At 41.6% G+C, this 72,089-nt stretch overlaps 1 protein-coding gene and 1 long non-coding RNA gene across 2 annotated transcripts; one reads left to right on the top strand and one right to left on the bottom strand.

Moving 5' to 3' along the window:
• Positions 1-26,392: 26,392 nt before the first annotated feature.
• On the bottom strand, positions 26,393-35,799 carry LOC132391414 (uncharacterized). Its single transcript, XR_009511199.1, has 3 exons — positions 35,672-35,799; positions 30,596-33,542; positions 26,393-29,599 (listed from the first exon to the last, which is right to left on the bottom strand). It is a non-coding gene; the product is annotated as an uncharacterized LOC132391414 (long non-coding RNA).
• On the top strand, positions 35,705-69,347 carry ctsc (cathepsin C). The gene is made up of 7 exons (XM_059964594.1): positions 35,705-35,943; positions 44,739-44,884; positions 47,417-47,574; positions 52,471-52,626; positions 63,839-63,957; positions 67,128-67,259; positions 68,033-69,347. Exons 1-7 carry the CDS (start codon positions 35,781-35,783, stop codon positions 68,533-68,535), a joined length of 1,377 nt encoding a protein of 458 aa, XP_059820577.1. The 5' UTR covers positions 35,705-35,780; the 3' UTR covers positions 68,536-69,347.
• Positions 69,348-72,089: the final 2,742 nt, after the last annotated feature.

Below are 72,089 nucleotides of genomic sequence, written 5' to 3'. Positions count from 1 at the left end.
TTCTTAAGTTCTTTTATATCTCTTTTCCCAGGGCTTTTAATCCACTATTTTTATTCATCAGTTATCTCCATGTACTAAATTCAACTAATTACCATATTTCCTTTTCTGCTGTTCAGTTGGATCCTTTCCCTACCCTTTTACTTCATTGGTTAGGAAATGAACCAATTGGTTCGGAAACAAAGTTACACACACAATATAAACATTGATGTACTTGTATTGGGACAATGTTCCAGTACATTGAGATTCAAAGCTAGACATAAAAGTCCTGCTAATATTTTTCACAATCAAAGCTGATGCAGCATTTTTGTTTAATTGTTTTTCGTTTTCAACTTTTATACCTCTGCAAACTAGGCTAAAGATCAACACCGTTGTACTGCAGTCCAATTATTTACTTTGATGATGAAGCAAGAGTTTTAAAAGTACTCATGTTACTTTTTGTGTCACGCTTCATCTGAGAAACCATGTATTCAGGTCTCATTTCCAATTATTGCACGGTCAGGAAAAAAGATAAAGAATATGTTTTTATCATTGCTCTTACTAGAAGGCAGGGTGTATTAAGTGTTAGGAAGGAGTGGCGCCTCTGATGGGGTGTGAATGTGTGGTAAACTATGTATACCTGTCTGGACACGCCCCTCTGCTGACTGCTCCTGCGGCTCCTCCCACAGACCCCTGTATAAAGGCGATTGGAAGCACTGCTGCCTCCTCCGTCTCCGAGATGCTGTGCTCCGTTTTGCGGCTAATAAAAGCCTATCGTTCGCCTCCCGTCTCTGAGAGTTATTGATGGTGCATCAGAATGTTGTGCTCTCTTGGGAGTATCCCGTCCACCATTGGTCCCCACTTGTACTTAGCTCTTGCCTGTAGCTCCAAGCAGCTGTATGCTAGCGAAAGCGGCCACAGCCTTGTAAACCGCTTCAAAGAACAGGCTAAACCAGGTGAGGGTAACCAATACTTCCATCATCCTCCTCTATAAACAAAAGTGAAACTGACAGTCCTGTGACAGCTATCAGGGAATGTCCTTGTTGTCTATCACAGGCAAGATCTTCACCAGGCTTCTTCTCAACCACCTCACATCACACCCTCACTGGGGACTCCTACTGAAGAGCCAAAGTGGATTCTGGGAAGAGCATGAGCATGGGACTACCGACATGGTGTTTGCTGAGAGACAGCTGCGAGAGAAATGTCAGGAACAAAGTGCTGACCCATTCGCCTGCTATGTTGTTCTGACCAAGGCCTTCGACACTGTTAGCAGAGAGGCTCTGTGGAAGATCATGGTGAAGTGCTGATTTCCAAGGAAATTCATCACCATGGTGCGGCAATTCCACAACGGCATGTAAGCTAGAGTTCAGGAAAATGGCGAGACATCCGAGTTCATTCCTGTCTCAAATGGGATCAAGCAGGGCTGCATCTTACCCCCAATGCTGTTCAGTCTGGTGTTATCTGCCACGTTGACTGATGCCTGCAGAGACGGTGATGTAGGTATCTGCATCAGTTTCCACACTGATGGGAAACTGTTCAACCTCAGAAGGCTCCAAACAAAAGAAAACATTGTGACAGACATCATCAGAAACATCCTTTTTGCTGATGACCGTGCCTTAATGCTGGTTCAAAAGATGATATGCAGAGCTGTGTGACACATGTTCTGATGTATGTACTAACTGCAGGCTTACTGTCAATACCAAGAAAACTGAAGTCATGCATCAGCCAGTTCCAGGGAAATCATACTGTCACAAGGGGACGTGGAGACTGGACCCAAAAGCAGGATGCGGGCACTGAAGTACCAGGGGCAGGACAGAAACAACTAAGGGATAGAACAAGATGGGGAGACCATGGCTTGCAACAGTGATCCTGGGGTTCAGAGAGTTCATGGCAAAGACAGGACCCTGGAGTTCATGGCAAAGGATGGGTCTATGGAACAAGGAATGCTGGGAGGATAGCCCCCTGGGCAGGCCACATACTCCTGGGCAGAGCCACCTCCCAGGCAGGATGATGGGGGCCTGGGTAAGACACAGAGCACCTGGGCAGGTTGTGGGGCACAACCCATCAGAAGAGAGGGGTAGGAAAGGGTCAGAGTCCCCCCCCCCCACCAGGCAACAGCAGTCCAGCCTGCTTACCCGACAGAGGCAAGGGATCAGAAGGGTGACTACAAGAACAGACTTACAGAACTAGATGATTAACAGTGGGTACTCCAAGCCAGGGTCAAAACAGGATAGCCAGGCAAACAGCACAAACAAGGCAAACCAGACAGAACAGCAGGTAGACAAGGAACAGGACAACCTCCCAACCAGACTCAGTCCCAGAGCCCCTTATATCCACCTGCAAACCGATAGGTCTCAGGTGCAGGTCCTTAAGCCAAGGTGATCCTATTTGGGCTTAAGGGTGAAAAGAGGGACGGCTACAAGACCCGGAGTCTGGAGTCCGCAGACCAGATCAAGACCTGGAAAGCGGGATCCAGACCAGACCATAACACATACACTGAGCCAAAGGTCACAATCAATGGTCTAAGACTCAAATCAGTGAACAGGCTCACATATCTTAGCAGCACGCTGTCCCAGAACATTGACGATGAAGTAAATACCTGGATTGCCAAAGTAGATGTAGTCTTTGACAGACATCCAGAGCAGAAGAGGCACACATATACAAGCAAGGATGAATGTGTATAGGGCCACAGTATTTCCCACTCTGTTGTACACCTGTGAAACATGGACAGTGTACCAGTGCCAGACAAAGAAACTGAAACATTTCACACAGTCTCTCTCAGAAAACTCAACATTAAGTGGCAAGACAGAATCCCTGGGACTGAGGTACTTACCAAGAAGGCCTGCACAGTAACTACACCACCCTGATGCAGGCCCAGTTACACTGGGCAGGTCATGCAGCTCATCTGCCAAATCATCGGTTGCCCAAGACACTGCTTTACAGTGAACTATGGAAAGGGAAGTGTTCCTGTGGAGGCCAAAGGAAATGCTATCTGGACACTCTGAAAGCTTCACTAAAGACAGATCATATTGCCCAGAATCAGGTTGAATTGCGCTCCCCCTCCTTAAGGATGCATTGACACATGAAGCAGAAAGGACAGTTGCAACAGAGAGACATAGGCTGGTCAGGAAATGATCTCCAAACCAACACAGCTGCTATCTTTTGCAGCCCAACCCAACACTGTAACTATCCTTTGTCCATGCTACCAAAACAATTTTTTTGAGTGTAAATTGGCTTCTCCAGTCATCTGCATACCCACAGACCATTGCAGTCCCTACATAGACGAGCAGAGTGATTCTCTTTCTGCACAATGGATGAAAAAACACTAGAAGGTAATATTTTGAAAGGAAATCATATTGGCCTTCATTTAATGCCCTTGCAACTATTGAAACTGACAAATAACTGACTCACTGCCTGACCAACATAAACCAGTATACAGTGTTGGGAGATTGAAAGCTTCTTTAAACAAATTATTAGTATAAACAATGCCATCTGAAACATGGTGCAAGGATGTGGCTTAAAATAAATTCTAAGTCCCGAGTAATGCAGCTGAAACAAATTTAGATAAAATGTATAGCCTAGAAATAGACTGTGTTATGGGTTATTTAAATACTACCTGATTGGAAATATGGTTTGAAAACAATGAAATGTAACATCATTGGTTTCCATGGTAATGAGATTCCCATCAGCTATATTTCTACACTGATTCTTGATTCGCCAAGACATGGGCTCCAGTTTGCCAATTTTCCCAAAAAGGCCATCCCACTGCCTTCCTCAAGCCTTACTCATAGAGCACTACAGCACAGAAACAGACCCTTTGGCCCATCTTGTCTGCGCTGAACTGTTATTATGCCTAATCTTATTGACCCACACTAGAACATAGCTTCCCATACACCCCCCCCCCCCCCCATCCATCTACTTACTCAAACTTTTCTTAAATGTTGCAATCAAACACACATCCACCACTTCTGCTGGCAGCTTGCTTCACATTCTCATCACCCTCTGAGTGAAAAAGTTCTCCCTCAGGTTCCCCTTAAATATTTCACCTTTCACCCTTTACCTATGACCTTTAGTTCTAGTCTTCCCCAACCTCAGTGCACAAACCTGCTTGCATTTACCCTATTTATATCCCTCATAATTTTGTGTACCACTATCAAATCTCCCCTCGTAAAACACCAGTGAAACAGACTTCGCAGCATTCCACACTAGCAATGTCTAATGGGGCCTTGTAATCACAAAGAAGAGTGACTAAGATGAACACTCAGTGTTAGGTCGCATGCCACCTTCGCACACCTAATTTGACTGCTCTCTGATACAGGCAGCAGCACAATCAGCATTAAGTCCAGCTCCTTCAGTTTCTCCACCAATGAGCAACTCACTGATGGGGTAGACCTGCAGTACTTTAAATTCTTAATGCCCAGCAGGGTCATGCAATTGTTAAAAAATACATTTAAAAAGACAATAGCATCTTTGGTTTGCCCCGTAGAAGCCACTGTATTTGAGCATGCTACCATCTTACTGGAAGAAGATACCTTATTGATATCTTTCCTGTAGGTAGGTGACCTGGACTGCACACAATACCTCAAATTTGGCTTCATCAATCTCTTGGATAACTTCAACATAACATACTACCTCTTGTATTCAGATTTATGAAGGCCAATGTGCCAAAATCCCTCTTTTTGATCTTATGTGCCAGTGACACAATTTTCAAGGAAATATGGATCTGCTCTAAAATTTACCATGGAAGTCTACTTTGGTTTGTCCTCCCAAAGTGCAACACTTCAGACTTTTCTGCATTAAATTCCATCTGCCATTTATCAGCCCATTTTCCAGCTGATCCAGACGCCATTGCAAGCTTTGATAGACTTCCTCACTGTCCATTATGCCATCAATCCTGGTGTCAACTGCATTTACCCTGTCTTTTTGGCACAAACTTCTAATACCCTAAAACAATGATGTCTCAATTTCTTGATGGATCAGGTCACCAATGTTTGTGATACCTTGATCGCCCGAACAAAAAGCCAAAGTGATCCTCTTTCTAATTCCTTTGTGACTACCTGGTGTAAACTACTGATATCTAGATTCACCTGCCAACTTGTATGAAACACTCACAGGATCTTTCTCTTCTTCGAGCATTATTTGAGCACTGTACACTTGAGATCTTTTTGTTTTAAAAGTCATCCAAAATGGTCATCCTGCAGTTCCCTGCTGGCTATATTTACAATACTTCCATTTAATATCAGACAGATGTATACAATATAAATCCTGAAATTATATTTCTTCACAGTCATCCATGAAAACAGAATCATTTTGCACCCTTTTAGGTGCAATTCTTTTAATGTGATTAACGATCTAGCTGCATGGGAGCTAGAAGATCATTTGCTATGGCCAAACTATCAAAATTAGCACTATTACCCTACTTTTCTGGTCTGCCATCCAATTTCACCCTTAAAAAAAAACACTTGCTTCATATTTCCACATACCTATTCACCTAAACAGCTTTCTGTTTTTATTTGCAATGTAAAGGAAATTTCCCCTTAAATGACAGTTGCAAGTATTGTATATTTGTAAAAGGAAATCAGCAAAAAGACTTTGTAACTAACAATTTTATATCAGTTTTCACAGTAGATTGTAACAATAAATTACAAGTTATAAAAGAAATGACAAGTTCATTATGTTTCTGCTTACAACTTTTTTGTTCCTGTGTCCAAGTGAATCTTTCTGCTGAATTGACAGTACAGTATTTATCTTCCCATATATCAATGACCTAAATGGAGCTTTTCATAACTCTTTTGTACAATGAAACATTTTGATATGAATTAGTGCTAGTAAAAAACTAGAAGTAAACAACATATCAGTGGAAAGAAAAATAAATTTGGGTGAGTTCATTTTATCAAACTAGAAATTAGACTAAGAAAAGTGGCTTAGAATTTTAACTCTTCATACAAACTAAAAACTCAACCATGATAATACCCACAAGTGTCCACAGCAGGACACAACTTTTCTTAGTGAATATTTTTAAACCACTTCTGTAATTTTTTTCTGCTGACATGTATGTTTTGAGAAATGTTTTGTGCTTGCTCAACAGTTTATTTTTCTATTATGTAATGAAACCATTAATGGTGTTAGCCCAGAAATTAGATTCTATAATGCAGTTTATTTCAAATTACATAAACGAATGCTTGCCTACTGCTGAGTAAAACAGGATAATGATGAATTGGCATCAGTCTGGAAGCTGAATTGGATGCATCCCAGCATGAGTTGAGCACAATATTACATTATTCGATGTACAATATTTGTTTGTGTGCACTAAGAGTACAATTACAACACACTGTCCTGGAATTAACCATTACTGTGCACTACAAGGATAACCCAGAACGGTTTCAGATTGGCAACACAGAAGGTAGATTCTACACTTAACTTTTATCCTCAGGCCTCAACCACCCTGATATCAGCTGTTGTGTGAAATCAGGCATGGGTTCATAAGTGACACTAACTACCAGTAAGTAAGTTACCCATTTATTTCCAGGACAAGACAAACACTAAACATTCGGGAAACCATTCAAGTTGCACACAGTTACAAATATATAAAATGTGAACCCAGGCCCTCTCTTACTGCAGCAGAGTTCCACTGTTTCTGTGGCATCATCTGCGACCAGGTTCACAGTGACCCAGACGAATAAAAGAGACCAGGTGCTTTTAGTGTGCTAAATTTATCCATTTCCTGCGCTATGACATTATTAGCAGGTGCAGGAGCCAAACTGCAGACAGTGGGAGAGCTGAACATTCCTTAAATTGGCCAATCCTTAGCTAGAATGTGTGCGAGTTTGTATTAGTGTGCATTTCACAGCATCCACGTATATGGGAGGCGCAGTTTGGCGGGCGGACGAACCTTCCCCTAGACGTACACCGGCCGATCGTGAAAGCATTACACTTGTGGAATGCTCATCTCGGATTGAATTTTCAATTACACCCCTAACTGGCAGAGGTGGCGATAAAATGTTCCAGAAATTTGATTACATCCTCTTCTTGGATACGTTTTACTTCACAATTTCAATCAGTCTTTAAACTACAAACACGAGGAAACAGCTGTGTTATTCATGTGCTTGTTGCCTCCTTCCTTAAGGGCCCATTACACTTTGATCACATCCTTATCTTCACCTCTTCAATCTTTGATAACTAATACTGTCAGGAATGGTTGTCTGTAGATACTGTACAGGCAGGGTCACAGCGGGGTAACTTTGTTTCAGGTTCACAGGCAACAGTTCACATTCCGTGCCACGACAGAAAATTATCAGAATGATCTGACATCAGTCCCTCAGTCTCTTTGATCGACCAGCAGGAGGATTTGGTGTGGCCTCTATTAGACCTCACCCCGCTGGTACACCCTCCCAGACTGTTCTTTTGATCGCAGGCCCAGCTCAATTGTGCTCACTGTCCATATAGACTGGGGCGGCTGCTTTCGGACGCTGAGTGCTATTTCTCCTTTCTCAGTCTGCCTTGCTATTGAGGTTGTGAAACGAACAAGAGGTGCAAACTGATGTCTGCCTTAAGTCAGATCCCTTCGATCTATTTTCTATTCTCTTTCTATTCTAATCTATATAACTAATCATCTTCCTCCCAGAATGAGCCTTCATTACAAAGTACCATTACCATTATATTTTAATGTGTGGACTGATACCTTGCCCTACTGTCCTGTTTATTATTTATTGTAATGCCTGCGCTGTTTTTTGTGCACTTCATGCAGTCCAATGTAGGTCTGTAGTCTAGTGTAGCTTTCTCTGTGTTGTGTTTTTTCTAATCTGTAGTTCGGTCTAGTTATTTTTATACTGCATCATGTAACACCATGGTCCTGAAAAACGTTGTCTTGTTTTTGCTATGCACTGTACCAGCAGTTATGGTCAAAATGACAATAAAAGTTGACTTAACTTGACTTGACGTTATTCGCAGCTTGCTGTCACATGCTCTCTCTGTGTCTTCTGCATCCATGTTCCCATTCCTGTTCATTTGCAGGTCTGTTTCAATCAGGAGGTTGATGGTCATTATTTAAGTTTCCTGTAATGAGATTGTTAATGGGCTGATTCACTTGATCTGCCCTCTCCCTCTGGTTCTCTGTGGTCTGAAATGGTGAATTCTCAATGGCATATTACCCAACACATGCTGCACTTCAAGCACCTTCTCCATTTGCATTTAGAATTATCTGATTCCTGGCTACTCACTTGCATTTTCTGAGATGCACACTGTGTCTGTACCTTAACTTTGTAGTGTTTTTTCCTAAAGAACTAAAATTCAATCAATGCATTGACAATACCCAATATATGTTAAATCTTATGGGACATTCTTACAATGAAAAACAATGTTTCAATGCTTCTCCAAATGTTCCATTCTCTCCCCCCCCCCCCAAAAAAAAACTCACATTCCCAATTCAAGTATACGCCAGTCACCAATTTCCCAACATGCCAATTTTTCTTCTAGAATGTGGGAATCTCATATCCAGAATAGAGATACACACATTTCCATCACCCTACACTGGATTCCACAAGACCAGTATGTAACCCTGGTCTCTCTCTCTCTTGTAGATTCCAAAGCAAAGAATCAAAGACACAACTTAATATACAGATGAGGCAGAACAGAAAGTCATACTCACACCTTCCTTCCTTCTGAAACTTCACGGATAAACTGGGAAAAAAACTTGGAAAATAACATTTAATACACAGTAGAAACATATACCAAAGAACAAAGGAAAAGATACACACACACACACACACACACACATCCAGCAAAATTAAGTAACACACTCTTCCTCTTAGATTAATTCATACACATGACTTTGCACTCACTTATACACACGCACTCACATGTTCTCTCACTCAAGAGAACTCACATGTTGCCACACCTCACAAAACATTTGGAAGACACAAAGCATTCCCACTTTACTTTAGGATGAGGATGCGGGGCGAATGTTCCCCTCCCTATGGCAACAGCCACCACCCAACCCCTGCTGCCCCTGAAGGTCTGCCAAAGTCTCCAGTGAGGAATATCGGTAACACTGAGTGGAATGCAAGGAATTCTGCAGGAAACAGGAGCCCCCGTCAGGGGAGGGCTTGAAAAACGGCCTCTCTCCATTATTGGCCTCCTTGCCCCTCTTCCTCTGCGGTCTTCCCCACCCCCCCACAATGCGTAGAGGATGGGGGTGGGAACTTCCGTGGGACCCCGGCTCTGGGCAATGCCAAAATTAATTCCCTATGGGTCACGTAGGGCTCTCCGCCCAGCCCACCCCAGGCTGCTTGAATAACCTGTGTACCCAACTTCCCCCACTTACACTAATCCTTCCAATAATCGGACGGCAGCGTCTGTCATTGGCCACAGTAAGAGCTTTGAATGGGGAGCTGCTGCTTTAACAAAATACCTGACCATGGTTGAGGTTAACCTATGACCCTGCAATGGGTTGTCACTGTCATGACAGATCCCTGTGATCAGAGCCCACTGGCAAAGGACCCTGGTCCCTTCCTCCACTCCTCCCAGGATGCAAACCTCCCTTGAAGAATGAGGGGTACCTGACCTTAACTGTGTGATGGGATGATAGCACCTCCCTCAGGGGACCCGTCTCCCTGCCAGACAATCTCAACCCAGCACTCCCCTCATCCCAGATCCTCAGCAACCATGTGGGCAGAGGCTCCCGTCTTCCAACTCTCCGTTCCTTTGGAGGAGAACTCCCTGATGGCAATCTTCTTAGTGAGACATACTGTGTTATCCTACCTAGGTCCCTCTTCCTCACTCTGTTCCTCACCCAACCTGCTGCTCTTCCCCGCCCTGTTCCATAGAGGTTGGAGGGGTATGGACTAGTGGCCTCCACTGCAGGGTCTGGGACTGTGTGGCCATCAGTCTGCCCTTTACTGGTGGCTTCTGGGGGGTGGGGAGAGAGAGAAATCCCTAAGGTTCTAATTTCCCCATCCTCCATCCACATGTTGGGGTCACCTCCCCACAATAACAGGACTCAGAACTTAACGGGGTTCACTTACAAATACAAATATTTTATTGTCACCAAAAAATTGATACTAGAGCGTACAATCATCACAGTGATATTTGTTTCTGCGCTTCGCGCTCCCTGAAGTACAAATCAAAGCAAATATAATTAAAATTTAAATTATAAATCATAATTAGAAAATAGAAAAGGGAAAGTAAGGTAGTGCAAGTCAGGTCCGGATATTTGGAAGGTACGGCCCAGATCCGGGTTAGGATCTGTTCAGCAGTCTTATCACAGTTGGAAAGAAGCTGTTCCCAAATCTGGCCGTACGTATCTTCATGCTCCTGAGCCTTCTCCCGGAGGAAAGTGGGACAAAAAGTGTGTTGGCTGAACAACACACACAAAATGCTGGTGGAACACAGCAGGCCAGGCAGCATCTATAGGAGAAGTACTGTCGGCGTTTCGGCTGGGTGGGTCTTGACCTTGATTATCCTGGCAGCACTGCTCCGATAGTGTGTGGTGTAAAGTGAGTCCAAGGATGGAAGATTGCTTTGTGTGATGTGCTGGGCTATGTTCACGATCTTCTGCAGCTTCTTCCGGTCTTTGACAGGACAACTTCCATACCAGGTTGTGATGCATCCTAGAAGAATACTTTCTACTGTGCACCTATAAAAATTAGTGAGGGTTTTAGGAGACAGGCCAAATTTCTTCAGCTTTCTCGGGAAGTAAAGGCGCTGGTGGGCCTTCTTGGCAGTGGACTCTGCTTGGTTAGACCAAGTCAGGTCATTTGTGATATTCACCCCGAGGAACTTAAAGCTTTTGACATGTTCCACCTGCGCACCACCGATGTAGATGGGGTCATGCGGTCCACTACTCCTTCTGAAGTCAACAACCAATTCCTTCGTCTTGCTGACGTTGAGGGATAGGTTATTGTCTTTGGAGTTCACAGAACTGTCAAATCCAAAGTGCTTTCAATATGTGTGAATTTTGTTGCAGTTTTGTTTGTTAAGTTTCCCTGATCTTGATCTCCTAATTCCTTCTTTTGGTCCTAATGTCCAATTTCTGCCATATGGTCCTACTGGAAAGGAACAGTTTAAAAATGAAAAGCTTAGACATTCTAATGAATAATAGTAGACTTTGCTAGAAAGACATGGCAGCAAAACACCAATGCTGATTTCATCGTAGATCAGCTTTTTAAAAGTCAGTAGCACCAAAGGTTAAGATCATGCAATTTAAGGGGCATTTTATTTGCCAAGTGAAGCTCAATGGGAGGGAAGGTCTTGAGGCAAATGGAACTTATGTGAATTCCGGAAAGCCATTAAGGGTACCAAGGAGCAATATCGAGCCAAGTTGGAAGCCCAGGCTAACTAGAGGAACACCAGTAGACTATGGCAGGGTCTAAATGAGATTACTGGGTGCAAAGAAAAGGCAGGGAATATCAATAACTGTAGCGCTTCTCTTCCTGATGAACTTAATGTATTCTATGCAAGATTCAAACAGAAGAGGAGCATCCCGCCCCCTCTGGATGAACCGGACCCGGTGGCATCAAGATTAATCGTCACCAAGGAAGACGTTAGAAGAGCCTTCCTGAAGATAAATCCAAGGAAGGCGACGGGCCCAGATGGCATCTCGGGACACTTGATATTCTAACTAGAGACAAAAGAAACTGCAAATGCTGAAAGGAGCTGGATGAACTCAGCAGGTCATGCAGCATCTATGGAGGGATATGGACAGTTGACATCTCAGGTCGAGAATCTTCATTGTGACTGGAAAGAAAGTGGTGAGATAACCAGTATAAAAAGCTGGAAGGAAGGATTGGGTCAAGAGTTGGTGGGTGATTGGTGAATCCATGTGAGGGGGTAATAGCAGAAGAGTGGGAATGATGTAAAAAGCTAGGAGGTGATAGCTGGAAGTAACCATGGGCTAAAGAAGATTGAATCTGATAGGACAGTGACCATGGAATAAATAGAAAGAAGTGAGGAGGGACACTGGCGGGAGGAATGTGTAAATGAGGGGCAGATTGGGAAGACAAAAGAGAGGAAAGGGGTGGAGCGATAGGAGCCAAAGAGATAAGAGGAGAAAAGGGACTGAGGGGAGTGGTTACTGGAACTTAAAGGAATTGGTGCTCATGTCAAATTAGTAGATATTCTGACTGGATTTGAATGTCATACGAGCAGAATTGGCTTTCAGATCCAACACCTTTTACCATGTTTTGAGTAATGCTGCTCTACAGGATAACTAAAAGTAAAACAAAAACAAAAAAACCTGCAGACACTGGAACCTGAAACAAAAACAGAAACACTAGAAGTCTGCAGTCAAACAGCATTAGGTGAAAAAATACCAGTTAATATTTCAGAAGCAACTATGCAGGGGAACAAACAGAACTTTCCAGGCCAAGAGTTTTTGTCTGCACTTGAAAGGAAGGGGACAGAAGCAAATTAAGAAGGTGAGGGAACGGAAGGAGTACAAGCTGATAGGTGATAGTTAAGACCAGGTGAGATCTCCTCACCTGGTCACTGCTCCCAGCTTCTTACTTCAATCCCCCTTCCCCATTCATCCAACTCTTACTCACCTGATCTGACCTACTAGCTTGTACTGCTTTACCTGTGTCCCCCACCTTTTTATTCTTCCTCCTGCCCCCTTCTTTTCCAGTCCTGAAAAAGGGTCTTGGCCAAAATGTCAACTGTTTATTTCCCCTACGTAGATGTTACTTGACTTGCTGAGTCCCTTCAGCTGTTTGAATGTGTGTGTTGATCTCAAAACTGGGGGTAGAACAAGAAAAAGGGGATAAGAAAGCAATATTAACATGAAAAATGGGAAACAATGAGAGAGCCGTTTACCTGATGGCAAAAAATTCAAAGTTCAATCCAGAAAGTAGGAAAATGCCAATACAGAAGATGAAAGGTCCTATTCTGGAAGTTTATGTTGGAACTCAGTGTGGTAATGGAGGATACTGCAGACAGACAAGTCGGAATAGGATTGTGTATTAGAGGCAGAGGGGAGGGGGAAAGCCACCCCTCCAACAGGTCAGAACAAAGATAGCTCCTCCCCACTCTTACACTCATCCTTCGCAGTTTCCATCAGATCCAACATGATGCCGCCACCAATCACATTGTCCATTCTCTCCTGATTTCACAGGGACCATTCAGTTTGTGACTTCCTGGTCCATCCTTCTGTCCTCACCCTCCACTCCCTGACCCGCGGCACCTTCCCATGCAACTGTGGAAAACGTAACACATGTCCTCTCACTTCTCCCCTTCCCACATCCATGGACCCAAACATTTATTCCAGGGGAAGCATCTTGCACTTACATCTCTTCCAGTCTAGTCTAATGTATGGAATATTCAGTCTGGTATCTTCTTCACTGCAGAATCAAACTTCAAAGTAAACTTATAATCAACTGCATATATGCCACCACATACAACTCTGAGATTCATTTTCCTGTGGGCATTATCAGCAAACCTATATAATAGAAACTATCAACACACACAAAATGCTGGTGGAACACAGCAGGCCAGGCAGCATCTATAAGGAGAAGCACTGTTGTTGTTTTGGGCCGAGACCCTTCGTCAGGACTCTATAACTATAACAGGATCAATCAAAGGTCAACCAGGTTGTTGAAGACAACCGTGCAAATATAAACAGCAATAAATAATGAGAATGAGATAATCTTTACATAGGTTGGGCACTCACTTTGCAGACCACCTGTGTTCAGTCCACAGTTATGACTCTGAGCTTCCTGTCACAGGCCTCTTTAATGCTGAATCCATGCTTATTTTGAATTGTCCACCTGTGGCCTGCTGCATGTCATCATGAGGCCCAATATAAGCTAGAAGAACACCTTCCATCCAGCCAGCTTGCAAGCTTGCAGAATGAAAACACGAGACTACAGATGCTGTAATCTGAACTGAAAGACAAGCTACTGGAGGAGCAGCAATTTGGGTCAAGGCCCTGCATCAGTTGTGACTTTATATCTAGACCCAAAATGACACCACAGATAGAAATTGGCCACTGAGCTCCTCCAGCAGTTTTTTTTTTGGAATGAACATTGGATTCTCCAACTTCAGGTACACTGTTCTTATCATTTCCCATTATTATGCTTGTGCTCCTTTCTCAGCCTGTTACTTTAAATTACTGTACCATTCTAATGGACAACACTCGTGCTCCTTATCACCTGATTAGCCTTTATTTTCTTCAGATAATATTCTATCCTACAGTGTGTTTCCAGATAAATGGCACTCTCATTGTTTCCTGTTTACATGTGTATATTGCTTTCTTACCTCTGTCCTTTACGTGCCTTAGCTCTCGGCCTGAAATGTAGGCTGTTAATTCATCTCCATTGCAGTTTCGGCATTTTGTGTTTGTCAGTGCCCCTTCCTGCTTTGAAAGCTGTAAACCTTCGATTTCTTCCCCAGGTCTGAGGAAGGGTCATTGACCAAAAACATTAACCAGTTGTTCATTCCACCACAGATGCTGCCTGACAGGCATTTTCAGCTTTTCTGTTTTGCTTGTAAATAATAGGTACTAATGCCTGATTGAGCAAACTGCAGAACAAGCGGAAACCAGGTTTTTAAGTGACAGTGCTCTGCCTTGGCAACATAGGGGATGTCCCTGTCTGTTACTGCACTGGATTCATTACCTGCTCCCAAGTCGCACCTGCAATTTGTCATCAATGACTTTCAAATTAAGCAAGACAACCAGAAATTATCCAAGTGCTTTGTTTACATAATACAATTCTCCAGAAATAGGATCAGATTAACACTTTAGCACCACCAGGTGTAAGAATTAATTGTTTATGAATTTATAATAGAGGCAAAATTTAAATATTATTGTTCTCCCAAATGTACCAAATTGTGCAAATCTTTGAGTTTTCAAAAGTTATTACAATTCAATAATTCATTCATCGAAGACCTGTCAGTGGACTTAAAATTTCATTATGATAAAAACTGCTTTATAAAAACTCCTTCCAGCCTTCAGCCTTCAGCCTTGAATCCAAGACATTTTAAGGACACATAAAAAACATTTGTTCTCATTCTTAAATTCTTTTGGAATAAATGAATATTTGATACGAAGCATGTCAATCAAAATAGAAAAGGTGAAGTAAATATAAAATATTTAATAGGAGAAGCAATTTTGTGCTATCGTAATCAGAAAATCAGATTCATATTACTCTTGATAAATTTATTGTCTTTTCCAGTTTGAAGCATTCAGAACAATATTATGAAACCAGAAATTCAATAAAAGCAATATCATAAAGTTGGTTGTTGATACTTTTATTTCTTGCTGTGCTTGTAAAAAGTGGTATACTGAAGCAGACCAAATTACTAAGTACTTAAATAAATATCTATGGGATTAATTGTCAGATGACTAGTAAAAACCCCTCAACTATGATACAGCTCAGCAGAACCTCATCCTCTAGCTGTACTGCAAGGCTCAAAATCACATACGTGCAGGCAAAATGATCAGAAAAAAAAAGGCTGAACAGTACCTGTGCTTTATTTGCACAGTTCATCTTCTTTTACACATTGGCTGTTTGTCAGTCTTTCTGACAATAGATTTTCATAAATTCTATTTTATTTCTTTTTTCCTGTAAATGCCTTTAAGAAAATTGATCTCAAGGTGGTATGTGGCAATATGTACTTACTTCAATAAATTTACTTTGAATTTTTGAACTTTGAATTACACAAGAGATTTTAGTATATAACATCTATTGTTCAGCCACAATGGGTCCAAATTTTGTTCCAGTTCCAATGTCATACATGATGCATGCATACACATCTGTGTCATCACATTGAGAATGGCATTAAGTTTGTGCTGTGGAAGTACAGATGATCATATTATGATATCAGTCACCTGCATCACTGATTTGATACCAGAACTATAAATTTGGTCCTCGCAGGCTTTTCAGAGGATGATCAATTAGCTAAACATCTGTTCTTAACTGATTTACAAAACATTGATTGGGGTGCATTTCATTAATCTTTACCATACTTAGTGGTGGCTTTTGAAGTCTGCAAGGAATAATTTTACAGAAGGAAGGATCAGATAATTTCATGGTTACTTCAGAAGATGAGGGCATAAAGAACATGGAAAGTGGCTATTTGAGAGAGTTAGAACAAGAAAAGAAAAACTCCCAGTCAGTATTTATTCAGTGCTCAACACAAGTTCTGCTGCACCCATTTATCAATTTTGAAGTTCAAGTTCAATAGTTCAAAGTTCAAGGAACAATGTCTCTAGTCATGTAATAATATCTTAAATAGTTGACAATACCTACCTCAATGGGGCTGGGAGGTCAAGTTAGCACTGTGCATTATTCCACAGCATCATGCTTTGAGATAAACAAAGCTCCTGAAGGCACAAGAGATCATGCAGATCCAACAGACAAAATGTTGGATGAACTGGGGTCAGGCAGCATCTATGGATACATGAACATCGATTTTTCCTTCTGGAAAAAAAATTCACACCCCTTCCATCTTCTTCTATTCCCCATTCTGGCCTCAAATCTGCCTATCACCTCCCCTTGCTGCCCCTACTTCTTCCCTTTCTCCCAACAGATTCCTTCTTCTCCAGCCATTTACTTTTCACCTGGCTTCACTTATCATATTTTAGCTAGTCTTCCTTCCCCTCACTCCACTTTTTTTATTCAAGCATCTCTCCTGCGTGGGGGTGCCCTATTCTGATTATTGATTGGTTAGTTTAGAACTGCAGTTGCTTTTCCCATTAGATACTGCCTGGTGTCCAGTTTCAAATAACACATGGAAGGAGCTTGCTCTCGTCTTCCTTTGTTTCGGGCAATACTATTAGGAAGGTACGCTCTGCACACACTTTGAATTCAGGCTACGTCCACACTACACCAGATAAATCAGTAACCGAAGCTTTTCCACTTCATTTTTACCCTCTGTCCACACTAAAACCGCATTTTCATACCCCAAAACCGGAGCTTTTCAGAAACACTCTCCAGGGTGTGTAATTTTGAAAACGCCGCTTGGGCAGATCAGCATGGAGAGGGTTACAGTTGAAATCTGAAAATGCTATCAGACGGCAGCTCGCTATTTCATTGTTTTCTTGAACGCAACCTAATAATTTCAGAACAGACGGCAACGAGACTTAAGGCAGAAGAGTTAGAAAAGTACTCACCAAATACTTTGACCCATAACTTACTGAATAAATAAGTATACTCACTTTGCCATGTTTTCTGTCCTTGCTCGTATGAAGGTGGTTTACCTATTTATGCAAGTACTTCTCTGACAATAGATGTGTAACATCCTAATGTAACGTTGTAAAGAAATACAAGATAACACTGATGCAGACATGTTTTACATATTTAACAAGGTGCTTTATTAATGCAACAGAGTTAGTCAGTTTTCCAATGTTCGTCGTCAGCCAGGTCATGCTGTCCGTGAACTCCCTGTCGGTTGCATCCATTTGCTCCAGTATTTGTTTTTTTTTTAGTTTTAAGTCCTCCTGCGCGAGAGTCAACAGATGCCCGTCGTTCAAGTTTTTCTAATCTGTAACTGAACAAATGCACACCGTCTTTCACGGCGAGATTCGACACCAAACATGTCAATTGTTTTTGGTAGATGTGTCCTGCGCATGCGCAGTAGAAAGAGATTCACCAAAATGTCCACTTCAATGTGGAAAGAGATATTTTTAAAAACACCTAGTGTGGATGCCTATTGTTTTTACGCGAAACCAGCATTTTCAAAATTATCTGGTCTAGTGTGGATGTAGCCTCAGTATGTTAGTTGAATGTACAAATGTTAGTTGAGTATTTGGCTTTGTTGTGTCTGTAACTTGGGGAACATGAACGTTTGGTCGAATTTTTACTGTCTGTAAATAAATGATTAATATACCTATTCAAAACCAGTACATTCCCTGTCTCACTTGCCGGACCCACAACCCTGATTTAGCATTACATTTGGTGCTGCAAGCAGGGTCTGGCTTTTTGAGCAGAAATGCATTTATTTAAGGGGTTATTTAAAAGAGAGGATCCTCATTTTGAGAGATACAGAGTCACAGAGTGCAAAGATATTAGCACAGGCTTTGGAAATCTCGCTAATTTACTGATGGGTTATGGAATGTCGCCGGTAGGTTGACCAAACTGGTTAGATTTCGCCAGGGTTGAAATGGGACAGCACATTGTTTCTATACTTAAGTCACTGCATTTTCCCAAGAGGAAAGAGCTGGATGCTTTCTGGCTGTTTGCAACAATCGTAAGAGATCAGTATAAAGTGCTAGCGAGTCTGAAGAATGAACTGGAAGATTTTGGCGCTGTATTATTCTGAGCGAATCACTATTTACAGCTCAGAGTAGGACAGCCAAGTTAGAAGATATGAATATACTGAAAGTCTGTCAGCTAATAAAAGCACAGAATTTAGAGATGACTCAAAGGGCCAATTGGGAACCTAATCCCTTTAAGGCTCGAGCCATGTTGAGACTGGGATGATCTGGGAGGTGGCGATATCTGGCAAATGATGAAAATGAGGGAGAGAGGGTAGCATAGACCCCTTGGTTTAATCGTCGAGATGACCGCCCTCTCCCTTGTGTGTCCGAAACAGTACGGACCAGACCAGTAATTACATGTTCCCATACACATCATGGGGGACATCAGCCTGTAGCTTCTTCCACTCAGGAAGGGGAAGTGGCTCAGGAATGGGCAGGAAATGGCATATTGGACACCTTCGACACAACAGAGCTCAGAGAATTCTGCACTAGCGAGTTTAGGGGATAGGTAGAGACAAAAGGCTGGAGAGTCTTTGGCAGCATGGTTATTGAGGTTATGGGATGAGGGGATACCAGTGAAAACCTATCTAATAGAGAGATGAGTGCCTTAGGGAGCCTAGCATCCCAACACGCAATCAATATCACTCTGAGAACAGTGCTTGCTTCCCCTGAGCACAATGCATCACTGTGAGTTCGGGTAATGGCAGCAGTTAAACTTGTGTATCCCACTCTTACTGAATGGAATTTAAAACCCCAAGTGGAGTGGGGCACAGTAGAGGAGGGTATTAAAGTTCTACACCAGTGGGCTCTTATCACAGAAATATACCGCAATAGTGGTATTCCACCAGAGAATGTCAAGTTGTCTTCTGGAATAGTGGGACACTATTATTCCAACTCAGCAACTGTTTCATTAAAAGGTGGAGTGTTGTCTTTAATAGCGCTGGCTATTGGTCATCCTGTATGTACAGTGACTCAATTATGGCAAGGATTAGAGTGTGTAGCAGAAGGTGCACGTAGCCAAGTACGAAAGTTAGAGAAGCAGATAGGGAGTGGGGGATCCCGCATGTCCCATAAAGAAATGTTTTCAGCATTGCTGATGTTCCGGAGGAACAGGTAAATGGAATTCCAAGCCCCATCCTCAGTGCAATGTGGAAATTGTCAAGAGGAGCAAGAAAGGGAGACAGTTGAGGGTGAAGGGTCATTCTTCAAGTTCCCTGTATACAAAGTCCTCTGCCAGGTTCCTCACATTCCATTCAGGGTTCCCTGCAAAGGCCAGTAGTGAGAATCAGGAAATGGTTAGTACATTTGCACCTTATTGTTGTTGGGTGGGATCATTTGACCTGCATCCCTCTTCTCTGTAAATAGAGTGTGAATGATTTCAATGCAGTGAAATGTGAGGCTTGGCCACATGCGTTGGTTTGCATGTGTGTGGACTTTGCCTTTAAGAGACTATTAAAATGAGTTGGGTCCCACCCAGTTGCTTTTTCCTTAGCAGTTGTTCCCTGATACATGCATACACATTTCTCTGTGAGAATTTTTTTGTTTTAGTTTTTGCAGTTCTGTAGTAAGTTTTAAAGAGTACAACCTGGGCTTTGTGATTTATGTTTAACGTGTGTGCATGTTTGTTTCTTGTTTAGTCAGTTGCTATGTTGCTTGTTTTCTAAATATGTTACGTGTTTATTCTGTCTTAATGTTATTTTCTTACTTCTTTCCCCATATATTTGGTTTAGGGATGACTCATTTTATTCTGGCCATGTGAAATTTGAGTTGAAATTTGGATAGCTTTATTCTGGATATGAGATGCCCACATTGCAAAGGGAATTGGGCATTTGGGAAGCAATTTTTTAAGTTCTATTGTTTTTGTGTTTTCTAAATATGCAGTGACTAGTCAGTAGCAAGTGCATTTGTATCTCCCTCCATTACAGAATGACAAAGTGGTGGGTGCTAGTTTATGGTGGGAAATCCTGTTATGCATTCCTATGGACAGCAATTGAGTTTGCAGACTGGACCGATGGGTCAGATTACTGAATTTGCTGAAGAATCTTTACTCCATCACAGGAATGTCAATGACACTGATTCCATTGATGACAAAGAAAAGACTGTTGTGGGAAATTATCTGGCTTCTTGGGTTTTGCTTTTTGTTTGGGGGCGGGGGTAGTCTATTTCAGCCAGCCTCAACCCAGAGTGTGGAAACAGCCCTAAATAGCCCTGGTGGAGTGAGTGCATTAAGGGCTGGAATTTCTCTATGTAGCATTTATATAATTGGAATTCCTGAGTCTTAAAGTGATTTCCCCACCTGACAGGGGTAGTTGGTATGTTCAGTACAGGTGCAAGGTGGGTGGCAAATGTGAATAGGGACAGTATCCTGGGACAGCTGTGTCTATGCCAAGTGGTGTTGTGAAGGTGATGGACACTTGTAAGCTGAATGGTAGCGTACTCTTGTTTTATGCACAAAGTTGGGAGTTTGTGAGAGTCATACTAGTCTGAGGGTTGGATCGGACTTGTTGGCAACTTTCAAAGGGTGACATGTCCTGTGGAGGCAAGCTGTAATCGGATTGTTTGAAGTTGCTTCTGTTGTGAATGTTTAGTTTAGAAGCAGCAACTGCTTTTCCCACTGGATAAATATCCTGAGTATGTAAAATAGCACATGCAGGGGCTTGCTTCCTTCTTTCTTTGTCTAAGGCAAAACTATTGGGAAGGTATGCTCTGTGCGCACTTTTAACTGAGAATGTATGTTGAGTATACAGCTTTGTAGTGTCTGTAACTTGGGGATCATGAATTTACAGTTTGTAAATAAATGATTAATAAACCTATTTGAAGTCAGTGCATTTCCTGTCTCACTTGCCAGACTCACAAACTTGATTCATTATTACAGCATCTTCCTCTTTCCAGTCCTGCAGAAAGGTCTCAGCCCAAAACACCAACTCTTTATTCATTTTGTGTGTGTTGCTCTGGATTTCACGCATCATTAAAATCTCAATCTGCAGATGGCAGCTTTGCAGCTTTATGTTTGGGGACATTGTCTTGTTGGAAATCAAATCTTCTCCCAAGTAACAGTTCTCTTGCAGACTACATCAGGGTTTTCTCCAAGATTTCCCTGTATTTTGCTGCATTAACCCTCTACCTTCACAAGCCTCCCAGGGCCTGCTGCAGTGAGGCGTCCCCGCAGCGTGATGCAGCCACCACCATGCTTCATGGTAGGGATGGTGTGCTTTTAATGTGTGGTGTTGGGCTTGCACCAAACATAGCGTTTAGTCTGATGACCAAAAAGCTCAATTTTCGTTTCATACCATAGAACCTTCTTCCAGCTGTCTTCAGTCTCTCACATGCTTTCTGGCAAACTCTAGCCAAGATTTTAAGTGAGGTTTTTTTTCTACAGTGCTTTTCTGTTTGCCACTCTCCCAGACTGGTGAAGTACTGGGCAACAGTTGTATGTGCAGTCTCTCCCATCTCAGCAGCTGAAGCTTGTAACTCCTCCAGAGTTGTCATAGGTCTCTTGGTGACCTCCCTCACCAGTCCCCTTTATGTATGGTCACTCAGATTAGGCAGATTTACAGCTGTGCCATATTCTTTCCATTTCTTGATGATAACTTAACTGCACTCCAAGGGATATTCAGTGATTTGGAAATATTCTTGTATTCATCTCCAGACTTGTGCTTTTCAATAACCTTTTCAGAGTTGCTTGGAGTGTTCTTTGTCTTCATGGTGTAGTTTATGCCAGGATACTGACCCACCAGCAGCTGAACCTTCCAGATACAGGTGTAGTTTTACTACGATCAATTGGAACACCTTGAGTGTACATGGGGTCTCCAAACACAGATCTTCATTTAACTAATTATGTGACTTATAAAACCAATTGGCTGCTCCAGTGTCGATTTGGTCTGCATATTAATGGGGGGGGGGTGAATACTTAACCAATCAATTATTTTTTGCTTTACATTTGTAACTAATTTAGATCATTTTGCAGATATCTGTTTTCACTTAGACACAAAAGTATTTTCTGTTGATCAGTGTCAAAAAAGCCAAATTAAATTTACTCTAATTCAATGTTTTTAAAAAAACAATAAAACATGAAAATTTCCAAGGGGGGGTGATGCACCATCAATAACTCTCGGAGACGGAAAGTGAACGATAGGCTTTTATAACAGCAAAAAGGGAGCACGACATGTTGGAGACTGAGGGAGGAGCAGTGCCTCCAATCGCCTTTATACAGGGGTCTGTGGGAGGAGCCACAGGAGCAGTCAGCAGAGGGACGTGTCCAAACAGGTATACATAGTTTACCACATTCACCCCACCCCCTTTATTTTAAAAGAGAGTCCCCACGGGGCGAAGTTTCTTACAAGTATATTTACAGGTCAAGTCTATCAGGCGGTCGAGTCTGTCACTGCGATCTACGTAGCACCGGTGACGGTGGTTGTGCTGGCTCCGGCCTGACTTGAGGTGCCAGCCCGTTAGGCATCAGTAATCCCTCAAGCGTGTGCGTGGTGCCCGGTATGGGAGTGTCGTGAGGAGTCTGTGTAGGGCTTGGCGTACACAGTGTCTCATGGGTATATGCATCAGTGGGTACAGGGTTCAGAGTCACCATGGAGTGTTCAGGATAGGGGTCTGGCGCTCCTGCGGGTGCCAGGTCACAGATGGAGACCGTGTCCTCCCACCCATCAGGTAAGATGGGGTTCACATGAAGTAGGTGAACCCTCTCGACCATCGAGGAGTATTTATTGCACCTCGCATGTTTTTGGAGCAGCACTGGCCCTGGGGACGTCAACCAAGCCGGTAGGGTGGTCCCAGTGGCAGACTTCCTCGGAAAAGAAAAGAGTCGCTTATGAGGGGTGGCATTGGTGGACGTGCATAACAGGGAGCGGATGGAGTGGAGTGCCTCGGGGAGGACCTCCTGCCAGCGAGACACCGGCAGTCCCTTTGACCTAAGGGCTAAGAGTGTGGCCTTCCACACCATGGCATTCTCCCTCTCCACCTGTCCATTCCCCCGGGGATTACAGCTCGTGGTCCTACTAGTAGCAATGCCCCTAGCCAGCAGGTACTGGTGCAGCTCGTCATTCATAAATGAGGACCCACTGTCACTGTGGACATAGCAGAGATATCCGAACAGAGTGAAGAGCTGGCGCAGGGCTTTTATGACAGATGTGGCAGTGGTATCAGGGCAGGGGATGGCAAAGGGGAACTGCGAGTACTTGTCAATTAAGTTGAGAAAGTCCACATTGCAGTCAGTGGAGGGAAGGGGCCCTTAAAGTCGACACTCATTCGCTCAAAGGGGCGGGTGGCCTTGATAAGTTGTGCCTTTTCAGGATGGTAGAAGTGCGGTTTGCACTCAGCACAGACTTGACAGTCCCTGGTCATCGTCCTGATGTCCTCAAGGGAGTAAGGCAGGTTCTGGGCTTTCACGAAATGGAAAAGCCGGGTGACCCCCCCCAGGTGGCAAAGATGTGCATGGAGGGCGTATAGCCGGTCGAGCTGCGCATTGGCACACGCTCCCCAGGATAGGGCATCAGGGGGCTCATTGAGCCTTCCAGGCCGGTACAGGATGTCATAGTTGTAGGTGGAGATTTCTATTCTCCACCTCAAAATTTTATCATTTTTGATTTTGCCCCGCTGTTGGTTGCTGAACATGAACACAACTGAGTGCTGGTCGGTCAGCAAGGTGAACCTTTTGCCGGCGAGATAGTGCCTCCAGTGCCTAATAGCTTCCACTATGGCCTGGGCTTCTTTCTCCACTGCGGAGTGCCAAATTTCAGGGCCTTGAAGGGTACGAGAGAAGAATGCTACTGGCCTTCCTGCCTGATTGAGGGTAGCAGCCAGCGCAAAGTCGGAGGCGTCACTCTCTACTTGGAAGGGAATGGTCTCATCCACCGCATGCATCATTGCTTTGGCAATGTCCCCTTTAACATGGCTGAAGGCCGCGCGGGCCTCGGCAGAGAGGGGAAATGCGGTGGACTTGACCAGGGGGTGGGCCTTGTCTGCGTAGTGAGGGACCCATTGGGCGTAATAGGAAAAGAAGTTCAGGCACCGTTTGAGGGCTCTGAAGGTGGTGGGAAGAGGGAGTTCCAACAGGGGCGCATACGCTCGGGATCAGGGCCAATGACCCCGTTCTCCACGACATACCCAAGGATAGCAAGTCGGGTGGTTCTGAACACACACTTGTCCCTGTTATAGGTAAGGTTAAGAATTTTGGCTGCTTGGAAAAATCGTTGGAGGTTGGTGTTGTGATCCTGCCAGTCGTGACCGCAGATTGTGATATTATCCAGATATGGGAACGTGGCCTTCAGTTGGCACTGGTCCACCATCTGGTCCATTTCCCTCTGGAAGACAGAGACACCATTTGTGACACTGAAGGGGACGGGCAGGAAGCGATAGAACCTGCCGCCCGCCTCGAAGGCAGTATAGGGGTGGTCTTTCGGGTGGATGGGGAGCTGGTGATAAGCGGATTTCAGGTCTATGGTCGAGTACACCTTGTACTGAGCTATCTGATTGACCATATCCACGATGCGGGGTAGAGGGTACGCGTCAGGCTGCATGAACCTATTGATGGTCTGGCTATAGTCCACGACCATCCTATTTTTCTGCCTGGTCCGAACAACAACTACCTGGGCCCTCCAAGGACTTGTGCTTGGCTCAATGATCCCCTCCCTGAGCAGCCGCTGCACCTCTGACTGAATGAAGGCCCTGTCCCCCGCGCTGTACCTCCTGCTTTTAGTTGCCACAGGTTTACAGTCGGGGGTCAGGTTGGTGAACAGCAGTGGGGGAGGGATCTTGAGGGTGGAGAGGCTGCAAGTGGTGTCAGTAGCGCAGCTGTCGGCATGGTGCTGGGTGGGATGTGTGGGTTGGGGTGTGTGTGGGGGCAGTAGCGGGGTAAGTGATGAATTCCCACAGAACTGAGGATTTCTGCCAGTGACTGGCGGGAGGGGCCCGTCATACTCCATTGTCACACTTTTCAGGTGGCTCTGGAAATTGAGCCCCAATAGCACAGGGGCATACAGTTGAGGTATGACCAGTAACGCAAAGTCCCAATATTCAGTGATCTGCACCACTAGTGTCACTACACAACCCCCCCCCCCCCCCCCCAGATGTCTGTTGTATGCAATCCAGAAGTCATGGTGACCCTCTGGCTTACTGGCCACGTCACGAGTCTGCAGCGTTGCACCGTGTCCGGGTGAATAAAACTCTCAGTGCAGCTAGTCCTGTGCCCCTCCACCAGGATGTCCATCATTGACCTTGCGAGCTGGTGTGCAGCACTTTGGTCGAGGGTCACAGAGGCCAGGGTTGAATCGCCGTATTGGTGCCCGGCAAGCACCAGTAGGTCGGAGGTGGGGCGAGGACGCACCGACAAAGATGGCCGCCCCCATGCCTCGCAAGCGGCGGGCAGGCAAGATGGCGACCCCCATGCCTCATACACGGTGCTGCTCGACCCTGCTCGTGGTTTGGATTTACAGGCCTTGGCGAAGTGGCCCTTCTTGCTGCAGCTGAAGCAGGTAGCTTCTCCGGCCGGGCAGTGTTTTCGGGGGTGCTTTTCGAGTCCGCAGAAGTAACACTGCATGGACTTGTGACTGGCAGCAGCCGTGGTCGATTCGCCGGTGGGTTGCGGGGTCTGCAGTGTCCATGAGGCCAGCGGGAGATTGCGTGCCTGGACAGCATCAGCGTTGTGCAGAGCGGCCTCCAGTGTATTGGCCAGCTCGATCGCTGAATGTAAGGTAAGATCGGCGTGTTCCAGTAGCCGCTGGCGCATGTACACTGACCTGATCCCCGTAGCGAAAGCGTCTCTTACTAGCAGCTCCGCATGCTGTTCCGCTGTCCGCCCCCTGCAGTCGCAGGCCTGCACGAGTGTCTGTAGGGCCCGGACAAACACCCCGCTCGACTCTCCGGCTCGCTGCTGCCGTGTCACTAAGCGATGTCTTGCGTAGACGGTGTTCACCAGCCAACGGTGTTGTCTTTTGAGGGCATCCATCACACCCCAGTAGTCCGTTTGGTCTCTGATCATGGTGTAGACCCTTGGACTGATCCTGGAGAGGAGAACCCTGCGCGTTGTGGCAGGGTCGGTGACATGAATCTCCTCCAGGTACGATTCAAAGCGTGCTAGACAGAGTTCGAAAGCGTCGCCGGCTTCCTGGGATTGAGGGTCGAGATCCAATCTGTCAGGTCGTAAAATGCTCTCCATGTTTTAAAATTGCTGCTAATAAAATTGATGCACCATCAATAACTCTCAGAGATGTGAAGTGAATGATAGGCTTTTATTAGCAGCAAAAGGGAGCACAACATCTCGGACACTGAGGGAGGAGCAGTGCCCCAATCACCTTTATACAGGGGTCTGTGGGAGTTGCCACAGGAGCAGTCAGCAGAGGGGCATGTCCAGACAGGTATACATAGCTTACCACAGGGGGGTAGATACTTTTTATAGCCATTGTAACTTAAAATTATGTTGTTACATAATTGTAATAAAAACTGAGGCAGTAACTGCTAACAAACACAAAATGCTGACGAGCTCAGCAGGTCAGGCATTTATGGAAATTAATAAACAGTCGACATTTCAGACCAAGGACCTTTCTCAGGACTGGAAGGAAATGGAAAGACGTCAGAATAAAGAAGTGGGGGGGGGGGGGGTAGGAGAACGAGCTACAAGGGTATAGGTGAAGCCAGCCAGGTGGGAAAGGTAAAGAACTGGAGAAGAAGGAATCTGATAGGAAAACAGAGTGGGCCATGGGAGAAAGGGAACGAGGAGTGGCACCAGAGAGAGGCAGGTGAGGAGGAGATGGGGATTAGAAGAGGGAAGGGAGAAGGAAAATAATATTTCCAGAAGTGGAGATCAATGTCCATACCATCAGGTTGGAAGCAGAATATCTGTTGATTGCAGGGATATGTGCCAGGAGGGAGATTAATGGGTGGAGTTAGAGACAAGGGAATTACAGAAGGAGCAGTCGGTGCAGAAAGCAGAGAATGTGTGGGGGGTGGGGGAGGAATGAGTTTGGTGAAAGATGGGGTGAGCGTGGATGTCTGGAGGAGATGCACGTGGAGGAAGGGAAATCCCAGTCTTTGAAGGAGGAGGACATTTCTTAAGTCCTGGAATGGAAAATTGTGTCCTGGGAACAAATGAAGCAAAGATAAAGAAACTGAGGTAAGGCAATAGCATTTGTACAGGAGACAGGGTAGAAAAGGGTACAGTCAAGACCACCATTGGAATCAGTAGATTTATAAAAGATACCAGTTGATAATTTCTTTCCACAGATGGAGGTGAAGAGATCAAGAAAGGAGAGAGAGGAGTCAGAAATGGACCAAGTGAATTTAAGGGCAGAGTGGAAGCTGAAAGCAAAGTTGATGAAATTGATGAAACATGAAACAGCACCAATGCAATCATCAATATAGTGCCGGAAGTTAGGCGGCATTACCGGGGAAGGCTTGGAACATGGCCTGCTCTGTGTAGCCAATGAAAATGCAAGCATAGCTGGGGCCCACGTTGGTGCCCATGGCTTCCCCTTAGAAAATGGAAGGAGCTGACAGAGAAATTGTTGAGGCGCTGGATGACTTCAGCCAGATGGAGGAGGGGAACTGGTTGTGTCTTCTTTTGAAAGAGAAACAAGAGAGCTTTAAGGTCTTCTTAACGGGGTGGGGGGGGGAGAGAATAAAAATGTATAGGGACTAGATATCCATGGTGAAAATAGGGTGATCAGGCCAGGGAACTGAAAATTGTTGAGGAGACTGGGAGCATGTAGTGTTGCAGATGTAGGTGGGAAGGGACTGAACCAAGGGGGATAGAATGGAGTCAAGGTATGAGGACATGAGCTCAGTGGGGCAGGAGCAGGCAGAGATGGGGTACAGTCAAGTTTGTGGATGTTGGGCAGAAGGTAGAAGCGAGCAGTGAGGGGTAAGGAAACTATGAGTTTGGTGGCAGCGGATGGAAGTTCTCCAGAGTTGCTGAGGTCAGTGTTGGTGTCAGAGACAATTTTCTGATAATCCAGAGTGAGGTCCTTAAGAGGTGTTTGAGAGTTGCCACCTTGCCTCAACAAGGTAGAAGCAGTCCACCACACTACAATAGCAACCGTTTTGTCTACAGGTTTGATGGCAGGGTTGGGAGTCGTGCGGAGAGAGTAAAGAGGGGGTAAGGTTCGAGGAGAAGAGAGGAGTACTGAAGTCCAGTAACTGCTATCAAGACAGGGCATTAGGCCATTCTCCAAGTGCTCAGCAGGTGAACCAAAGGTAGCAGAGGGAAGTGAACTGGTGATTCATGGAAAGTTGGCTTGCATTGGACTATTAACAGACTTGTCTACTGAAATCTGAGTATAATGCAACATTTAACTTGTAACAAGTAGTGGTAAAAACGATCTTGTATTGTCTTACTGGCCGTTACACCTCTGGTGTTCAGGGCAGCACTGAAGGTCCTCCATCACTGGCAGTGTTGGAAGCTTCCTTCATCACGTCAATAGCTTCTTCTCCGTTTTCATTACTGTCATGCTAGTACCATCGCACTCAATGTAGAAAGGTTCTTCATTATTGTTTCAGTACAATTTTCTTTTACCAGTGTGTCGTTAGCCTTGAGCTGAACCCCATGGAATGTGGTATATAAGCTGACTGTGGCCTTTCATTCCAGATGAGAAGGAAGAGAACAACTGATCACTATTGCATGTATCTAACAACTTTCTGCAAAGCGTAAATTTTCTAATCTCGAGTTAGAACTAAAAATATTCTTCATCACAGGATACATTTCAAAGCAACTTTAAAAGAATACATGGAACAGGATGTCACACTGGCTTATCTGCTTGAGAGCATAGATTATTGTCACTTTCTTGGGGTAAATACTTCATTTAGGGAAGACCAGAAGATACAGCAATAGGTAAACACGTAGACAGGATTCTAGTTGAAGAGATCATTAACATCAAAAGATAAACTCAGAACACTGCTTTTATTGTGGTGACATCTACTCACACACAGCAGAATATCCTGCTGAGGTGAAACAGTGAAAAACTCAACCATTTTCAGAAAGCTTGTCAATCAGCAAGCCCAATACATAGGAACCTGTCAAAGTGCACAGTCAATGCTGAAGCTGATGCAGAAATTTTTAACGTTTCCGATGCATATATGCGGTGTTTTACCACATTCACTGGGGCCCCATGCAACTAGTAGGAAGCAAATGTCACAGAACCATGTGGTAACTACATGAGTAGGAACACAGTGGAAAAAACAATGACACTGAACAGCATCAAAGCCACAAAACTTTTTTTTTTGCTTTATCATCTTTTATGACAGCATTTCAGTATTAAGAGTAGAAATGCTTTGCAGAAACCACATCTTGTGATTGTAGATTGCAACACTTGCACAATGTTCATGAATTGGTGATCATACCAGTATTAAATCATGTGCTGGTGGAACGCAGCAACTATAGGAAGAAGCACAGTCCACTTTTCCAGCCGACACCACCATCGTCAGGACTAACTGAAAGAAAAGATAGTAAGAGATTTACTATCACCATCAACTCTGCTCTCAAACACATCACTCCCATTTCACGCACATCTGCTCTCACCCCACTCTGGATAGGGTTCCCCTTGTCATCACCTACCACCCCACCAACCTCTGAGTCCAACATATAATTCTCTGTGACTTCTGCCATCTCCAACGGAATCCCACTACCAAGCACATCTTTCCCTCCCCCACTTTCTGCAGGGATCGCTCCCTACGCGACTCCCTTGTCCATTCATTTCCCCCCCCATCCCTGCCCACCGATCTCCCTCCTGGCACTTATCCATGTAAGCGGAACAAGTGCTACACCTGCCCTTACACTTCCTCCCTCACCACCATTCAGGGCCCCAGACAGTCCTTCCAGGTGAGGCGACACTTCACCTGTGAGTCGGCTGGTGTGGTATACTGTGTCCGGTGCTCCCAGTGTGGCCTTTTATATATTGGTGAGACCCAACGCAGACTGGGAGACCGTTTCGCTGAACACCTACGCTCTGTTCACCAGAGAAAGCAGGATCTCCCAGTGGCCACACATTTTAATTCTGCATCCCATTCCCATTCTGATATGTCTATCCATGGCCTCCTCTACTGTCAAGATGAGGCCACACTCAGATTGGAGGAACAACACCTTATATACCAGCCGGGTAGCCTCCAACCTGATGGCATGAACATTGATTCCTCTAACTTCCGTTAATGCCCCTCCTCCCATTCTTATCCTAATTCCTAATTTATTTCCCCTCTTCTTTTTTCCTCTCTTTGCCCCTCTCACAATCACTCTTTGCCTGTTTTCCATCTCCCTCTGGTCCTCCCTTCCCTTTCTTTCTTTCTCCCTAGGCCTCCCATCCCATGATCCTTTACCTTCTCCAGCTATCGCTTTTGCCAATCACCTTACCAGCTCTTAGCTCTTCCACACCCTCCCCCTCCTGTCTTCTCCTATTGTTTCAGATTTCCCCCTCCCACTTTCAAATCTCTTACTATCTTTTCTTTCAGTTAGTCCTGACGAAGGGTCTCGGCCCGAAACGTCAACTGTGCATCTTCCCATTGATGCTGCCTGGCCTGCTGCGTTTCACCAGCATTTTGTGTGTGTTGCTTGAATTTCCAGCATCTGCAGATTTCCTCATGTTTGCGTTTTTAAATCATGTGCTGTTAGTTATTTAGAAGGGCATCTACAGTAATTTATGCAATATGTTATTCCCAGTACTCAAAAAAGGAACTGTGTAAACTTAAAAATCAATTTTAAAGTTTGGTTCCTAAGACCAGATTGCTTAGTTGAATACACAATAAATACCGTAAATGATTCACATGTCTGTAACTACAATGTAAAAGTTACCAAAATCAAATATCAGTACCCACTGCCCAATTTCCTAGTGGGGGGGGGGTGGTTATGGGATAAGCTCCCACTACCTATAAAGTGCTCCAAATGGCATGGGACTCTAACAGCCTCTGACAACCAAGTCCAACTCTTGGTCTTCACGTGTGGCTTAGCTACTAGGCCCGGCGGGACTGTTCCTAGTAACAAGGGGCAAAGGCAGACCAATGGCACCTCAAAACCAGTTGCTTCGGGCAGGTGGGGCTTGTCAACTTTGGACGCAGTCCGCCTAGAAGGAAAACCAATTTTAAACCTCTGCTGCCTTGTGGCCATACCTACCAATGGGAAAGGCTTTGGGAGTAAACCTTGAGAAGAAACCTGGAGCCAGGGTCACTAAGGCAGTTTGATGTTGTTTACAACTTCATTCTGGCAGCCTCTGTGACAGCTTTGGTGCCAAACTGTATCAACGCTTGCTATTCCCTTGGACTACAACAGTGACGTGGAGAGGGGGAACCCATTGCATGGGCAACAGCCAGTTCTTCAAATCTTCCCACCCAGACTTGCACCCTGCAGAGGACGGTCCACCAGAGGCACAAACCCATGACCCCCTGAGATCGATGGCTGCCTACTTGTACTACCAGCCACAGTTCAATGTCAGAGTGGCTTATAATGATCAACAAACTAGTGGTCATTTCTTTGTAATTATAGACAACTATAATATAACCACAATTACAGCACTGTCAGTTTCAGGTCCATCAAAATTACTACCCAAAGCTTGATTGCATCTTCACTCTGTCTCGTGCTCCACATAATTTGCGAGCAGGCACTGGGAATTGGTCAACAGGTATAGATTACAAACTTTCAGAAGTCACAAGATTCACGCATTGCATAATTTGAAGCTTAGGCTAAAGACAGAATCTAGGTGTGGTGAGCCATCAAGCAAAAATAGTCTACAATCTTGGTGGAGAAAAGGTCCATATAAAGTGAGATAGAACAATGACTACTCTAACAGGGCAGTCGACAACAGGAAGATAAAGTGTGTACACAATCAAATGTACTATGTTAGCTAATCTTGATTGTTTTAAACTGAATAATTGGGAGCAAAGTTCACTGAAGAAGAAATTTAGAAAATTGAAGTCAGTTATGAGTGTAATGATATTGTACTGTTAATCAGGATATGCAAGGGAGTAACATAACATACAAGATTGCAGCACCAAGGACAAATTAGGGGAAATGGTGATAAGCTTTATTTTTCCTGAACCTACACAGCTTTTGCAATAAGGTAGTTGAATTGATGGTATCTAGGAAAGGAAATGGGTATGACCCAAGAGATGTAATAGCAAATGATGCAGGCATTTCAGTGGAATAGACTGTAAAAAATATACACAGAGATCAAACAGAAGTAACAAGTGATGGCAGCTCAGAAGATCAAAACATAGAATCAGTTTGGGTGAAGATGAGAAACAGCAAGCTAAAACTTTCCTGGTAGGAGCAATATACAGTACAGCTAACTGTAGCTATAATTGTATAAATTTAAGAAAGATACTGCAATACAGGTGACACACACAAAATGCTGGTGGAACGCAGCAGGCCAGGCAGCATCTATAGGAAGAAGTACAGTCGATGTTTCGGGCCTACGAGGTCGAGTTGCTAGCTCAACACTCAAGCCAGGCACGGATGGACAGCGTGCAAGGGAGCCGGCCAGGTTCAAACTTGGGACCTCTGGCCCCAAAGTCCAGCACTGATGCCGCTATGCCACCAGCCGTTGATTAAAGATTATAAGGAAATGCAAAATTCTCCTTGTCAACCTCGGATGCATTCATAAAAAAAATGCATGGGACGTTTTCAAAAGAATTACAAAAAAAAATTAGTTTAGCTTTCTGTAGTTCAGTATTTACAGTAAGCACAAATACATAGAGTGAGCATGAAATCAGACAACAACGAGTATTTGAAAGGGAGTGTTTTGAACTCAAAGGATTTGAGCAGGTCCATTCATCTGCAGCCCAAAGTGCAATGTGCAACGCTTCAGGACTGGGAGTGGTTTGAAACCATGAGACATTCCAAACAGGAGGCAAGTACCTCATGAGTACGTTACAAAGTGACTTGGACTTGGCTTGTGTTCCAAGGATAAAAGGAAGTGATCACAGTTCATGGTTAAGGGGATTTCCATAAAGTGGGAGAGAAGTTTAATTCAGCTTCTAATCCTATTTAACAGACATGAAGTGGTTGCTTGCTTTGATAAATTAAGTTATATTAGGAAGGTATATAAAAAGGTTATTCAAAAACAATCAAAGTCAAATTTATTATCAGAGTGCATACATGTCACCATATACAACCCAGGGATCCTTTTTCGATGGGCATACTTGGCAAATCTATAGAACAGTAAATGTAAACAGGATCAATTGCCAAACTGTGCACAAATGCAGTTATAAATAAATAGCAATAAATAACAAGCATAAAATAGCAAGAAAAAAAGAGTCCTTAAATGAGTGTAGTTGATCCCTTTTGTTCAAGAGTCTGATGGTTGAGAGGTAGTAACTGTTCTTGAACCTGGTGGTCATATGGGTCAAAGAATGTCGAATCTTTCTAGGTGGAGTTAAGAACCTGCAGGGGCTAAAAAAAAACATTATGGGAATACAGTAATATGTAGGCAAGGGAGGAGGCATTTGATAAGGTGCCTCACGTGAGGCTGCTTAACAAGATAAAATCCTATGGTGTAACAGGAAATATACTAGCATGCATAGTGGAATGGCTGACAGGCAGGAGGCAGCGAGTGGGAATAAAGGGGACCTTTCCTGGTTGGCTACCAGTGACTGGTGGTATTCCTCAGGGGTCAGTATTGGCACTGCTACTTTTCACATTGTTTGTCAATAATTTAGCCATCAATTCCACTACCTTTGTGGCAAAGTTTGCAGATGATATGAAGATAGGTGGAGGGGTAGGTAGTGATGAGGAAGCAATGCGATTGCAGCAGGACTTGGACAAGTTGGAAGAATGGGGGAGGGGGAAGTGGCAGATGGAATATAGTAACACACACAAAATGCTGGTGGGAAACAGCAGGCCAGGCAGCATCTCTAGGAAGAAGCACTGTCAACGTTTCGGGCTGAGACCCTTCGTCAGGACTTACTGAAAGTAAAAGTGGTAGGAGGGGGAGGGGGAAATGTGAAATGATAGGAGAAGACCGGAAGGGGTGGGATGAAGCTGAGAGCTGGAAGGGTGATTGGCAAAAGGGATACAGAGCTGGAGAAGGGAAAGGATCATGGGACAGGAGGCCTGAAGAGAAGGGGCAGGGAGGCACCAGAGGGAGATGGAGAACAGGCAAAGAGTGATGGGCAGAGACAGAGAAAAAAAGAAAAAGGGGGGGAACTAAATATGTCAGGGATGGGGTAAGAAGGGGAGGAGGGGCATTAACAGAAGTTAGAGAAGTCAATGTTCATGCCATCAGGTTGGAGGCTACCCAGCCGGTATATAAGGTGTTGTTCCTCCAACCTGAGTGTGGATACATTTTGACAGTAGAGGAGGCCATGGATAGACATATCAGAATGGGAATGGGACGTGGAATTAAAATGTGTGGCCACTGGGAAATCCTGCTTTCTCTGGCGGACAGAGCGTAGCTGTTCAGCGAAACGGTCTCCCAGTCTGTGTCATATAGTGTTGGGAAATGTATGATCATGCATTTTGGTAAAAGGAACAACAGTGCAAGCTATTATCTAGATGGGGAAAATTTGCAAACATCAGAGGTGCAAAGGGACTCGTATAAGACTCATAGAACAATACAGCACAGTACAGGCCATTCAGCCCTCTATGATGTGCAGACCCTTAAACCCTGCCTTATAACCCTCCACCTTAAATCCCTCCATATACCTCCCAGAAGGTTAATTCACATGTTGAGTCTGTGGTAAAGAAGGTAAATGCAAAGTTGGCATTTATTTCAAGGGGAATAGAATATAAAACAAGGAGATACTGCAGACATTAGTCAGCCCACACTTATGAGTATTGTCAACAGTTTTGGACCCCTTATCTCAGAAGGATAAAACTGAATCCAGAGATTTATTTTGTACTGGCTCTGTACATTAACAAAAGGTAAAAAAAAGATTTTACAAAACTACTTGCAACATTAAAAGGGAAATGTGTAGAACTGTATATTGAGTAAAAAATAAAACAGCGGGAACAATCCAGGTTGGTTTCGGCTTTGGATTCCAGCGTTTGCCGTTTCTCATACCACCGTGTAAACTTCATACAGAGCTGTTTATATGAAAGAACACCTGCAATTATTTCCCTTTTCACTCTTAACGTTTCTGTAACGAGTTTTCGGCACTTTTGGACAGGGTGCCAAGCGCCCTTACTTTCCGGCCCACACACACAAAACGCTGCAGGAACTCATTAGATCAGTGGAAAGTAATTACGGTCGACATTTCGGACCGAGACCGTCACGGGATGGAAAAGGGGGTAAGAAGGTGGGGTGAAGGGAACCGAGCCACTGTTTCTTCTCAGTCTTAAATGACCTTGCCACTGATTCCGAGATCATGAACTCGAATTGAAAAAACACCCTAGCCAGAGGATCAGCCTTTCAGTATCTATCCTTAAAATTTTACAACTGAGTTTCTGGCCACCTACCGAAGTTTATGGAGAAAATAACAAAAACCCCAGTCAGTACGGGGGTGTGGGAGGGGAAGTGATACCTTCCCTAATGCACAAAAACAGAAATTCGGGTAACACTGCAAGAAGCGAGCCTGACTCACCGACCCGCCGGGTTCCTCAAATCACGTGGTCAGTCACCGGACCATGTCGGTCACATGACCCATTCCGGTAAAAGCGCTGTGCTCATTCTATGTGCCTGAAGATTGAACCATGGTGCGGTATTTGTGCGTTCTGTTCTTCCTCGTAGTGCTCGCCACGGGCTCCACTTTCGCAGATACTCCGGCCAACTGCTCCTACGAAGACTTGCTGGGTACCTGGGTGTTTCATGTTGGGCAGGAAGGGCAGGACAGAAATGTTGATTGCTCCAATATGGGTGAGTTTAACACAAACTCTCTGTAAAACTTAATGAATCGGCTGCTTTCTTAAGTCTACTTGTAGGACGATTTATTTTAATGGTTAACTTTACAAACATGTAGCCAGTCGCTGATCGGTATTTGCATGAAAGGCTTAAACTTCCTGGAGAACTGCGAACATGTTGAAAAGTCTCAATCTCCCAAACAATATCACTGGATAAGATTTCTGCGATAATTGTCTATGTGCTGATTAGAGATATGACCATATAACTTCTAATTACTGTACTTTTTTAATGAGGAAAAGAACTCCCTTTTGTAGATCACGGACAATTTGGCTCAGATAATGAAACAGATTTCCTTAGTTGTTTAGACTCGACGGTTTTTTTTTACCTCTAGTTAGGGCTGTTAGGCGGAACTGTGAAAGCGTTTCTATGGGACAAGAAGCTAACATGAAAAAAGTGACCGCAGATGCTGGAATGTGGAAGGATAGATTTGATACAGTGTCGACCCGAAACTTAGTTATTTATTATAAAGTCATGTTTAAATTGTAATGTTTAAACCACCCTGTGCTCCCTGAAGCCATTGTAATTCTGAGAAATGTCCTGATTTTTTTTTTAAAAAAAGCACTTGCACAAAAAAGAGGAATTTATCGTTTTCCAAATTGAAGAATCATTCCTTGTAAAACAAAAAGGAAGTGAGAAGTTTAGGCATACAGCACAAGAACGGGCCCTTTGGCCTATGATATTTTGCCAAACTAATTTCCAACTGAGACCTAATCCCTTCTGCCTCCTCCCCCCCGCCATGCTTTTCATATCCACGTGGTAATCTGCAAGCCCTTTTAAACTTCTCAGTGGTATCTGCCACCACCACTTCTGGTAGTGCATTCTAGACCCCTAAAACTTGTCTTGCACATCTCCTTTGAATTTACACTCTTTGCACCTTAAATGCATGCCCTCTACTAATTAGACATTTTGAAAATGGGGGGAGAAAAAATACTCAAAGAAATGTCTAAACCTCGTAATCTTGTAAACTTTTCTATCACAAACAACAAGAGGGAATCTTCAGATGCTGGAAATCTGAGCAGTACTCACAAAATGCTGGGGGAACTCAGGTCTGGCAGCATCTATGGAAAACAAATACTGTAGACGTTTCGGGCCAAAACCCTTTGGCAGGACTGGAGGGAAAAGATGAGTAGATTTAAAAGGTGGGGTGGGGGAGAGAAACACAAGGTGACTGGTGAAACTGGGGGGAGGGGCTATGAAGTAAAGAGCAGGGATGTTGATTGCTGAGATACAGGGCTGGAGAAGGGGTGAGTCTGATAGATGGGCATAGAAGGCCATGGGAGAAAGAAAAGTTGGGGGAAGGGGGAGAGAAAGAAGCACCAAAGGAAAGTAATGGACAGGCAAGGAGATAATGTGAGAGAGGGAAAAGGGGATGGGGAATGGTGAAGGAGAGAGGTGGTGGGGGGCATTACCGGAAGTTTGAGAAATCGATGTTCATGCCATCAGGTCGGTGGCTACCCAGACGGAATAGACTGAAAACACAACATGCTGGCAGAACTCATCAGGCCAGACAGCATCTATGGGAGGAGGTAGTGACGACGTTTCGGGCCAAAACCCTTCATCAGGAGTGAAGTAACATGGGTTGGTCGAGGGGGATAAGAAGTGGGGGGAGGGATGTAGAGAGCTGGGAAGTGATAGGCTAAAGGGAAATGGGCGAGGGGAAGGTGGAGAATTATGGGAAATAAAAGAGAAAGAAAGGTAGGGCTGGGGGGAGATTATGAGGCCACATGCACGTCGATGGAGCAATACCTTATCTCCTGCCTAGGTAGCCTCCTACCTGTCGGCATGAACATTCAACTCACAGACCTCCGTTGATACCCCCTGCCCCCACCCTTACCCCCATCCCTATCTATAATTTTAGTCTGGTTCTCTTTCTCTCTTTTCCCCCCTCACTATAATCTCCCCCCAGCCCTACCTTTCTTTCTCTTTTATTTCCCATAATTCTCCACCTTCCCCCTAGCCCATTTCCCTCCAACCTATCACTTCCCAGCTCTCTACTTCATCCCTCCCCCCACTTCCTATCCCCCCCTCGACCAACCCATGTTACTTGACTCCTGATGAAGGGTTTCAGCCCAAAACGTCGTCACTACCTCCTCCCATAGATGCTGTCTGGCCTGCCGAGTTCTGCCAGCATTTTGTGTTTTTATTTATTTTCGGCATCTGCAGATTCACTCGTGTTGCATATGGAATATAAGGTGTTTTTCCTCTAACCTGAGTGTGGCCTCATCGAGATAGTAGAGGAGGCCATGGATTGACATATGGGAATAGGAACTTGAATTAAAAATGGTGGCTACTGGGAGATCCAGCTTTTGACGGATGGAGCGTAGGTGCTCGGCAAAACGGTTTCCCAATCTACGTCGGGTCTCACCAATATACGGGAGGCCACACCGGGTGCACCAGTACCAGTAGATGACACCAACAGACTCACAGGTGAAGTGTCGCCTCACCTGGAAGGACTGTTCGGGGTCCATGAATGGTAGTGAGGGAGGTGGTGTAGGGGCAGGTGTAGCACTTGTTCTACTAGCAGTGTTACGACCCCGTAACTGGGTTACTTACCAGCAAAGATAGAGGTGTCCGTTGGAGTCTGGTGATACCATTTTTAACAGTATTTATTAGAAAAAATACACAAATAATATCAATGCAAATATACAGATAATATACGTCGTCAATACTAAACCTAAAAGTGTGGGTATAATAATAATCAATAAGAAACAAGCTCTATCATTGTCTAGGGGATAATGAATTGTCCAATGGAAATCTAAAGTTCATTTCAGTTCATACAGGCTGCAGCTGTTATTTGTTTGTCGCTGTGTTGCAATTGTTGGAGAGTGAAATAGAAGAATAACTTGCCGACTTTCCTTGGTACGGTCTTGATCCGTATCCGTCCTTCAGCTAAACCATTCCATGGAGGACTCGCCACCCAGGCAAGGATGGACACACACACAAGCCCCCCCACCGGTCTCGTACATTTCTTCTGGTGTGTCTAAGGGGTGTTCCCCAGACCCGTCTTTTATCCCTACTCACAGGGTCTCAGATGTCAATCAGGTTGGGATGATGCAATCTCTCAACCAGACCACTCTGGTTGTCCCCTGAGGGGTTTCAATGAATAGTACAGTACTCAATACACAATTCCTTCTCCAAGAGACAATAGCAGTAATCAGTGGTTCTGTTCCGCTTGTGTCAGGAGACATTCCACCTTGTGTATTCTGCGTTGTCAACAACAACTGCCTTTGCTGTGATCCTGCGTGTCTCTCTCATTATTGACATGATGTGTATCTCTCTCATTTCCTGGGTCTCAGACCCAAAATAATAGCGATCTTGCGATTCTCAAAAAGGAGGGGGCGATTTTGCACCCTTCGGCCCATCAGAGTTGCTCCACATTCGTAACAGCAGGAATAAGTGCCAGGAAGGAGATCAATGGACAAGGGAGTCGAGTAGGAAGCAATCCCTGCGGAAAGTAGAAAGTGGGGTGGGAGAGTAGGGAAAGATGTGCTTGGTAGTGGGTCCAGTTGAAGATGGCAGAAGTTCAAGAGAATTGTGTGCTGGGTGCGGAGGCTGGTGTGGTGGTAGGTGAGGACGAGAAATCCTATCCCTGGTAGGGTGGCAGGAGGATGGGGTAAGAGCAGATGTACGTGAAATGGAAGAGATGCGGTTGAGGACAGCATTGATCGTGGAGGAGGGCAAGCCCCTGTCTTTGTAAAAGGAGAACATCTCCTTCATTCTGGAATGAAATGATGCCTCATCCTGAGAACAGATGCGGCAGAGATGGAGGAATTCAGAGAAAGAGATAGTGTTTTTACAAGTAACAGGGTGGGAAGAGTCTCCAGGTAGCTGTGTGAGTCCATGGGTTTATAATAGAAATCAGTAGATGAGCAGTCTCCAGAGATAGAGACGGTGAGATCAAGAAAGTGGAGGGAGATGTTGGAAAGGGACCAGGTAAATTTGAGGGCAAGGTGGAAGTTGGAGGCAAAGTTGATGAAATAGACCAGGATTGGAACATAGACCGTTCCGTGTAGCCAACAAACAGGCCGGCTTAGCTGGAACCCATGCGAGTGCCCATGGCTACACCTTTTGTTTGAAGGAAGTGGGAGGAGCCAAAGGAGAAGTTTATTAAGAGTGAGGACAAGTTCCACTAGGCAGATGGGAGTGGTGGTGGAGGGGAACTGGTTCAGTCTGGTGATAAGTTCTGGAGTAGAGTAGTGATTTTTCATTTCTATCAGGACTCTTAACCTCTGCTATGGCAGAGAAAACAACCTTAGTTTGTCCAATCTCACGTAATAGCACATGCCTCCTAATCCACAAAGTTCACAAGAATGACTCCAGGAATGAAAGGGCGACTGTATGATGAGTGATGGATGGCTCTGGGCCTACATTCCCTGGATTTCAGAGGAATGAGAGGTGACCTAATTGAAACCTATCGAATATTGAAAGGCCTAGATCAAGTGGATGTGGAGAGGGTGTTTCTTATGATGGGAGGCTCTAGGGCCAGAGGGCACAGATTCAGAATAGACTGACATCCATTTAGAATGCAGATGAGGATTTTCTTTAGCCAGAGCTTGGCAAATCTGTGTAATTTGTTTTCACAGGCGGCTGTGAGGTCAGGTCATTGGGTTTATTTAAGGTGGAAATTGATAGGTTCTTAATTAGTCAGGGTGCGATTGGTTGCAGGGAGAAGACGGGAGAATAGGGTTGAGAGGGAAATGGATCAGCCATGATGAAATGGCAGAGCAGACTTGCTGACAGAATGGCCTCCTATGTCTTGTGGTCTAATCCAGGTAAACCTCTATTGTTCCCTCTCCAGAGCCTGACATTCTCCTACAATGAGGTGACTAGAACTGAATACAATACTCCAGATGTGGCCTAACTAGCTGCAAATAACTTCCTGGCACTTGATTCAATGCCTTGACTAGTAAAAGTAAACATAACATCCCGTCGGATTGTGTGGGTGCTTTCAAGCAGTCATGGACTCCCTTGGTACATCAATGTTTTTAAGGGTACTGCCATTAACTGCATTCTTTTACATTTGATATTCTGCAATACAGTACTTGTCTGGATCAAAATCCACCTGTCATTCTCCCACTTGTATCTGAGCTGGTTTACAATCCCACTATCTCTCTTGACCACTTTCTACACTATCCACGACACTACCAATCTTTGTCATCTGGAAACTTAATTCATTTTTTTATGAAGATGATTTATATACTTTCACAAACAGTAGAGGTGCACACCTGCAAATCATCCCTGGACGTGAGCCTCCAGACAGAATAAGATCCATCGGCCATTGTCCTCTGTCTTCTATGGGCAGGCTGATTCCGAATCCACAATCAAAATCAGGTTTATTGTCACGAACACGCCGTGTAAATTGTTGATTTGCAGCAGCAACACAATGAAAGACTTATAATCCACAAAGGTAAATAATGCAAATAATCAATAACAAGGTAGTGTTCATAACAAGTTTTGTGAACCATTCAGGAATATGATGTCAGAGGGGAAGAAGTTGTTATGAGAATATTGAGTATGGGTCTGTTCTGATGGTAATAATGTGAGGAGGGCACGTTCCAGATGTTAAGGGTCTTTAATGGTGGATGCGACCTTAAGGCACTATCTGTTAAAGGTGTCATTATGGATCTCCTGCATCTTCATGTTCTGGATGAGCCTAGTATTAAGGACTTTGTTAACTGCCTTATTAAGACCATGTAATACAACATCTACTCCTCTACCGTGTTGATAACCTTCTCAAAAAAAAACCAAAACGAGTTAGACAGGACTTGCACTGCAAGAGCCGTATTGAATGTCCCTAATTAAGCCATGCTTTGCAAATGCTCATAAATCCCAAGCTTAAGAACCTTCTCCAATAGCTTCCCTATGACTGACAGGAGACTCACTGGTTTGTTTCCAGGATTATTCCTAAATGGGGGTGGCTTTAAGAAATATTCCTGTCAGAGTGGCTATACCTTTCTTATTTTTGGATTCTACCTCTATTATGCCTGTTCTGAGGGCAGCTGTGAAATTCTCTCTGATTAGCCTTCCTTTCTCTCCTCTAATCTCTTCTAAAACATTGAAGCCCTAGAACATTAAGCAGCTAGTCCTGTCCTCTCTATCAAGTCTTTGCAAATGCCAGAACAGCATAGTTCCATGCATTGATTAATGCTCTGTGTTTCATCTCTCTTGCCTGTAATACTCCTGGCATGAAAAGAAACACACTTCAACACCTCTGCACCATTGTTTCCATTATCTTTCTCCTGGCTGTACTTTATTACAGACCGACTGGTCATGATAGCTACCTTTCCTGCATTCCTTCCACTCCCTGACTTTATGCTTCGACTGAATTTCATTTCTCTGTCAACGTTCAGCCTCCAAACTGCTTCACTGCTACTTCGGCTATTCTACACCCCGCCCCCCCCCCCCCCCCCCATCTACCTGCTCCTTTGTAGCATGAACAAATCACCTGCTAGGATATTGAAGCCCATCCAGTTTGGGTGCAGCCTATCCCTCTTGGTCACTTATGTCCCAGAAGAAATCCCAGTGGTTCAAAAATGTGTGTCCCTGCCTTTTGAGCCAACTCTTCTGCCGTACCCTGTTATTGCCCTCATAGCACATGGCTCTTGGAATAATCTAGTAGAGATTACTGCTCTCAAGGAACTGTTTTTTTTACCTTTAGTAATTCCCAATATTCACTCCACAGAACAGCATTCCTTTTTCTATCTATGTCATTTGTGCCAGCGTGCACAGTGACTTCTGGCTGCTCCTCAAATGTTCTGTAATGGCTCAGATACCTGTGACCCTGGCAACAAGGAGGCAAGCCACCATCCTGGAGTCTTGAAGCCACAGATTCTCCTGACTAACCATAATAAGCCTCCTGTCACTAAAGTCCTGCTTGTCTTCACCTTTCTCTGCTACCATCTAAAATGGTACTATCACGTTGGAGGAACAACACCTCGTCTGCTGTCTGGGTATCCTCAACCTGATGGCATGAACATCAATTTCTCTAACTTCGAGTAATTTCTCCCTCTCTCCCTTCTCTCTTTTTCCATTCCCTGTTCTGGCTCCCCTTTTACCTCTTCTCTTCAGCTGCACCCAGTGCCCCTCCCTCCCTTTCTCCCTAATCTAACCTAACCTAGCAGATTCCTTTTTCTTCAGCCCTTTATCTTTTCCACCCATCACCTCCCAGCTTCTCAGTTCATCCCCCTCCCCCAGCCACCTACCTTCCCTCACTGCCTTCACCCCACAACTTCCTGGTTTGTCCTTTCCCCCCTCCTCATTCTGGCTTCTTTCCCCTTTTCAAGACAAGTGAGATCAATTTCAAGTTTCAATACACGCAAAATGCTGGTGGAACACAGCAGGCCAGGCAACATCTATGGGGAGAAGCGCTGTCGACGTTTCGGGCCGAGACCCTTCGGCAGGACTAACAGAAAGGAAAGATAGTAAGAGATTTGAAAGTAGAGGGGGGAGGGGGAAATGCAAAATGATAGGAGAAAACCGGCGGGGGTAGAATGAAGCTAAGAGCTGGAAAGGTGATTGGCGAAAGTGATACAGAGCTGGAGAAGGGAAAGGATCATGGGACGGGAGGCCTCAGGAGAAAGAAAGGGGCAGGGGGAACACCAGAGGGAGATGGAGAACAGGCAAACAACTAAATGAGGAGGGGCATTAACGGAAGTTAGAGAAGTCAATGTTCATGCCATCAGGTTGGAGGCTACTTACTCCTCTTACCCCATCCCTGACATATTTAGTTGTTTGCCTGTTCTCCATCTCCCTCTGATGCTCCCCCCCCCCTCTGCTGTGTTCTACCAGCAATTTGTGTGTGTTGTTTGAATTTCCAGCATCTGCAAATTTCCTCGTGTTTGCTCAATTTCAAGTTCGTCATTCAACCATACCATTTATATAGCGAAGTGAAACATCATTCTCTGGGGCCAAGGTACAAAATATAGTTCATGCAGTTACAATCCAGCACATACAATCACAAAATAATATTAATATGTCTGAGTGGAATGGCCTGAAAATTAACAGATTGACATAAAGTGCAACGTGCACTCTTGTGTTAGACGGTACAATGTTACTGGCACTGTAGTAAAACGAGCCATTGTAAAAATATTTGAAATAGCAGCAATTGAATGTGTAAAGTGACCGGTGTAGGATGAGAGAGTCCCCAGTAATGTTTGCAGCAGTCCTTGCTATCCTTTGCAGGATCTTGTGATCTGATGATTGCAATTCCAATACCAGATGGTGATGCAACTAGCCCTTTCCAGTCCTAATGAAGGGTCTCGGCCTGAAATGTTGACTCTTTATTCATTTCCGTAGATGCTGCCTGACTTGCTGAGTTCCTCCAGCATTTTATTTGTGTTGCTTTGGATTCCCTAAGAACCTTGCACTATTTGTCTACTTTTTTGATACTTTTCCAACAGCCTGCAGCTTTCACCACTTCACTGACCTCTCACCCGTGATGCTCTCAGCATCTTGGATGATCACAAGTACCTCTGGTTCCAGTTCTACTTTCTTCATCAAGTCAGTCTGGAGCTGCACCTGGCCACATTTCTCAACAGTCGTCATGAAAGCTACCAGCATTCGTGATCTCTGACATCCTGAAGGAGGAGCAGCCATTCCAGCTACGCTAACTAGAAGAGTAATTTTAAGGGAAAAAAAACTTAGTTGTTCGGCTCAGCGAAAGCTCATCAAAGCCAAACTCAGTGCTTTTGCTCAAACACTGCACTTACAGCATATTAATTAAAAGTTGTTTTATGGTTTTTCTTGCATAGGTCCTCCAATAAAAACCGTGACTGTACATCTCCAGAAGCTTGATATTGCTGAAAGTGAAGTTGGAACATTTGGGTTCTTCACCTTAATTTACAACCAAGGTTTTGAAGTGGTTCTCGATAATTACAAATGGTTTGGTTTTTTTAAGGTTGGTCTCAGTTTTTAAGTACATAAAGAAATCTGTACACATAAATGCATGTTGTTCATGTAGAATAGAATTGTACACTTTAGATGAGGTTTAACAGTGACTTGATGTCTCCTTTAGGTAGATTCAAATGACCTAAGAAATGCAGTTAAAGAGCGGGGCAGTGCTCCTGGTCCCCTAGTCAATAGTCAGCTGTCCATTAAAATTTCTGCAATTATCTGATCACATACAGTATCTGTTGTGGTTTGATGGTGTGTGACAAAATGCAGTATTGTTGTTGGATGAGATTTTCACCACATTGGGTGAGTGGGCAGATGCATTTTAATGTGGATAAATGTGAGGTTATCCACTTTGGTGGCAAGAACAGGAAGGCAGATTATTATCTGAATGGTGTTGTTAGGAAAAGGGGAAGTACGATGAGATCTAAGTGTCCTTGTTCATCAGTCACTGAAAGTAAGCATGCAGGTACAGCAGGCAGTGAAGAAAGCTAATGGCATGTTTGCCCTCATAACAAGGGGAGTTGAATATAGGAGCAAAGAGGTCCTTCTGCAGTTGTACAGGGCCCTGTGGAGACCACACCTGGAGTATTGTGTTCAGTTTTGGTCTCCAAATTTGAGGAAGGACATTCTCGTTATTGAGGCAGTGCAGTGTAGGTTCACGAGGTTAATTCCCGGAGTGGCGGGACTGTCATATGTTGAAAGATTGGAGTGACTGGGCTTGAATACACTGGAATTTAGAAGGATGAGAGGGGATCTGATTGAAACATATAAGATTATTAAGGGATTGGACACGCTAGAGGCAGGAAATATGTTCCCGATGTTGGGGGAGTCCAGAACCAGAGGCCACAGTTTAAGAATAAAGGGTAGGCCATTTAGAACGGAGTTGAGGAAAAACTTTTTCACCCAGAGAGTTGTGGATCTATGAAATGCTCTGCCTCAGAAGGCAGTGGAGGCCAATTCTCTGGATGCTTTCAAGAAAGAGTTAAATAGAGCTCTTAAAGATAGCGGAGTCAAGGGATATGGGGAGAAGGCAGGAACGGGGTACTGATTGTGGATGATCAGCCATGATCATATTGAATGGCGGTGCTTTCTCGAAGGGCCGAATTGCCTACTCCTGCACCTGTTGCCACATGACAATACCTTTTTATTTTGGGAGGGTGGGAAATGTTGGAACGTAGGCCCATAAAGTTAGTGGTTTAATTTCTGAATGAGCAAGGAATTTTCTGGAATTCTGTCCAAAACTCCTGTGTATTTTACTAAACATATGTAATCTTTTTGTTCTGATGATGGTTTGCAAAGAACCTTCATTTAAAATAATACAGGACATCATTACAGGATAAGTTTCCATAGCTGTTACACTGCTAGTCATGATTGCTTCCAAAAGTAAAGGATGGTAGAAATAATACAAGTGTCTTAAGTTTCCTTTGGTGCATCTCTAGTAGGAGATAGTTTGTCAGAGCATATGCAATGAGGAATGTTGTGTTGTGGAGAATAGATTTTGGAGTAAAACTGAGGCAATGATGTTTGACAATGGGAAATATGAACATTTGCCCATGACTCAACAAAGTGGCAAATAAAAGCTGGCATTCCAATACTGCACAAAACCTAAGCAATGATTCAGGAAACTGAGTTGTAATATGGAGAGTATGTATTCAAGATCCATCAACAAAGAAGCACATACAGCCCATCTCAGTTTTACCTGTTATTAGCATCAGCTGATCAGCTTGTACTCTCACACTTGTATTGGTCCCTGGTTCTCACGACTGAAGCAGACTAAGACCAGGGTTTATAGTTCTTTGTGTTTCTGTACAGTGTTTTGTCCATCATCATCAACCTTTTTGTAAATTTGTCACACCTCCCTCTTAATTAACATCCTCTTGCATTTAATTTGTCTTTTGTCTATCCCAGTCCTAGTTTTCTACTGATACTTGCAGCTGGATTCTATCGTCTTTTAGTTTTCAGATAATTTCCATTGTACATGTTATTTGCAACTACCTATTCAGGCTACCATTTGTCTCCTTTGCTTGTTTGTACCCCTTTGTCAAGTTTATTGTCATTTGTATGCATGTATATAATATATAGAAATGAGACAATGTTTCTCCAAACTAGGGTGTAAAACACAGTAATACACAACACACAACCTAAATATATGTAAAATCACTCCCTAAATGTGCAGTCTGACCTTCCCCATTTGGTTTCTATGTACTATTTAACGGATTTAGTTAAATTTAATTCACTGTGTTCTCATATAAAGGTCCTAAATATATGTAGCTTCTCCCGACTACATATTATAAAAGTTCAACATCATGCAGGATGAATAATTTTGAACTGCAAAAAAGTTAAAATAGACTTGCAAGATTGAAGAGAAGTGTTGAGCTATGATGATTTATGTATGTGCACAGTTATGGATTAATTTTAAAAATGATATGTTTGTGATGGGGGAAAAATCAATTTACTGTATGGATAGCCTTGCACTACTTGCAAATACATATTATATTTTTTTTCCCCACATGCCTGGCCCTCTAACTATTAATAGTACAAGAAACAAGGCACAAATGTAACTAGCTACTGTCACGAAACACTACCAGGATGGGTGCATGATTCATTGGGTCGAAACTGGGCTTGCTTTTTTGGGAAAAAGAAAGCCACGAATGTAAGAACTAATAAAGTTCATTCCGAGAGAGACCTATTACGGTAAGTAAATTATTATTCATGAAATTATTATTGTTTTTATGAAATGAAAAGATCTTTTGGCATGTATGCATTCCATATCTGCAACACTGTTGAAATAATAGTACCCTTAAAGCAGATTCTTTATGTAGATTCCAGTTTGGTGCTAATTGCATGACAGTTTGCAGTGATTGCAACTAATTTTGCCTGAGACCAAAAATTGTAACGTAAAGAGAAATGTGCTTTTTGGATTTTATGGTTATTTTAAAGTGTCTAATTTCATTTTCAATAAAAACACAAAATGCTGGCAGAACTCAGCAGGCCAGACAGCATCTATGGGAGGAGGTAATAATGACTTTTCGGGGCAAAACCCTTCATCAGGAGTGAAGTAACATGGGATGGTCGAGGGGGGATAAGAAGTGGTGGGGAGGGATAATGTAGAGAGCTGGGAAGTGATAGGTTGGAGGGAAATGGGCTGGGGGGGAAGGTGGAGAATTATGGGAAGTAAAAAAGAAAGAAATGTAGGGCTGGGGGGAGATTATAGTGAGGGGGGAAAAGAGAGAAAGAGAACCAGACTGAAATAATAGATGGGGATGGGGGTAAGGGGGGGCAAGGGTATCAACGGAGGTCAGTGAGTTGGATGTTCATGCCGGCAGGAAGGAGGCTACCTAGGCAGGAGATAAGGTATTGCTCCATTGACCTGCGTGTGGCCACATCTTGACGGTAGAGGAGGCCATGGACAGACATGTCGGAGTGGGAGTGGTCTGTGGAATTGAAGTGTGTGGCCACAGGGAGATCCCGCCACTGCTGGAGGACCGAGCACCAGTGTTCGGCGAAACGGTCTCCCAGTCTGCGGCGGGTCTCCCCAATGTATAAATGGCCACATCGGGAGCACCGGATACAGTATATCACCCCAGTTGACTCGCAGGTGAAGTGGTGCCTCACCTCAAAGGACGGTCGGGGGCCTAGGATGGTGGTGAGGGAAGAAGTGTGGGGGCAGGTGTAGCACTTCTTCCGTTTGCAGGGATGAGTGCCCGGAGGGAGGTTGGTGGGGAGGGATGGGGGGGATGAATGGACAAGGGAGTCACGTAGGGAGCGATCCCTGTGGAAAGCCGAGAGTGGGAGGGGAAGATGTTGCTGGTGGTGGGATCACTTAGGAGGTGGCGGAAGTTACGGAGGATTATACGTTGGATATAATCCTCACCACTGACCTCCCTCCGGGCACTCATCCCTGCAAACGGAAGAAGTGCTTCCCATAATTCTCCACCTTCCCCCTAGCCCATTTCCCTCCAAACTATCACTTCCTGGCTCTCAACTTTATCCCTCCCCCCACTTCTCATTTTCCTCCCCCCCCGACCATCCCATGTTACTTCACTCCTGATGAAGGGTTTTGGCCTGAAACGTCACTACCTCCTCCCATAGATGCTGTCTGGCTTGCTGAGTTCTGCCAGCATTTTGTGTTTTTATTTATTTCCAGCATCTGCAGATTCACTTGTGTTGCCTTTTAATGTCATTTTCAATCTGTTTTCCATTCCTCTTTCAGGTTTTGTGTTTTTATTTTGACGTTTTTCCCACTTGCACTGGTCCATTTGCGTTAATTTCCAGGTGGCCCCCACTTTTCAAACGTTCGCTTTATGACAACTCGCTGTTACGAAAGACCTACATTAGTTCCTGTTTTCACTAACCAAAGAGGATTTTCACTTTTACAAAGACAAGACTCCCACTTTATATGTGTGTTGACTCTGAGAAAGACTACAATGACCGTGAAGCCTTATGCGGGCAGTTTGCACATGCGTATACGCATGTATGTATGCATGTACGTGCGTAGGTGTGTGCACATGCACATGCATGTACATGCTGTTTTTTCTCTTCTCCAGGTCGATTTTGGTTCGCTGTCTTCCCAAGTTTGATAAGTGAAACTACACCGAACATACAATATTTCTACTTTATATAGGATGTATATTTATCATATCATTCCTGCTTTTACTATATGCTAGTGTTATTTTAGGTTTTATGTGTTATTTGGTTTGATTTGGTAGGTTATCTTTTGCGTCTGGGAATGTTCAAAAATTTTTCCCATATAAATTAATGGTAGTTGCTTCTTCGCTTTATGACGTTTCGGTTTACAAACAGTTTCATAGGAATGCTCTACCTTCGGATTGCGGGGGAAACCTGTGTTTGTGTTTTGTTAAGATTGTGGGTACTTACACCCCAGATATCCGTTTGCATCAGCCTCCAAGGTTCAGCTTAACAAAAGATGCTGTTAGATTCCCTGCGTGGGTAATTCTGGATGGGGGGAGAGAAAAACAACTTAAAATTCCCCAGTGTTGCAAAAAATATAACAGGTTCTTGAATTGGTTTTAACTTTTTAAAAAAAAAAAATACTACTTCTGGGGTGAAACTGGAGTCCATTAATACATGCCAAAAGTTATGCTCCATTTCCATTTCATATTTGATGTCAGCAAGGTAACACAGCAGGATGTAGCAAGTTTCAAGTCCCTAATATGTATTGAATGAAGCATCCTGTAGGTATTGCAAGTAAAGACAGACTTGATCTTCGAACACGTGTAGGCCATTACTGTGATTTCATTTTGAGGAAGAAATTCAATTGTGTACTTGGCCAGGTAGCTTGACACATCTAAAAATTGGAGTGTTATTGAAATTTCTTCTCTTTTGAAATTTCTTCTCACCTGCAGGTTGTAATTAAGTTTTCTTTTGTTAAAATATCTTTTGAGTGTGATGGGAACAACAGTCGAGAACAAGAGTGTGAAGGCGGCATAGTAACGTAGGTGATTTCATGAAGCTGTGTCATTCATTGAGAATGAATGATGAAAGCTGAGGAGCAGAAAGTTGCAATGAAATGTGAATTGTGGAATATCACTGGGATGAAGAGGAGATGTTGCTGAGGCGTTTTGCTTTCGAGCAGTTTTAAATGAGGGTGATTATAATTTAATGTAGTTGAAGATAAAATATGTGAATTAAGGTTGTAGTAACTAAAATCTGAGAAATGCTGTTGTATTTAATAATTAATGTTTAATTATTTTAATGATTTTTAAGTGATGAGCCAGGGATTGTAGTGGTAGTGTGATGCTGTTACAGCTTGGGGTAGTTTGGAGTTCAAATCCTGCACCGTACTGTAAGGAATCTCTCTGTTCTCCCCGTGGAATGCATAGGTTTTCCCTGGGTGTGCTAGTTTCCTCCAAGAGTGCAAGAACACACCTGAGGGGTTAATTTGTCATTATAAATTGTCCTGTGATCAGCTTGGGGTTGTGGGGTTGTGTAGTAGCTGGGGTGGCATGGCTGAAAGGGTCTACTCCATCCTGGGTTGTTAAATAAATAGCCATATGGAAAAGGCTTCTAAGAATAATAATGAAGTATAGTTTTCCTTGGTGTGTTAATGGTAGGATCTTGGCTAAGGTAAAGTGATGTTAAGTAGCTCTCCTTTTCTGGAATTGTGTTGCTTTCTTGCTATATTAGGATTTGGTATACATTGGCATTTGTGGACTGTATTGCTTGCTTCCCATTCAGGGGAAGAATAAATTTCCTTTCTTCAGCATCCAAAAATGTATCTACTTCAGTCATATTGAAGACCTGACCTTTTATATTTTTATTCATCAGAATATGGCACTACTGTCAAAATGAATATTATTGTAATGAAATAAATTAATAAATTTGTATAATTTATTTCTTTATACTTTTTTGTTACTTTGGCAGTTCATTGTACAAAACATTTATTGGAAAAGCAGTTCTAAAATACTATAATTTTTTTTAAATGTTTAGCACGATCTTCTTTTGAAAATTACCAAAACAGCACTTTATACATTTTTTGAACTATGGAAAATTTAAATGTAGAATTCTAAAAAGAATGTTCATGTGCAAAGGAAGGAGGGAGGCCTTCCCAAGTCCCAGATAAAGTTGGGCTGTGGATGGATCTACATACAGAAAACCTTTGTATTAAAGCTACTAATGGGAATTGGGAGGGTTATGAGGAAGTAGAGTAAGTAGTTTTGGACTATAAGACATAGGAGCAGAATTAGGCCATCTGGCCCATCCAGTCAGCTCCGCCATTCAATCATGGCTGATCCTTTTTTTTTCCTGTCGCCTCCTCAACCCCAGTTCCTGGCCTTCTCTTCATAACCTTTAATGCCATGTCCAGTCAAGAACCTATCAACCTCTGCCATAAATGCACCCAATGACCTGGCCTCCACAGCTACATGTGACAACAAATTCACCATCCTTGCTCTTGTATTCTAGACCTCTGGAAATGAATGCTAACATGGCATTTGCCTTCCTCACCACTGACTCAACCTACATGTTAACGTTCAGGGTGTTCTGCACAAGGACTTCAAAGTCCCTCTACATAGATTCCTGGATTTTCTCCCCATTTAGAAAATAGTCCGCACATCTATTTCTACTACCAAAGTGCATGACCATGCATTTTCCAGCATTGTATTTCATTTGCCACTTTCTTGGCCATTCTCCTAATCTAAGTCCTTCTGCATCCTACCTGTTTCCTCAACACTACCTGCCCCTCCACCAATCTTTGTATCATCTGCAAGCTTGGCAGCAAAGCCATATATTCAAACATCTAAATCATTTCTATGCAGCATAAAAAGAAGTGATCCCAACACCAACCCCTGTAGAGCACCACTAGTAACTGGCAGCCAACCAGAAAAGGATCCTTTTATTCCCTTATTATTTTGAGTAACTTGGTGCTGTTTTTCCTATATAATTGTAAGTGTTTCCCTACAGTATATTACTAATATTTTTGACATTGTTCTTTCTCTTTACATTCCCCAGTCTAGGTAGAGGATTTTGCTCTGAAATGTTTGTGCAAATTAAATATTCATTATCCTTTACAAGTTTTGAATTGTTTTAATTGCTCCCTCTGTTTCTATCCCCCACCTCTATCCTCAATAGCCTGTCACAGAGACCATACAAGTCTAATGTGGATTTTGTGAAAGCAATAAACACAGTTCAAAAATCTTGGACTGCAGTGGTTTATGAAGAATATGAAAAATTCACAATCCTTGACTTAACTAAACGTGCTGGCGGTCTTGGTTCACGGGTCCCCAGGTAAGTGTTGGTGCTGTTACATAAAATGTAGCCATTTCTCAGATAGAGCAATGTAATGTCTGAAAGAATGTGAACGTTGCTTGTAAGATTGTATTGAATTTGCCTCTGACTTTGTTCTCTGAATGTGCATTGTAGCTGTGTTTCACCATTACATGATCCAGGAAAACTTCAAAAACATTAGTTCCACTTGTGCTGATGTACTTCTGCAGTCAGTATCTACAATGCTCTCCGTCTTCAGTTTTGCATCACCCAATCCCGTATAGATGACCCCTGTGTTATGGCAATTTGGGTAACAGAAATTGGCGCTTAAAAAAAATTTGCAGATCACTACCAAAATATCTGACATATGGAATAAAATTTTATTCATGATATTTTTGAGAGGCTTAAAAATAAGTTAACATTTTTACTACTCTTGTTACTTGACATACTTGGGTAATGAGGTCTTGTGATACAAGACCATAAGGTATAGAAGCGGAAGTAGGCCATTCGGTCCATCAAGTCTACTCCGCCATTCAATCATGGGCTGACCCAATTCTTCCGGTCATCCCCACTCCCCTGCTTTCAGCTCATACCCTTTGATGCCCTGGCTAATCAAGAAACTAGCTTTAAATACACCCAGTGACTGGGCCTCCACAGCCGCTCATGGCAACAAATTTTAGATTTACCACCCTCTAACTAAAGTAATTTCTCTGCATCTCAGTTCTAAAAGGACATCCTTCACTCCTGAAGTCATGCCCTCTTGCCCTAGAATCCCCTACCATGGGAAATAACTTAGCCATATCTAATCTGTTCAGGCCTTTTAACATTCGGAATGTTTCTATGAGATTTCTTCTCATTCTCCTGAACTCCAGGGAATACAGCCCAAGAGCTGCCAGACGTTCCTCATATGGTAACCCTTTCATTCCTGGAATCATTCTTGTGAATCTTCTCTGAGCCCTCTCCAATGTCAGTATATTCTTTCTAAAATAAGCCCAATACTGCAGACAATACTCCGTGTGGTCTCACAAGTGCCTTATAGAGCGTCAACATCACATCCCTGCTGTTATATTCTATACATCTAGAAATGAATGCCAACAGTGCATTCGCTTTCTTCACAATTGACTCTCCCTGGAGGTTAACCTTCAGGGTATCCTGCACAAGGACTCCCAAGTCCCTTTGCATCTAAGCATTTTGAGTTCTCTCCCCAACTAAATAATAGTCTGCCCATTTATTTCTTCCGCCAGAGTGCATAACCATACACTTTCCCACATTGTATTTCATTTGCCACTTCTTTACCCAGTCCCCTAAACTATCTATCTGCAGGCGCTCTGTTTCCTCATACCCGCTCCTCCACCTATCTTTGTATCATCGGCAAATTTGGCCATAAATCCATTAATTCCATAGTCCAAATCATTGATGTACATCGTAAAAAGCAGCGGTCCCAACACCAACCCCTGGGGAACTCCACTAGTAACCGGCAACCAGCCAGAATAGGATCCCTTTATTCCCGCTCCCTGTTTCCTGTTGATCAGCCAATGCTCCACCCAAGCGAGTAACTTCCCTGTAATTTCATGGGCTCTTATCTTGCTAAGCAGCCTCATGTGTGGCATCTTGTCAAAGGCCCTCTGAAAATCCAAGTACACCACATCTACTGCATCTCCTTTCTCTACCTTGCTTGTAATTTCCTCAGGCAGGTCTGTCAGGCAGAATTTTCCTTTCGGAAAATTTCATGCTGGCTTTGGCCTATCTTGTCATGTGTCTCCAGGTATTCTGAAATCTCATCCCTGACAAGTGATTCCACTAACTTCTCAACCCCTGGTGTCAGGCTAACAGGTCTATAGCTTCCTTTCTGCTGCCTCCCACCCTTCTTAAATAGTGGAGTAACATTTGCAATTTTGCAGTCATCCGGTACAATGCCAGAATCTGTTGATTCTTGAAAGATCATCATGAATGCCTCTGCAATCTCTCCAGCTACTTCCTTCAGAACCCAAGGGTGCATTCCATCAGGTCCAGGAGATTTATCCGCCCTCAGACCATTAAGCTTCCTGAGCACCTTTTCAGTTGTAATTTTCATATTTCACTTCGCTAACACTCTTGAATGTCTGGTATACTGCAGATGTCTTCCACTGTGAAGACTGATGCAAAATAAGCATTCAGTTCCTCTGCCATCTCTGCATCTCTCATTACAATATCCCCAGCGTCATTTTGTATTGGTCCTATATCTACCCTTGACTCTCTTTTATGTTTATATACTTTTTTTTAAAAAAAAAGCATTTAGTATCTTCTTTGATATTAGTCGCCAGCTTCCTTTCATAATTCACCTTTTCCTTCCGAATGACCACCTTAGTTTCCTTATGCAGGTTTTTAAAAGCTCCCCAATCCTCTATCTTCCCATTAGCTCTGGCTTCCCTGTGTGCCCTCTCTTTTGCTTTAGCTCTGACTTCACTTGTCAGCCACAGTAATGTCCTTCTTCCCTTTGAAAATTTCTTCTTATTTGGAATATATCCATCTTGCACTTGCTCATTTTTCACAGGAGCTCCAGCCATTGCTGCTCTGCTGTCCTTCATGCAAGTGTTCCTTTCCAGTCAACTTCGGCCAGTTCCCCTCTCATGCCATTGTAATTCCGTTTATTCCACTGAAAAACTGACACATCGGATTTTATTTTTTCCCCCTCAAATTTCAATGTGAACTGTATCATATTGTGATAACTGTTCCCTAAGAGTTTCTTAACCTTAAGCTCTCTTATCACCTCTGGATCATTGCATAACCCCCAAACCAGCACAGCCTATTTCCCCCAGTGAGCTCAACAACAAGATGGTCTAAAAAGCTATCCCTTAGACATTTTACAAATTCTCTCTTGAGGTCCAGTACTGACCTGGTTTTCCCAATCCATGTTAGAATCCCCAACGATGAACGATTATCATGACATTACCTTTCTGACATGCCTTTTCTATCTCCTGCTGTAAGTTGTAATCCACATCCCAGCTGCTGTTTGGAGGCAATGGTTTAATGTTATTTTTGATACACAGAACCACACCACCCCCTCTGCCTACTAACCTGTCTTTCCTTTCTTTCTTCTTTCTTTTTCAATCTTTTTATTAAATTTCATATATAAAAAAAACAACACATAATAATGAACAGATTACAAATTCAATAAACTTGAAATTACATTAGTAATAGGATAATAATATCCTATTAAACATCAATCGACAAAAGGTACATAAATCAATCAAGTCTATATAAATATATATGAAAAAAAAACAAAAATAATCATCGAAAAAAGAAAAAAAATTGAAATTATATATGAGAAAAAATATATATTGAAAAAAAAATACTAAACTAAACTAACATGGGCAATAATAGCACTTTATAAATATATAAAGGTGTCAAGAAAAGAACTCCGGAACTCCATACCTGAACAAGGATAAGTAGAGAAAAGGATCTGAAATAGGCCAAATTAATTCATATGAAAGTGTCGAATAAATGGTCCCCAGGTTTCTTCAAATTTAATTGAAGAATCAAAGATAGTGCTTCTGATTTTTTCCAAACTCAAATAAGAAATGGTTTGGGAGAACCACTGAAATGTAGTAGGAGGATTTACTTCTTTCCAGTTTTGTAATATAGACCTTCTGGCAATTAATGTTACAAAGGCAATCATTCGTCTGATTGAAGGGGAAAGCTGATTGCCATCTTCATTTGGTATACCGAAAATTGCAGTAATAAAATGGGGTTGTAAATCGATATTCCATACTGAGGAAATGACATCAAAAATGTCCTTCCAATAGTTATGTAAAGTGGGACATGTCCAAAACATGTGAGTCAATGAAGCCACTTCTAAGTGACATCTGTCACATTGAGGATTAATATGCGAGTAAAATCGGGCAAGCTTATCTTTAGACATATAAGCTCTATGTACAATTTTAAATTGTATTAAAGCATGTTTAGCACAAATAGAAGAGGAATTAACCATTTGTAAAATTTTTTCCCATTTATCTGTTGATATATTACATCGAAGTTCTTTTTCCCATTCTTGTCTAATTCTATCCGATATTTCTGGCTGTATCTTCATAATCATGTTATAAATAAAAGCTACTAATCCCTTCTGACAAGGATTAAAAGTAAAAATCAAATCTGAAAAATCCGATGGAGTTGAATTAGGAAAAGACGGAAGAATTTTATGTAAGAAATTTCTAATTTGTAAGTATCTAAAAAAATTAGATTTAGGTAATTCAAATTTGTTGGATAGTTGATCAAAAGACATCAAAATACCTTCAAAAAAAAGATCACGAAAACATTTTATACCTTTCCTTTTCCATATACTAAAAGCTTGATCTGTCAATGAAGGTTTGAAAAAAAAATTACATAAAATAGGGCTGTCCAGAGCAAAGTTTTTCAGATTAAAGAATTTGCGAAATTGAAACCAAATTCGAAGTGTATGTTTAACAACAGGGTTAGATATCTGTTTATTGAATTTGGCTAAATCAATAGGAAGAAAAGAACCAAGAACGGAAAATATAGAATATCCCTTAACCTCACTACATTCCAAATTTACCCACTGTGGGCACACAGGTGAATCCAAATCTAGTTTCCAGTACATTAGGTTACGAATATTATTCGCCCAATAATAAAATCTAAAGTTAGGTAAAGCTAGACCACCATCTTTTTTAGACTTTTGTAATTGCCGTTTGCTTAACCTAGGATTTTTATTTTGCCACACAAATGAGGAAATTTTTGAATCAATATTATCAAAAAAAGATTTAGGAATAAAAATTGGTAAAGCTTGGAATAAATATAAAAATTTCGGTAAAATCATCATTTTAATAGCATTAATCCGACCAACTAATGATAAAAATAAGGGAGACCATCTTGTAGTAAGTTGTTGAATTTGATGAAGCATAGGTAAAAAATTCAGTCCAAATAAATCTTTATATTTCTTGGTGATTTTTATACCTAAATAGATAAAGTTATCAGTAACAACTTTAAATGGCATCCTATCACTCAATAAGGTTTGCGCGTTTAAAGGGAATAACTCACTCTTATCTAAGTTTAGCTTATAACCAGAAAAGCTACCAAATTGAGCCAACAAGGATAAAATAGCAGGAATAGACCTACTAGGATTAGAAATATATAACAACAAATCATCAGCATAAAGCGATAATTTGTATAACTTCTCATTACGGGTAATACCAAAAACATTAGGAGACTCACGAATAGCAATAGCTAAAGGTTCTAATGCAATATTAAATAATAAAGGACTTAAAGGACAACCTTGTCTCGTACCACGAGATAATTGAAAAAAAGAGGATCTATAATTATTTGTAAGAACAGAAGCAACAGGTTTATAATATATTAATTTAATCCATGATATAAAATTAGGACTAAAATTAAAGTTTGTCAATGCATTAAATAAATATGTCCATTCCACTCTATCAAAGGCTTTTTCAGCATCTAATGAGATAACACATTCTGGGGTTGTAGGTGATGAAGTATAAATTATATTAATCAATTTTCTAATATTAAAAAAGGAATACCGATTCCTAATAAAACCAGTTTGATCTTCTGAAATAATCTGTGGTAATACCTTTTCTAATCTAATGGCTAAAATTTTTGTAAGAATCTTAGAGTCTACATTTAATAATGAAATAGGGCGATAAGATGCACATAAAGTAGGATCTTTATCTTTTTTAAGAATTAGAGAGATAGTAGCTTCATAAAACGATTGAGGTAGTCTCTTCTTAACAAACGCATCATTAAAGATTTCACATAGCCAAGGAGAAAGCAATAAAGAAAAAGTTTTAAAAAATTCTACAATAAAACCATCGGGACCAGGAGCTTTCCCTGAATTCATTGATGAGATAACCTCTCTTATTTCATCCATAGAAATAGGAGCATCAAGCAAGCTACAATCTTCATCTATCAGTTTAGGAATATTCAAGTTATTAAAAAAATTATCCATCGTAAACCGGTCACCGTCAAATTCTGATTGATATAAAGATTTATAAAAATCTTGAAAAGTGTTATTGATTTCTTTATAATCAGTAGTTAAATTACAGTCTTGTTTACGAATTTTAATAATTTGTCGCTTAGTCGAAATAGCTTTTAATTGATTAGCTAACAATTTACCAGTTCGATCACTATGAATATAAAATTGAGCCCTAGTCTTAATTAATTGATTCTCAATTGAAGAAGATAATAATAAACTATGTTCCATTTGAAGCTTAACTCTCTTCTTATAAAGTTCTTTGGTAGGAGTAACGGAATAAATCTTATCAATTTCTTTAATTTTATCCACCAATAAAGCTATATCTGAATATCTTTGTTTTCTTTTACCAGCGGAATATGAAATAATTTGTCCACGAATAAAAGCCTTGAAAGAGTCCCAAAGTATTCCTTTATCAATCTCTTCATTATAGTTTGTTGAAAAAAATAAGTCAATTTGTTGTTTTATGAAGGTAATAAATTCTGGATCTTGAAGCAAAGTAGCATTAAGTCTCCAAGATCTAGTATTGAAAGAAGAGTCCGGAATCTTGATAGATAACTTCAAAGGCGCATGATCCGAAATAGCAATAGAATCGTATTTACAATCAATAACATCTGTTAATAAACGATGATCAATAAGGAAATAATCAATTCTAGAATAACTATGATAAACATGTGAAAAAAATGAAAATTTTTTATCTTTAGGGTTCAAAAACCGCCATATTTCAGTAATTCCAGAATCAACCATAAAAGAATTAATAAGTAAAGCTGATCTATTCGGAAGAGTTCGAATAGGTTTAGATCTATCCATCGAAGGATTCAAACAACAATTAAAGTCTCCACCCATAATCAACATATATTCATTCAAGTTAGGAAGAGAAGTAAATAAACGTTTAAAAAATTCAGGACAATCAAAGTTTGGAGCATAAATATTAACTAAAACAACTTTCCGATTAAAAAGTGAACCAGTTATCAACAAAAATCTACCCTGTGGATCCGAAATAATTTCATAATGTGTAAACGAAATTGAGGCGTCTATAAAAATAGACACACCCCTAATTTTAGCGGTACAATTTGAGTGAAATTGTTGCCCTTTCCAGAACCTAAAAAAACGTTGATTATCCTCCCTCCTAATATGGGTCTCCTGTGCAAAAATAATATTAGCGTTCAATCTATGGAATACTTTAAATATTTTTTTACGTTTAATCGGATGATTTAAACCATTAGTATTCCACGAGATAAAGTTAATAGATTTATCCATCATACCAATATTAATTGTGTGTATCATAAAAGGTTAAAAAGACACATAACCCACAATTTAGGAAGAAGGAAAATTGATTCAGGAGCAACCGGAGATCCTGACACCTCAACAATATTAACAATTTAAAGTCAGCCCATAAACTAAAAGCAAAAGAATAAAAAGCAAAAGCGTGAAAAAAGATCCCTCCCCCCTCCCCCCACCCTTTGAAAGAAAGCCAAGCGGCAGGCGCATAAACTAATACTAAAATTACCCCCATTTCAAGATGGCAGCTCCATAAGAAAATTTTTTTAAGAAAAAACTATATAACACCCTAATTAAAATATAGAGTTGCAAAAAAAAAATATATATATATACCTACATATATATACATACATACACATACACACACATCAGTCAAGTCAAGAAAAAAAACCAAAATAGTAAAACCAGAAAAATCATTAATAAAAAAAAATGAACATTAAAGTTTAAAAATGTAATACACCTTTAAAAAAGAGATTCCATATTCAGATACAAAGATGACGTTACACAAGCCAAGACTTATGGGAAGAAGAAACGACATTTTGAGAAAGCCATATTACAAAATATGAATATAAATTCAGCAATCAAAAAAGTTATCAAAATAGAATTTTTTTTTTAAAAAAAAGATTTAATAGACACTATAACATATATAAAAAAAAGACTAAAAAAAAAGAATTCAAAACCTTTGTTCCATTTCTAAATACAGGCAAGCAAATAAACGCTTATAAAAAGTAAAGACTTATGGGAAGAAGAAACGACATTTTGAAAAAATAATTCATGATTACAAAATACAAACGTGTATAAAAAAGGATATTATAAAAATTAAAACAGCATCTATAAGCAATAATAATAGTAGTAAAAAAAAAAACCCAGACCTATAGCCCAAAATAAAAAGTTATAACCCAACTTCCAGGGTTAAAACTTAAAATGAAATGGCATCCTCTCTCCAAAAAAAAAATCTTCAATGTAACTCATAGTTCAAGTTGCACTAGAGGATCGATATTCTTCAACAAATTTCTTCGCTTCTTCAGGAGTGTTAAAAAAGTGTAGACTGTTGTCGGGCAGCACAATTCTAAGCTTCGCTGGATACATTAAAGCTTGTTTAAATCCAATCGAATGAATCTCTGCCATCACTGGTTTAAAAGCGATCCTGGCTTTCATTACTTCATACGAATAGTCCTCAACAATTCGAAATGAGTAATTTTTGTAGGAGATCATACCTTTTTTACGAGCTAACCGAATTAGAAGCTCTTTCTCACGAGGATAATGAAGGCGAACAATCACCGCTCGTGGTTTATCAGGCACAGACGAAAACCTCGCAACTCTATGAGCGCGGTCGATAACAGGTTCATTTTTCAAACCTTCACCACCGAAAATTTCCCACAGTAATTTAGAGAAAAATTCAGTTAAATCACCGGACTCAACTTTTTCGGGAATTCCGATGATGCGCAAATTCTGTCTGCGAGAACGATTTTCAAGATCAGTAATTTTAAACTTATACTGATCTAAAGTTTTAGCAGTCGACTCTATCTTCTTCTCTAACACTTCAATTGTACGTGCTTTTTCACAAATTGATTGTTCAAGAGTCGTGATCTTATTTCCAAGCTGCTGAACCTCTAACGCCTGCGACTGAAACTTAGTTTCAAGCGATTTAACAACTCCTTCAAGATCGGATATTTTCGAAGTAATCCTCCTTTCCAAATTTAACAGTTTACTGTCCAATTTACCTTCTAGTCTGCCTTCCAGACCCGCCAGTTTAGCATCCAGTTTAGTGTCCAAAAGACCAGAAATTGCGTCGATGGATACAGGATCCTTAGCCGATTTCTTACTTGTAGCCATTTTAGGTTTGACAAGATTAGATCAAATATTATTTTAGGAAAAAAGGGTCAATCAAAGGTAGCAACTCATATGATTAAGTTCGAAAAGATCTAATTAAAGGGTGATTATAGTTGAAAAAATAAAGAGCGCCTAAAAGGCAGATGCTTACGTCGCCATCTTGAAACTCCACCCCCCTGTCTTTCCAATGTACCGTTGGACGCTCAGCTCCCAATGGCAGCCATCCTTTAGCCAAGTTTCAGAGATGGCCACAATGTCATATTTGCCAATCTGAAGCTGAATTTCAAGATCGTCCATTTTATTCCTTTTGTTGCATGCATTCAAATACAGCACTCTCAGTCCAGTATTTGTTGCTTTCTGATTTAACTGCCTCTATTGCCCTGTAACTCATGGCACTGGCTTTTGATTAAGCCTCATCTCTGCCTGTTCTTTCTATAATCTCTGTTGCATGCTATCCTTGCCCTGTAACTCATGGCAATGGCTTTGATTAAGCCTCATCTCTGCCTGTTCTTTCTATAATCTCTGTTGCATGCTAACCTTGATTTGTTTTCCCCTTCCTCAGCCCTATGAAACATTTCATAGGAATACAACCCACTTGGCCTCTGAAATAGAGGGATCACCTATACTGGATTAAGGTCTCCATCTCCTCTCCTTGTCTCTGCAATTCAAAGCTTTATAGGTTTATAAATCTGATTCCTAGAATTGGCAGATATGAATTGTTCTTTGCCATTTAGAAGAACAAGAGGTGATCCTATTGAAAGATTGAAAGCACTGTTTAGATGCAGTGCCAATGTTTCCACTGGCTGAGATGCCTAGAATAAAGAGTTGGTCTCAAAACAAGGATTTACTATTCAAAACAGAATTGAGAAGAATTTTTTCTGTGTAGTGAGTACTTAATCTGTAACTGAGTGGCCTATGGAGTTCAGTTATTGAACATATTCAAGATGGGGGTTAGTAGATATTTTAATGTTAAGAGAAAAGAGGGAATTGTGGTAAAAGCTTGACTGTGACCCTGTTGAATGGTGGAATAGGTATGAATGTTTAAGTAGCTTGCTGCAGTTTCTGTATCTTGTGCTCTTGTATCCTTTAATCAGAATGTGCAAAGTTAACCACGGTGCAAGGTTGAGGAACATTGCCACTGTTTGAGCTCATTCAAAATCCAAAGGTGCAAAAGGACTTGAGAGTCCTTGTGCAGGATTCCTTAAAAGTTGAGTTCCTCAACCTGCAGGTCGAGTCCTTGGTAAAGAAGGCGAATGCAATATTAACATTTGTTTTGAGAGGGCTAGAATAGAAGAGCAAGAATGTGATGCTGAGATTTTATAAGGCATTGGTCAGACCGCTCTTCGAGTAGTTTTGGGCCCCTTACCTAAGGAAAGACTTGTTGGTGTTGAAGCGGGTCCATAGGTGGCTCATGAGAGTGATTCTGGGAATTAAAGGGTTAACATAGGATCATTTGATAGCCCTCGGCTGGTACTTGCTGGAGTTTAGAGGAATGAAGGGGATCTCCTTGAAACCTGTTGAATATTGAAAGCCTAGACAGAATGGATGCGGAGAGGTACAGTATGTCTCCAATACCATGTGAATCTAGGACCAGAGGGCACACCCACGGAATAGAGGGACGTCCATATAAAAAAGAGATGAGAAGAAGCTTCTTTAGCCAGAGGATGGTGAATCTGGAATTCATTTTCATGGACAGCTGTGGATGCCAAGTCATTGAGTATATTTAAAGCAGAAGTTGATAGGTTTTTGATTTCTCAGGATATCAAAGTGTAACCTGTAATGGGAGAAGGCAGGAGAATAGGGTTGAGAGGAATAATAAACCAGCCATGATAGAGTAGACACAATGAGCTGGGTGGTCTAATTCTGCTCCTATGTCTTGTGCTCTAAAATTTGTTTTTTAAAATATAATTTGAAATTGCTAACTTGGTCAGTACTTAACACTATTCTTTCTGCAATGGTTACTTAAATAGCCTGTATTTTGTAACACAGAACAAATTCAATGAAGAAATCTTGGAAGTAAGAAAATCGAAACCACTTTCATCTTGTGTTCAAAATAATTCTGCATTTAAAAATAGAGAGTAAGGATGCTTGATTTTGCAAGCTGATACTTCTCCATAGTGATTAGTTGCTCTTTGATAGACGTCCAAAGCCTGCGCCTGTGTCAGAAGAAGTACTGAAGCTTGCAAATTCTTTGCCAGAATCATGGGACTGGAGAGATGTAGACGGAGTCAATTATGTTACTCCAGTTCGAAACCAAGGTAAGTCTGATTGTGTTTAGAAGTTTAACAGTTAAAAGTAGGATTTGCGTATGCTGTTGCTACATTTATGCAGTGAAGTGAAAGGAGGAGATAAAGTATTTTTGGCACCCTTAGTAAGTTTACTAAAATATTTTCCTGAGGTTATTTAGGACCCTGATAAACTACACCTGGAGTTCTATGAATAGATCTTGCCTTTCAACCCAATAGTTTCTAAAGAGGGGGCATACCAAATAAACCATTGATCCTTGGTGAGGGAGATTATCTGTTGATTATTAAGCAGAACCTACCAAAACTCATTCAGAAGAATAAAAGATGATCTCGGTAAAACACACAAAATTCTTATGACATGGGGACAGAGCGTGATGTTTCACTGGTTGGGATGGCCATTTAGGAGTAACATGAGAATAAAACTCTACCTGAACTTTAGGTAGTCTCTGGAGGTCTTAACCAAGGAGTTGTGGAGGCTCAATCGCTGAGTATGAGACTGAAAGATTTTTGGATACTAAGAAAATCGAGGGATGCCAGAAAGTGGCAATGATCCAGTTTCTACTATGAATTATTTGCATCACAGAATTGCCTACAGTTTAGTAGAGTTGTCAGCAGCCAGTCTATTTGAAATCTGTAAAGATGATTGATGCAGTAAGTGTTATATTCTCATTTGGGGGGAAACAACAAATTTATTATAGGGAGTGAGTAATGGATTATTAAACTACGATATTTGATGGTAACATCCTTTGCTTATTTTTGTATCACAGAGCCAGCTGTGGCATTATCCACCTTTTATAATTTCATATAGCTTTATCAGGTTGCCTCCACTTCAAGGAGAAAACACCCAGCCTATCCAATCTGTCCAAACTAAAATCGTCCAATCCAACATCCTGGTGAATCTCCTCTGCACCTTCACCCTCTCTCATGTTAGACAGATTACTGGCTAGCATAAATGTTACTGGACATGCCTAAGTTTTTGCCTTCCTGCTGGCAAAGACTGCCTCATTATTTGAGGAGCTATGAGTAGAATTAAACTGTATTAATCATCAGCTGTGGAACCAACTGATTTTTTTTGCTGTGGCAATGTCTAGAGCTACATTATAATTTGGACATTTTTTAAAAATGTTTTACTTGTTAAGGTTTTAATTTTATTGATACACATTTAATCATTTGAACCAATAGCATAATTTGTATATATAAACTGGAAAGTTTTTTGAATTCTTTTAAATGTAATTGAATAGTGATCATGGATGAGATTGGCATAAGCAATTTGATTATTTAAAAGTGATGAGCTACATTCAGTTTTGTATTCTGAAATTTAAATATTGAAACAATTAACTTTAATAAAACCACATGTTTTGGGTTATTTTTCATATTTTTATATTTGTGTTCAACTGCCATCATTTCTGACTCTGAATTTACATGCTTTCAGAGCTTTCAGTCTCCACTTACAATGCCATGTTTAATTAAAAGGTTACAGTACATTGTATTTACATTTTACTTTTTTGGGTTTCATATAAAGTATGAAAACAATCAGGATCGTAGACTTGTTCTGGTGTTAGATTTTCCTGATCAACAGACACTTTGAATATTTAATGCCTTGCCGTTTCATAAATTTCTGCAACCAGCCCTCTGAATGTTTACAATTACCTTCACTCTGTTCATCGATCTTTGCTTGTTTCATGATCAGCATGTGTTCATGCCGATGCTAACAATACGCGATCGAGATCTTCATTTTTTGCTTTATGAAAAATATATAAACTTCTGTTCATTACATACGTCAGGTCACTTCTCAGAATTGTCTGGTGTGCAGAGACCTGCACGTTGCCTGGAACTTTCTCAGCCTCTTTGGAATTTTCTGTTTTTGGTGTCATGTCAGCATTCAAAAAATTTGAGTTTTGGAGGTTTACAGATTTTTGATTTTTTTTTGTATAAGGGGTACTCAATCCTTATTTGCAGAACATCCATTAGCATCCTTGGAATAATTATAGATGTTAGAAGATAAAGAATTTTTTATTCAATAAGGAGCCCAAGGAATTATTGATTTTGGATTTTGTAGTTTAAATTATAATCGACTTCATACTCTGAAAACAAAAGTAGTTTTGGGAGCTATGTACATCTGTACATTAATGCAAAGTGCTAATTCTGTTGCAGAAATCCAGCAAGCCATCAAAATGTATTTCTTGCAACCTTGCTCACCAAGAGTGAGCTGAAATCATTTGAACTGTGTGCATTTGGAGTATTTGTAATATTTCTTGGGAAATATTACACACAAGTTATGAGGCCTTAGCGAGGAGTTAAAATGACATCCTGTACCATTCTTATTAGTTAGTAAACTCTAACCAGAAAAGAAACTTTGTCTTCCCTGCAGTGAAGAAGTGCCTTTAGTCTCATTTCTGCTTTAATTACCTGTGCATTTTTTGGGGGGAAATTTATTTAACTTGCTATCCAATTTCCATATATATGAATAATTTGGCTACTGTGTGGTTTGATGCCTTTGCAATTGCTGAACATCAGGGGACTTGCTAAATTGGATTTGTTTTGTTTTTCCACACCATTTTCTATAAACTCTAAAAATTCCAAGCATTCAGCAGTTTCTGAAATACTCAAACCACCCCATCTGGTGCCAACAATCATTCCACAGTCACAGTCAAAGTCACTTAGATTGAATTCTTCCCCATTCTAATATTCGGTATGAACAACAACTGATCCTCTTGACCACGTCTGTTTTTATGCATTGAGATGCTGCCACGAGTTTGTCTTATTTGCATAAGTGAGCAGATGTGCAATTGTTCTTAATAAAGTGGTCACTGTGTGTATAGCTAGATTATGTCTTTGTCAAATTATCTAAGTTGGACTACTGCTGCATGCCACATTCATGCCAACAGCTTTTCACAAAACCACATTTAATTAGGTTGTCTGCAGCTCTTCCAGCTGCTGTCATGTTTGGTAGAGGGGACTTCCCTTTCTTTGAAAAGCAGCTGCCAGGGTAAGGGCTAGGAAGAAATGTGAACATTTTCCTGCTGCAGTATAATAGTTTAAAATAATGATTCCAAGTATGAGAAATAAGAAGTATTCATTTTTGGTTAATTTTAATATTGCACTCTAATGTTTGAATAAAGATTAATGGTTTTGATTTTATTCACTGTCCTGCTTGACCTTGCCTCTTTCCTCTACTCAAGGCACATGTGGGAGTTGTTATTCATTTTCTTCCATGGGGATGCTGGAAGCTCGCATTCGTATTTTGACAAACAACACACAGACACCAATCTTAAGCACTCAGCAGATAATATCCTGCAGTAATTATTCACAAGGTATTTGACTTGAACCAGTCATGTTTAATTTATTACTTTTTACGATCATGTTTTTAGATTGTGACTTTGCAAAACATTTTCAAGTAGATGTTCTTGTGCTGCAAAGCATGAATTAATATATTTTGTTATCAGGAATGTTATCTTCAAGTATTGAAACTCAACCCATTGTGTCAGTTTATTGTGTTGTACTTCACAGTCAAATTGATTGTTTTAATCAAAGTGCGAGTGCATGATAATTGTTTGGTATAGTTGCTTTTTGTAGATCTCATTGTGAATACAGATAATAACTCCTGTGTTACTGTGGGATGGCATGAAAGGTTACAATATTCATTAGTCATCCAACATTTTAAGAGTCGAATTAAAATGGAAAGTGCTGGAAATGCATAGTAGGCCTGGTGTAGAGAGGGAAACATATTTAATATATTAGGTCAGTGACCTTTCATTAACTTTAGAATTTTAAAGTGGACTTCCTGAATGATGTAGGTGGGTGGGTGTAGAACACTCCACCTGCAGGCAAATTGAACATCTCTAATATAATGGGAAAATATATCCACAGTGGCGTTACTCAAATGAGATGTGCACTTAAGACAAACTTCATAACTTGCAATGTAATTAGTATCTAATTTAGCTGAGTTTAGTTCAATAGTTTTGTTTCTTTAGCAGGCTAACAGTTAAATTTTGTTTATTTTGTACCTTGGCTGTAGGATGGGAAAGTGGGTGTCACAGCTGCTCTCTTTAATGATCTTTAACTTGTGCTTTTTAATCTCATCTAGGATGTGCAGGAGGATTTCCATACTTGATTGCTGGGAAGTATGCCCAAGATTTTGGTTTGGTTGAAGAAGATTGCTTTCCTTACATAGGAAGAGATAGTCCTTGCACCATGAAGAGATCTTGCTACCATTATTACACTTCTCAGTATTATTATGTGGGAGGATTTTATGGTGCTTGTAATGAAGCAGTAATGAAGCTTGAGCTGGTTAAAAATGGTCCTGTATCTGTTGCTTTTGAAGTTCACAATGACTTTTTTCATTATCATGGAGGAATCTATCACCATAGTGGATTAAATGATCCATTCAATCCTTTCGAGCTGACTAATCATGCAGTGCTGCTAGTAGGCTATGGCACAGACCCCCAAACAAAGGAGAACTATTGGATTGTTAAGAACAGCTGGGGTGCAAGCTGGGGAGAAGATGGTTACTTCCGAATCCTTCGCGGCACTGATGAATGTGCAATTGAAAGCATTGCTATAGCTGCTACCCCAATTCCTAAACTTTAGAGAGGTAATCTTGTATGTTTGCTGAAAGTCAAACTGGAGAACCATCTGAATTTTGATGTGTATTTCTCAAATATCATTTTTGAAAAGGTTTTGCCTTTTGAAAAGATTTTTATGTTGCTACACCGCCTTCATTTGGTGTTTAATGTTATTGCTTAAAGCTGCTGGGCAATGACTTGGCTTTATGAAATTCAAAAAAATTTATAATGAATGGTCTGATTTCCAAACGATTTTTGCACTTGTTACTTAATATCATACAGCACTAAAGAATGTTTATTGACTTTCAAATTTAGTTTATTTTTAATTGCAAAATGTTTTTGCATAATCTGAATTTAGACAAACTTGTATTAAACCACAGATATTATAGTATGTTTTTTAAAATTCAAAATAATTAGTTGACATGCATTCCTTAAGCAAATATGAAAACAGTTAATTATGAAACAAACTCTGATCTGCCCAAATACAAAATTATTGCTTTAAATCACTGATTAAAATATTAGTGTCCTCATTGGCTCTTGACTGACAGGATTTACTATGATCATATCTGTAATGCAAGTTGGACAATGCCACTTTTTAAAAGGGATCATACAGTTTTACATGAATATTAAAATATTTTAGGCATGTATGCCTTTTACATGTTGTGGCAGTGGGGTGTTTTCTATCAAGGTTGCTGGGCAAACGTCTGAATGTTTGTGTAGAGATTTGATATTCCCTATATCTATAAATGGGTATTTTGCATTTGGTTTGTCAATTACCTAACTTTTTGTCAATATTTTTAAATGATATATCTATTCCAATAAAAATGATAAAACATTTATTGAGATGTTTTCTGACCTTTGGATAATTGAAGTGATTGCACTTTTACCAACTGGTGGGATTTGAACAGGGAGTTTTTTCATATCAACCAGGAAAGAAACAAATGCTGAATAATAGCCAACAATCATTTAGAGGATTGTGTACAACTGGTAGGTTCATAGCATCTTACAAAAGTCAAGTGTTGAGACTAATAGATTTGGACTAAGACTATGATTTTGTTTAACAAATTGCTGTGCTGGTTAGCATACAAATAGCATTAATGTTTTAAAGCAAGGACTCTACTTATTTTTATTTCATTATAGAGTTGCTAAAGTGCTCAGTTACTCTTATAATGCCTGTTCTTGCAATGAGGGAATGGGTGATATTGGGGCAGTGGTTTTGTCTAGTTTTCTGGAAAAAGCTTGTCAAAACATGCATATGTACTTTGGGTAATGGGTAAAACAAAACTCAGTAGCTTACCATCTTTGCAAGCCAGATCCACGAGTTTCCTTTTGTGTATTATCTAATTGTTTTAATTTATCAAAAGACTTTATACTTAACATAATTGTCATCTTCATTAGAATTCTCACAACTGACTGTTCTCGCTTTTGAAAATTCTCAATTTTTTTAGATCTCATTTATCCATTTGTAAATTCAAATTAATTTCAGGAGGAGCTACCAAAATACTGTGGAGAACCAGCAGATGTCAGTGCATTTATTTGCCACAGTTTAAGGCTGCAGTAAAATTGCAGTGTGAATCATTCACAATTCTTTCAACGTTTTTGGAAGCTTTCTCGTGAATGTACTGATACGATTGTGGTGGTGACATACAACAACTAATTACAGAAATAAGACCATAAGGCATAGGAACAGAATTGGGTTGTTTTGTCCATTCAGTCCCGCTCCACCATTCCATCATGGTTGCTATAATATCCCTCCCAATTCTCATAGTAATTTTTGACACCCTTACTAATCAAGAACTTATCAATCTCTGCTTTAAATATACCCGGTGATTCAGCCTCCACAGCAATGATTTTCATAGATTCTTAGTCCTCTGGCTAAAGAAATCGCTGCCCATCTACGTTCCAAAGGTATATCCTATTCTGCAGCTGTGCCTCTGATCTTAGACTTCCTCTGTACATCCGCTCTATCTAGGCCTTTCAATATAAAATATGTTTCAAAGAAAGCCCCCCTCATTCTTTCAGTTGCCAGTGAGTACAAGCCCAGGGCCATCAAGCTATTGTTGAACATTAACCCTTTTGTTCCTTGGGTAATTTTCCTGAACCTCCTGAAATCCAATACCAACACATCCTTCCTTAAGATAAGGGGCCCAAAATTCTTCGCAATAATCCAAGTGCAGTCTGACCAATGTCTTGTAAAGCCTCGGTATTATAGCTTTGCTTGCATATTCTAGTTCTTCAAAATGAATACTAACATTGCATTTGCCTTCCTTAAAATGTTGTATTAATGTCCGTTAGTGGTCACAAGGAAACATGGAGATCTAGTTTGCACATACATTGCTAAAATGATTACACTTCATCCTCAGTAGATTTTGATTCCAATGCTTTCCTCTTAATCCATTTTTTTGCTTGCCTTCTCCCTCCCCATCGTCCACACCACCCATGACTGCTGTTCAAGTGTTGCTGCATTTTCACTTTAACTTCTAGATATTTTTTAATATCAAACCCTAGTCTTCCATGTGCTGAAGCTATGGAGTTGTTCTCAAATCACAAGCAAGAAAATCTCCAGATACTGGAAATCGGAGTAACACACAAAATGTTGGAGGAACTCTGCAGGGTGGGTGGCATCTATTGGTGGGGGGTTGTAGAAGTACAGTTGATGTTTCATGCTGAAACCCTTTGGCAGGACTGGAGGGAAAAAAGCTGAGGAGTAGGTTTAAAAGATAGAGGGGAGAGAGAAAAACCAGGTGATAGGTGAAACCCGAAGGGGAAAGGATGAAATAAAGAGCTGGGAAGTTGGTGAAAAAGACAAGGCCATGGAAAAAAGAAAAAGGGAGGGAGGTGATTGGTTAACAAGGAGATAAGGGGATGGGAAATGAAGTGGGGCTTTTCCTGTTGCTATCTAGCTTCTCAACAAAACTCACTTGGTTAATATCCTGTCACTGCACAACATCCATTAAATGGTCTTTTCTACTCTCCTTGTTCTGTTGATAGTTATTGAGCCTGTTCATATGTTCACATTTAAGTTTCCTTATTGATGTCTGTGCATGTGACTGTTTTGCTAATTATTGATTGCTCGTGGTTGTTTGTACAATTATCTTGTAAATTGTTGCCTGTTTATGGTATTGTTTTTGTCTGTTATGGCATTGTCCTGTGTTTTATGCTTGGCATCGAACCACCAGCAATTCCGGTACAGTATATTTCACATACTGGCAATAAAGAGATTCTGATGATTAGAGAACATAGAATTTAGAGCAATTCTGTTAAAGGAAGGGAGGGCAATTGGAGGGATTTATTCAGTGAGGCTCTGCAAACATTACCCTTTGACAAAACCCCTCTTTCAGTCTGTATAAAAGGTTTCAACCAGAAACATCTGCTGTCCATTTCCCTATTATAGATGCTGGCTGACATGCTGAGACCTCCAGTGCGTTGTGTGTTGCTCCAGGTTGCAGCATCTGCAGTCTCTTGGTCTCCATTCTCCTGTATAAGTAAGCAAGTCCAAAGAAAGTATCCAAATTGGGTATGGTTCCCAACCATGTGCAGGGGGATGTGAACAAGTGCAGAGAGACAGAGGGGTGTAAA

This window comes from Hypanus sabinus, chromosome 3, assembly GCF_030144855.1.
Source record: "Hypanus sabinus isolate sHypSab1 chromosome 3, sHypSab1.hap1, whole genome shotgun sequence".
NCBI lineage: Eukaryota > Metazoa > Chordata > Chondrichthyes > Myliobatiformes > Dasyatidae > Hypanus > Hypanus sabinus.
The sequence above is the reverse complement of the archived record's forward strand: the minus strand, read 5'-3'. Positions and strand labels throughout refer to the sequence as shown.

Coding starts and splice junctions, on each gene's coding strand:
- ctsc (XM_059964594.1), top strand. CDS start 35,781: ATGGTGCGGTATTTGTGCGTTCTGTTCTTCCTCGTAGTGCTCGCCACG. Junction 52,627..63,838: donor CTTGGTTCACGGGTCCCCAG/GTAAGTGTTGGT, acceptor GCTCTTTGATAG/ACGTCCAAAGCCTGCGCCTG. Junction 67,260..68,032: donor CTGCAGTAATTATTCACAAG/GTATTTGACTTG, acceptor AATCTCATCTAG/GATGTGCAGGAGGATTTCCA.